This window comes from Nannobrachium achirus (assembly GCF_963921795.1).
Source record: "Nannobrachium achirus genome assembly, chromosome: 7".
Taxonomy (NCBI): domain Eukaryota; kingdom Metazoa; phylum Chordata; class Actinopteri; order Myctophiformes; family Myctophidae; genus Nannobrachium; species Nannobrachium achirus.
In genome coordinates this window covers 13414961-13487049 of record NC_137816.1, presented here as the reverse complement: position 1 = coordinate 13487049, position 72089 = coordinate 13414961, and the positions used below count along the sequence as shown (strand labels likewise).

General features: G+C 41.8%; 2 protein-coding genes across 2 annotated transcripts; both read right to left on the bottom strand.

The window, feature by feature from the left end:
- Positions 1–8752: 8752 nt before the first annotated feature.
- mc1r (melanocortin 1 receptor) lies at positions 8753–9730 on the bottom strand (the record flags this gene model as incomplete). The annotated part of the gene is made up of 1 exon (XM_080730064.1): positions 8753–9730. The coding sequence occupies one exon, from the start codon at positions 9728–9730 to the stop codon at positions 8753–8755; it is 978 nt and encodes a 325-aa protein (XP_080586190.1).
- Positions 9731–18239: 8509 nt separating this feature from the next.
- tcf25 (TCF25 ribosome quality control complex subunit) lies at positions 18240–58351 on the bottom strand. The gene is made up of 18 exons (XM_080729984.1): positions 58048–58351; positions 57072–57218; positions 56890–56952; positions 56590–56714; positions 55994–56059; positions 55810–55892; positions 49961–50091; positions 48879–48978; positions 46329–46422; positions 46067–46159; positions 45584–45689; positions 44777–44936; positions 44139–44226; positions 43730–43888; positions 41901–41991; positions 40608–40687; positions 37909–37984; positions 18240–19562 (listed from the first exon to the last, which is right to left on the bottom strand). Exons 1-18 carry the CDS (start codon positions 58276–58278, stop codon positions 19386–19388), a joined length of 2070 nt encoding a protein of 689 aa, XP_080586110.1. The 5' UTR covers positions 58279–58351; the 3' UTR covers positions 18240–19385.
- Positions 58352–72089: the final 13738 nt, after the last annotated feature.

The following is a 72089-nucleotide window of genomic DNA, read 5'->3' as shown; positions in this document are numbered from 1 at the left end:
CAACACAGTCATATGACATGGTATAAATTATAATTAGCCATGACCTTGCCACCTCGAGTTCAAACGCACATTATAGCCAGTAATAGCCACCAATAAGATCATCAGGGCCTGCATTGGCCATTATATAAAGATGTGTGTCTGTCACAGAGTGATACAGGGCGTGACAGACAAAGGGAGATATGGGGAAGGACCTTTCTCTTTATTGATTTCAATTTTGATGGATAAATTAACAATGACGATAATGACTGAACCACAAACAGAATGTTCAGAATGTTTCTCCCATGGGGTAGGATGAGAAGTAGGTTCAGAGATGAAGCACTTAAAGGCATGATTAACAGATTATTAAACGATGCTTACATACCTTTGAGCAGATTTTATTTCAAAAAGCTTTCTGTTAGGATATGAATGGCCCTTGTGTCTGATGAGAGTCATGAAGCTGCCTCGCTGACTATGTGAATTTAAAGGGATATTTCACTTCCAAAAAATAATCAGGCTTTTATGATCACCCTGGACATATTTTAATTTGCTTGATTCAATATTTAGATATTTGATGTAAATGTTACTAGGCCCTCCTCCTCCTGGACCCCTTCCCATACACACCCATTGTAACTTCAAACTCCATTTTAACCATTATAGATTCATTAAAAACACCCATTATTTTTTTCTGTTGACTCATAATGACTCCTAATGGAGTTTGAAGTTACAATGGGTGTGGCCCTGGGCCTGGGTCAGTATTCCAGGAATCAGATGCAGGTTGTTTTATTTGTTCACATCAGCTGTGTAAAGTAACTAATTACATTTACTTAAGTACGGTACTTAAGTAAAAAAATGTTTACTTGTATTTCCAATTTCCAATACTTTTACTTCTACTCCACTATATCTCGGATCCAAATCCAAATTTTACTTCACTACATTTATTTGAAAACTTTAGTTAGTTACTTTGCAGATTTACATAAATGTTATAAAACATACATAAACTACTTTAGCCCTATTTTATACCTTGGCTATTTGAAAAAAGCCCATCTGCTATTTTCAACATTTTGATACTTTTACTTTTGGTACTTTAAGTACTTTTTGATGCCAATACTTTCATACTTTTATTCAAGTACATTTTGAATTCCAGACTTTTACTTGTAACAGAGTACTTCTATGGGATTAGATCCATGCCTAAACTCGTAACTGTAAATAATGATTTCAAAACCTTGAAGGAGACTGTAAAATGTTTTTGAATCTCTGAAAAAATAAAATTGAATCTCTGAAAAATGATTTCGAAACTCTGTACAATGTCTTGGCAGAATTTCTTCAGAGATACAACACATTTTTTCAGAGATTCAAATCACTTTTCAGAGTTTCATCAGATACACAGTTTCAGAATATGCATTTTGGCACTTTTCTCCCTCTGTGTTTCATGTTTGAAACCTTGTAAACTCAAAACCTTGTTTCAAAACCTTGAGAGTTATTTTCAATCTCTGAAAATATTTTTTGCAAGACTGAAAGGGCTCTATTATGATCCAGGTCTTATGCCTTATGCCTTAACTTCTTTGCCTTTTTGAGCGGTGCAAACTGCTCCTATATTTCACTTTCGGTTTATCTAGTTAAAACATATTAGCACGGGGCGATTCTTTCATTCTTCATCGATTGGCTAGTTGAGTAATTAAACATAAGAATCAACCAATCAGAAACTGTTCTACTCATGACGACATATGTTAGCCAAACAGAACAGACCAATCAAATGCTGTGTTGTTCATGTTAATTTAGATCTGTCTTGGCCATTACACTTGCACTTGAGACCGGTTTAAAATTCATGAAAGGTCCAGGCGTAATGGCCAGGTTGTTTCATATCCTGGACCTCTCCTAAACCTTAAACTAACAGATTGAACATCACACAGGATTCGAAACAGCAACCACGCTACATTACCCTTGTAGGCTATGATTACTGTTTCGAATCCTGTGTGCTGTTCAATCTGCCAGTTTAAGGTTGGTCATGCCAAGAAGTGCTGGGTTGCCCTCCTGTCTGTTTTTCCTGTTTTCCCTCTGTCTCCTAAACCTTAAACTAACAGATTGAACATTACACAGGATTCGAAACAGCAACCACGCTACATTACCCTTGTAGGCTATGATTACTGTTTCGAATCCTGTGTGCTGTTCAATCTGCCAGTTTAAGGTTGATCATGCCAAGAAGTGCTGGGTTGCCCTCCTGTCTGTTTTCCCTCTGTCTCCTAAACCTTAAACTAACAGATTGAACATCACACAGGATTCGAAACAGCAACCACGCTACATTACCCTTGTAGGCTATGATTACTGTTTCGAATCCTGTGTGCTGTTCAATCTGCCAGTTTAAGGTTGATCGTGCCAAGAAGTGCTGGGTTGCCCTCCTGTCTGTTTTCCCTGTCTCCTAAACCTTAAACTAACAGATTGAACATCACACAGGATTCGAAACAGCAACCACGCTACATTAAACCCTGTAGTCTATGATTACTGTTTCGAATCCTGTGTGCTGTTCAATCTGCCAGTTTAAGGTTGGTCATAACAAGAAGTGCTGGGTTGCCCTCCTGTCTGTTTTCCCTCTGTTTCCCTAGAGATACTCTATCTCTATCTCTATCTAGAGATACTCAGATTTTCTCAAAGTCACCTTTACAATTTACAATTATAAATTCAAATCTACAATGACTCACACAATAACAATACTATTATACTTACTGAGTTTGTGTAGAAGAACCTATATTATATAATACATAATGTGATGTCATAATGATAACACTTTCATGACTGAGTATAATTGGTTTATATTATGATATAGAATACATTTTAGGATCCATACATGGAGGTCTGTGTTACAGTAATATGGTGAAGTGAGCAGAGCACTCAATTCTGTAAGACTTGGGCAATGGTTCAAGATTGTGTTTATATTGAAGCTGCAATCCGTACCTTATTTTAACCATTTTAACCCTGGCATCACTGCTTTGGACATTAAATACAACAAATTCGATACATCTGTTTGTGAGTCTGTCTCAAACATGATTTTAGATGTGAACAAGAGGAAACTAAGGCAAAGGAATGGACTGCCTTTAGCAACCCTTGACTATAATCCATTGATTGATCTCTGACGTTATAGTGATATATGTCATAGTAATAAATATGGAGGTAAAACAGCATGCGCAAATCTTCATTGCAACAAGTAGAGCTGGTAGAGCAATAGACTCAGAGAAAATAACAAGGAAGCGTTTTGTTACTCCATTGATGCTAACATCCAGTGAGTTTTTGAGAGCACTTTTACGGGAGATGTGTTAACGGTACACACCCACGCGACCCCTCATCAGTTTACAGACATCAAAACAAGGTACAAAAGAACGAGCTAAAGAACGTACAATGGTCATACATATTATGAAAATCTATATTTCGTTTTTCGTTACGCTATTAAGGATCACATGCATAATGAAAATCGCCTTTGCACCGCTCACTTCGCACGGGTGCGATTTTTTTTTTTAACTATTTACTATTTACTATTTTCTACATCTGCATGTTGTGAGCTTGCAGATCAGCTATTTTAAATATTAAAAAAAATATGTATGTATAGTAAAAAAAGGCAAAGAAGTTAAGGCATAAGGCATAAGACCTGGATCATAATAGAGCCCAAAGTCTCAAATTTCAACGTGCACTTCTGGCAGTGTTGGCATGGCAACCAGCTAGGGTTTGCTAGAAGTGAGTTCTCTGGGCTTTCCTATCCATACGTTTAGCTAATTCCATCACCAGTCCCTCTCCCTATGGAAGAGATCTTGGGCATGTAAATCTCTTCCATAGGGAGAGGGACTGGTGATGGAATTAGCTAAACGTATGGATAGGAAAGCCCAGAGAACTCACTTCTAGCAAACATGGCAACCCTAGCTGGTTGCCATGCCAACATTGCCAGAAGTGCACATTGAAATTTGAGACTTGATACGTTTTGAAGCTTTTCAAGTTGAAACTGAAAAAGTAAGAACAAACATGGCAACCCTGCATGAAACTGGAGACTTGAAACTTTTCATGTTGAAACTGAAAAAGTAAGAAGGGCAAAATATATATATATAATAATCTGAAACCGAAAATATATTATTTGAATCTGTAAAAATAAGATCTGAGAAAAAAAAGAAAAGTTGAAACTCTGAAAATATTTTGGCGAAACACTGCACAATGTCTTGGCAGAATTTCTTCAGAGATACAACACATTTTTTCACAGTTTCAAAATCATTTTTTAGTTTTGCAAAAAATATTTTCAGAGATTGAAAATAACTCTCAAGGTTTTGAAACCTTGGGAGTTTACAAGGTTTCAAACATGAAACACAGAGGGAGAAAAGTGCCAAAATGCATATTCTGAAACTGTGTTTCTGATGAAGTTGACAAATGTGTTGGCGAAACTCTGAAAAGTGATTTGAATCTCTGAAGAAATGTGTTGTATCTCAAGACATTGATCAGAGTTTCAAAAACATTTTACAGAGATTCAAAAACATTTTACAGAGATTCAAAAACATTTTACAGTCTCCTTCAAGGTAAATCATTATTTACAGTTATGAGTTTAGGCATGGATCTAATCCCAAATACTTCTACATTGCAGTATTTATACTTTTACTTAAGTCAAACATTTGAGTACTTTTCCCACCACTGGTTCACATTATGTTATTTAGATAGATATAACAGATTGCTTGTCCACAAATGCAATGTTATTTACTATTAGATAGCATGTTGCTTAGACAGATGATCATGCCATTCATTTTATTCTAATCTTGGACTTTCTAAGTTGCTCTGGATAAGAGTGTCTGCTAAATGAAAATGAATTAATTTAGTTTCTTCTAACTTACAAGTATAATTTCCAAACATGAAGAACCGGAGACATTGGTTTAATCAGGGTCTTTCTATCAACAAAGACACGTGTCTCCAATTTAGCCTGGGGCCAGCCTATACTAATGCAGCTATTAACTGCAGTATAGATCCCCTCCTTGTTTTAACATGTGTGGGGATCTCCAATTAATACTTGTTAGAAACCTAACAATCCCCCCCTTTACAACAGTACACATAACTCGATATGTGTCTTCAATGGCATCTGACATATTTTGGTGAGCGGGCCAGGATATGAATATGAGTAATTAACACAGCACAGAAATAGCAGTTCAATTTAAAAAAAACGCCGGAAGACTGAAACTCTTATGTAGTCACAGAGACACATCTTTACTGCTTATAAAAGGTTACTACTGTACAGCTTGAGTAATATACACTGAATATACAATATACACTGAATATACAATATATGAAATATACACTGAAGACAAAGATCCATATTAAGTGCAATAATATTCGAAGAAACAGGCAATCGACTAACAACCTGATTTCAGTCCAAAAAGTTACAAAAAAAGTTCTTAAATATTTTCATCTCTGTATTCACACATCACATCACATATAACGTGTATTGTTTTTAATGACCAATTTTACTCTATCTTTTATTTGTACAGGTTAGAATCCTTGAAATGGAGTTATGATCCAGTAGTGAGTTCAGTAGTGTAACAGACAGTGTAGCAGACAGTATATCAGCAGTAGATCAGAAAACACGTTTTTTTTCTACAAAGGTCGTCTGTCAGCAAATTAAGGCTAATCTTATTTCACTGACAGATTAATTTGTATTTATTATTTGGCCCGAGTGCTGTGTGTACTGCATGCTGAGTGGTTAGAACCACGTGAAACTCATGAGCATATCCCAGTTTTCCAGTACCAGACAAAGTACAGATTCAAAGTAGCTTCATTTAGGCCTAAAATTAGTGGATGCTTTAACTATTAAAAAATAGCAGATATACAAGCTCACAGCGCGGCACCGAGTGCCGCGCTGCAAGCTTGTAGATCTGCTATTTTTGAAAAAGTCATGAAAATATGTGCAAATCTTTGAATATGTATTTTCAAGGCGAACGTTTGTAACTCAAAATTTTGCTTCTGGGTGGTCCCTGGAACTAGATATTTTGAAATGGAGGTCCGTGGCCAAATAAATATCATTTTGGGGGTCCTTCACATGAAAAGGTTTGAGCACCACTGACATAGACATAGTAGTCTCTCAAGAACAGACTAACTGAGCTCCAGTTAAGTGAAAAGGACCTTTTCTTTGACGATGGCTGGCCAGATTGCTGACATAGAAACATAGGTTTTTTCCAAAAATCTTAGAAGGATTCAAAAGACACTTATAGAATCGGGTCAAAATTCTAATTTTCACGATTTTTCAAAAATAGCAGATCTACAAGCTCGCAGCGCGGCACCAGCTTGTATATCTGCTATTTTTTTATATTTAAAGCATAAAATATTGCGTCATATTGTGTTCAGGCCTAAATGGGTTAAGATTTTGGATAAACTCTGTTATTCTCACTTATGTAAAACATTTTACAGTAGGTAACAGTTTACTCAATGACAAGTTGACAACCCATTGTGGTGGATACCTTTAGATAATGTTTCACATTACCTAAGAATCGTAATCATTCATTCTAGTTTTATAAAATTCTCATTCAACACAATACAATAATAATAAAATAAAGAATGTTTGTACACCAGGTGGAGAGATAAAATGTAAAGGACAATTAAGCTATCCTTCATGTCTTTATATTATAAAGCATGTAAAGATAAAAGAATAATGAACATCTTGTATATTATCAAGGCTGAACATAGCTTTGAAATCAAGGCAGTGAGTGCTGGTGAAGTGGGTTCTGAAGACAACCGGGCACATTTATGATTAACTGGGAACTGTTATTAGACCTATGGGGGGTGCTAGGTCTCTCAATTGTCTTGCTCAAGGACAACTGGTCACATTGCCGGGGCCGGGAATCTATAGCCACCCCATAGCTGAATGCGTGCCCTTATGAAGTGGGCACTGAGGAACTAAGCATTAAGCCTAATTGTTTTTAAAGCATCCTTAAAGGAGTAGTTCACCCCCAAAATGACTTTTTTTCTATTGATTAGTCTTCTTCTTCTTCTTTCGTGTATCATCGTCCTTGATGATTGGTTGACAACATTTTTTATTTCACAAGATTTCTTGTTACTTAGGGGAGGCCATGGGGCTGGCTGTCGTCTTCTCCGCCTTGCTGACGTCGGCTTAGTCACGCCATGGAGACTAGAGTTCAATATATTTTTTGGTTTTTGTCACATTCCCAAGACAAAAATTTGATTCGAGTAAATCTACCCCCATTGATTCCGGATGGGGACCCGTTTCGAAACGGGTCCCCATCTGGAACGAATGGGGGTACATTTATTGTTATCACATTTTTGTCTTAGGAATGCGACAAAAAACTAAAAATATTATTGAACTCTAGTCTCCATGGCGTGACTAATCAATAGAAAAAAAAATCATTTTGTGGGTGAACTACTCCTTTAAGCATTGTAATTGTATCTATGACTATCTTTTCTGTCATGAGAACATCCACACAGATAAATATTAAGCAATTTCATTGCAACTGTATACTCAGGAATTGAGTGAGTTACCACTCAAATTCATTTTAATAACTACCCTCATACCAGTCTTCGGGTAATTAAGCGCTGGATGTGTGAATGACACAGTTTAGCAATCCTTGGTGAGGTAATAATTACATAGGGACACATTTTTGATGATTATACTACATTATAACATAATAGGGAAGGCCTGCAGGCGTGCTGCCATTTACTTGTGTTACATACAAGTTTAGTTAGTAAAGTATTAACTAAATATTTAACATCAATCATAAATATTTTTTCTACATGATTTCTCCAGAGATTTTGTCTGTCCATCTATCTATGATGTAATATGTGTTATTTTTTGATGCAGCATCTTTTGTTTTAAGAATCTGCTGTAAATGTTGTCCATTGAATGCTACAATGTACCTCATTGTTCATTAGTGATTAGACATGGGCTATAAAAATGAAAATGGAATGTGCCCAGTTCTCCCCAAATATTGCCTTAGTTCTCCCCAATTAGAACCCAGTTTTCCCAAAAAAAAGTGCACAGTTTTCCTTGAAAAACTAAATCCAGGACCAGTTCTCTCAAGTGCCCAGTTCCCAAAGAAAGAAAGATTATATTAACTTATGATACATAAAATTCTGTCTCTTGTCAAACCACCAGGTTTGATTTCATCCATTAATATCCAAATTAATGTTTTCCTTAACGTACAAACTGCCACTGAAGTAAAAATATAAAAATTTTCTTGACCACAACTTCTTCATCATTGGGCATGCTACACTGCAGGCATATCTTGGGCAATATTGCAGACTTGTTAGACAACCAAGTGGACCATGTCGTTGCCTCCTATTTCCAGCATTGGGTTTACGTTAGCATTTGCTCATGTTCTCCCTGAAACCTCATTCAGCATGTCCTTACAAGGACATGCTTGAGAGAGTGACAATTACAATTTATGGGCTGACAAATGTGTTGCTAATATTTGCAACATTGTGAGTAGTAAGTGCCAGAGTTGTATGTGCATCACTAAGCACAGTAGCCTAATTTGATATAGGTCTACTGTATTTCATCTCAGAGTTAAAATGATTTTATTTGACATCATGTAAGCGATCGGGTTATATCTAATAAAACTGCTTTTTACATGGAAATGGACCAATGATGCAGAATGTCACGCATGAACATACGCCGCCACGCATCACATTTTAACACTGCAGTATGTGACACAATGTTGCTTACATTCAGGAAGAGGAGAGTGCTTGTTCTTTAACATACAGTCCTATTGGCCTACTTGCTGTGTTCTTCCTGAATGTGCACGACATGTCACATGCCAAAGCACCAAGAGCAGAGAACCAGCTCCTTCAAGGTTTTACGCAGCTCACGACTCCGATAGGCATAAATGATGGGGTCGATCAGTGAATTGCAGATAATAAGAATAAGGAAAAGGTTGAAGTTACTGAAGAAACACGTGCAGAATGGACTCGTGGGGCAACTGAGAATGAGGATAAGGTGCAGGAAGAAAGGACCCCAGCATATCACGAACACGCCGAGTAGGATGGTGAGTGTGATGGCACCCTTCATGCTCGTGGCCTGCCGGCGGCTCTTGTGAAAGGCCACGATGCGCCGAGAGTGCAGGTGTGCCAGGATGAACATGTGCAGGTAGAGGACGGCGGTGAACACCAGCGTGATGCAGAAAAAGGTGACGAGGCACACGATGACGGCGTTCTCGGTGTGATAGACGACAAAGAGGGTGCTGGAGGTGATGCTGGCCACCCACACCAGCACTATGATGGCCACGGCGCGCTGCGTGGTCATGATGCTGTGGTAGCGCAGCGCGTAGAAGATGGTGATGTAGCGGTCCGCCGCGATGGTGCCCAGGAAGGAGAGCGACGACACCACGGAGCTGCAGATCATCACGTCGATGACGTTGTCCAGCTGCTGGAGCATGCCCGGGTGCTCGTCCATCAGGCCGTGGTCGTTGAGGAGCATGAAGATGGTCTCCACCACGTTGCTGACGCTGACCAACATGTCGGACACGGCCAGGCAGCAGATGAAGTAGTACATGGGCGAGTGCAGGTTGCGGTTCTTGATGATGGCCAGCACCACCAGGATGTTCCCCACCAGGCTGATGAGGCCCAGCGTCAGGAAGAGCTCCTGCGGGATGCGGATCTGCAGGCAGTCCGTGATGTTCTGCTCGCCGGCGGTGCCGTTCGTCCCGTTCTCCACCACATACATGACCATGGGGTAGGGGTTTAGCTCCATGTGGTACATGATGGGGTTGTGCTTGGTTCTGTTGCCCATGGCCAAAATGTGGAGACTCCCTCCTGTTGTCCTTGAGCGTCTGAAACGATGGCCTGACTTGACCTCCCTTGCACAGTGATCAACTGAATGAGGAAAGAAAACATGTTTTTTACCCTTTTGGATTCAGTGCTGCAAGACAATATCCTTACCTCCCCTGACCTTTTTTTATTTATTTTCTGACTGTCATTTAATGTTGTATGAATTTAATGAGTAGTTCACCCCCAAAATGACCTTTTTTCTATTGATTACTCATGCCATGGAGACTTGAGTTCAATAATATCTTTTTGTATTTGTCACATTCCTAAGTCAAAAAAATGGATTAGAGTAAATTTACCCAAAATGATTCTGGTTTTCAATGGGGGTACATTTTATGTAATCAAATGATTGGCTCAGGAATGTGACAAAAACCAAAAGATATTATTGAACTCAAGTCTCCATGGCGTGAGTAATCAATAGAAAAATCTTGGGGGGTGAACTACTCCTTTAGTTCAAAGGGACCCCAATTTAAACAAGCCCAAATGCTTTATTTTCTTTTCTTTTCTGGTCTTTATCCTTTTAGTTGAACTTGTAACAGTAGGAAAAGGTATGGTCCTGTACCTTTTCCAATGCAAACTTCTAATAAAGTATTCAATCAATCAATCAATGCTAAAATGAACTTTGTCACAACCTTCACATGTGTAGGCTAGGCCTTCAATCATGAGATTCAATGCTCAGTTCATTGTCATTGTCAATCCGAAAACATATAGCCAACCCTAAATACAATTAATATTCAAATAACTTACAAATACATATTTCCAAGGCAGGTTAAAGGTGATACACCATGAAATTTCACTTTTCCTATTTTAAAACCTTTTTTTGGGGTCCCACTAGCACCTTCTATCCTCACAAAGTCCCATTTCTGACCGTTGTGTCTTTCTCTGGTTTTGAGAAGGCGAAGGTTAAAAGTATCCCACGGGCAGTGCCGGATTTATATGACATGAGGCCCCTGGGCAAGGGGAAATAAAGAGGCCCTTGTGCGCGCGCGAAGTACCGCATACGCGAAGTACCGCACACGCGAAGTACCGGATACATAGAGTGGGCGGGCTTTAGACTGCACTAAGCTTTCAGAGCAACTACATGCAGTGCGGCGAGCAGAGCAGAAGCTCTCAATGTTAATACCATAATAAAACAAAATGTACAGTAACTAAACACAAATATCACTTTATTTGGATAGCAATACTTTAAAATGTCATCATTAACTTATTCAGGGTCTTTTCAAAATGGCTTCCAAGTTCCACACCACCTCCCTCTCCATAGACTTCCATGTAATTAATAGTGCACGGATCATGCACCCCCATGCCTAGATCATGCACCACATGTGTGCACACTGTTCACAGCTTTCAAACAAAAAAATCCGAATGGAAATCCGTTCAGGCATTCATGAGCTAGCAGCCATTATGTTTTCTTGAAATGTAAACAAACGTGGCTGCCATGTTTGAAAGATGGGGTTGGTATGGGGGTTAAACATGGAATTTCGCGATCATGCCTACTAAATTTTTTGGGGTCCAAAAAAAGATTTTTGAAAAAAAAAAAAAAAAAAAAATTTTTTTTTTTCGAGGCCCCCCACCCCCCTGAGGCCCCTGGGCACGTGCCCACCCTTGCCCAATGGTAAATCCGGCCCTGCCCACGGGTTCTCAAAACAGGCTATCCAGATTTGCTGCCGATTGTGACGTCATCATAAAAAAAACATCCAATTTTTTTTTTTTTTTTTTTTTCAAAAAAGTTTAAAAAAAAAAAAAAAAAAAAAAGTCTTCAAAAAGATTTTGGGGGGGTGGCGCAGTTCAGGCCAAAGGTGGTACTGCAGCTGAAATGCTCTGAGAGCCATTCAAAAATGAGAGAGGCTCTCTATTCAGGAGTGGTAATTTAGCCTCAAACCTTTTGAAAAACATTTTTGGGACATAAACAATATGACATAAATACTTTTTAAATGCATGGTGTCAGTATCACCTTTAAGGGTCCTAAATCATAATGTATAGGCAACTTAGCAGGTCTGGAAACTTTAGCCTACCTGTTAACCTGCGAATGTTCTTCACTGCAGAAGCACTTCTTGTCTATCTGTACAGAGGGAAGGTCCCGATCTGGGCAAACAGATCATCTCGTTTTTCGTCCTCATCAGATAATTCCTTGTAGAATAAATTGTCTGATATTTTTTTGAATCTTGAAAGGCAAAAATGCCATCCATCCGTAAATCTGCAAGAAATGGAAGGCACTGCCTGCTGTCTGTTCAGTGGTTATTGAACCACTGGAAATAATGTAAGCCTAATCTTTTCTGAGAAGAGCCTTTCCTCTTTGCAACGAAGACTGTGATGTCCCCTTATGATCTGAAGGGGTTATAGGACTCCTCCTCTCATGCAAACTCCAACCGCATGATTCACACACTCAGCTGCAGCGCAGCTTGGAAAAGTTGAGACATGAATAATAGAAATCAATAAAAAAAAAAAAAGAGATACCGGTATAGTCTAATAATATAGTCTAAATAATAATAATAATAATAGTAGTAGTAATAATAACAACAACAGTAATAACAGTAGGTTAATTATGACTGAATAATAGACCTATAGGTTCATAGGCTATACAATTTATCATATATCTATAGGCCTACGTTTGTTTTCTGAAACAACCCAAATTATTAGACAGCGCTCTGAACGCTCTATAAGAAAATGACACTTACGCATCAGACCCATTTCTCTCTCAGCATCATGCTCCATCAGGCCGCAGTAGATCTGCATACATACATACAGTATTTATTATTGTTTTGTAGCCTAGCTAAATGGCCCACATTCTGATCCCAAATCTGATTTAGGAGCTAATGTGACATAGCTCCAAAATCAGATTTCCAAAATGCCTATTGCGTCAGAATCAACTGAACGGATTAGGCTACTTTGCCATAACACCAGTGGTCGCGTAAGAACGAAGAATGTTTCGATTAAAATGAATTATCTTGAGTTTCTTTCTTAACCTGCGCGTGCACACGCATTATGATTCGGCGCACAACCATGGGCACAACCACCCTCCGCAAACTTAGTGATTAGACACAAATTGCAAATTGTACTGACAAAAAGGAGTAGGCTTAAACTATTCGTTTGTAATATTGTCCCTACACTTGGCATGTAGGCCTATTATATCACAACACATCTTCCTGGTAAATTTTAAAGCACAAAAAGCAGAAGGAGTCTGTTGTAGGCTTTGTTCTATGATCACAGTAAAGTGATTGTTATGAAGTCACCACTGGGTCATGGTCAAAAGTAGCCTAGTAGACCTACTATAGTCATCTTTTGATATAGGAACCTTATATTATGTGCCCTAATTAATAAAGTAATTCTAAAGTAAGAACAAGATTTTTGAATGCAAAGCAAGTCACACTAGCTGTTACAAAAAATAATCATACTAACACACTATCTCAAATAATAAAAACTTCACAAAGTAGACCATATGACAGCAAATAAAACATATTATTTGCTGTCATATGGTCTTAGGCCTCTCTCTCTTAGAAAGAGGTCCCCACAGTCAAGCTTTGGCTCAATGAGATGACAGAAACTCTGCACTTGGAAAGAATTAGATTCATACTCAAAGATAAACTGCCAGATTTCGAAAGGACTTGGAAGCCTCTGATCTCCCTTTTGAATGGTTGAAGTAAGCTAAATCCTGGATGACCCGCATCGTGTGTAATAGGGGGCAGCACTTCAGGGGAGGGAGGGGGAGTTTTGTTGATTTGACTTTATTTGGTTTTGAATGTACATTTTTGGTCATGCAAAGCAGCCTTGGTTGTAAATGAGGAATGTACATCTATATGTTTTCTTTTATTTTGTGTGTGTGTGTGTGTGTGTGTGGGGGGGGGGGGGGGGGGGGGGGGGTGTATGTATTTCTGTTTAAAAAAAATAAGAGAGCACTATTTACTATCTGTTTTGAAAATGCTTGACAATTTTGAAAGTGCTTGACAATAAAAATATTTGAAACAAAGTAATATCTATACTATAATTTTGCGAATGTCTGTCTGAGTGTGTCTGTCTGTCTGAAACAGCGTTTCTCCTCGGTGGCTGGAGCAATTGATCTGAAATCGCATCACCATCAGCATATGAACACACCTGACATAACTGTGAAGGCCGTTTGTCACTTTCACAAATCGTATGCTGTATATTAGCATTTTTATGGTGTATCTACTATCTATTCTGCATCTAGCATGAGGCGCATCTATTCTGCATCTAGCATGAGGCAACATGTTTAACCAGCTCTCTCTGTGTGTGTGTGTGTGTGTGTGTGTGTGTGTGTGTGTGTGTGTGTGTGTGTGTGTGTGTGTGTGTGTGTGTGCAGGCAGGCGGGTGTGTGCGCAGGCGGGTGGGCGGGTGGGAGGGCGGGCTGGGGGGGGGGGGGGGGTTAGCCATTAAACGAAACGGGTATTTCTTACATTGATGCTCCTACATATTATCATGCAAGCACCAGTTAAAGTTACTTTCCATCCCTCATATACTGTGTGCACAGTGCACATCCCATAACCCACACACTGCACATCATTTTGGAGCTCATATCTTTGAACGGGTAAGGGCTAGTGTTTATAATTTAATATTACTTCGCCTATATAATTGCAATTATTATCTTAATTCGATTATTTCTTTTTTCTTTTTAATGTATTTTTACATTCAAATCTTTTGAAATAAATTTTCTATCATAAAAGTATGTAATCCCAGACAAAAATCTGCTAGCATTGTAACAGTTGACCCCGGATGACTGTTAAGCCTCTATCAGAGTCCAGGGTGAAGAGCTATTCACTTCACCTCGTTGTAGTTTCCTAGCTATCACCTAGGCTTTGCTATGTATTTTTAGGTGACAGCTAGAAAACTACACCGCGGTGAAGTGAATAGCTCTTCACCCTGGACTCTGATAGAGGCTTTACAATTCACAGGCAGCCATGATGAAATCCCATGTCCTATCTAAAAACACAGTTAAAATTTGCCGTCTAAACTTTAGACAGCAGAAGGAAACTAGAAAAAGTGTGCATACAGGGGGGAGTGCTCATACAGTTTTACAAAGATCGGTGATGTTATATGTAAAAACACGAATTGGCCTGTTATAGCGCCACAATGAGGCTGATTTGAAAAAAGTGCAATTTTTCCTCTGCTCTGCCTAGTGAGAATGTGCCTGCGTGCAACATTTCTCAGAAATTGCTGTTCAAGATTTGAGGCATTTTGCTCAAAAGGGGCACTCCTGCAGACTTTGGAAGCCAATATAGCCAATCAGGATGGAATATGAAAAATCTGAAAGACCCGATTCATTTTATGACTATTGATACTGTGTGCCGGAGATTAGCTGTCCACAGACGGACAGACAGGGTGTACATCAGCCTAGACCTGAAACATGATGGCAAACCGTCATGTTTCAGGGCTAGTCTCAGCCATGCCGTACGGCCGGGCAGAGCAAAAATCTGCATTGAAAAAAAGCATTGAAAAATCTGTTTTTGCTGAAAACATCTTCTGAAGTGAGATGATCATTCTACCCTTCCATAGGCAGAGAGAGGTCCGGTCCCTGCTGAGAAGAACTATTGAGTGTAAAGCCTCTATCAGAGTCCAGGGTGAAGAGCTATTCACTTCACCGCGGTGTAGTTTTCTAGCTATCACCTAAAAATACATAACAAAGCCTAGGTGATAGCTAGGAAACTACAACGAGGTGAAGTGAATAGCTCTTCACCCTGGACTCTGTTAGAGCCTTTAGGGGGCACGGCGGTGGCGCGCTGTCGCCTCACAGCTAGAAGGTCCTGGGTTCAATTCCCGCTGGGGGACGCTGTGGGTGTGTTCCCTCCTCCGCGTCATCAGCGCCCCCACCCTAGGTGGGGTTGGCGAGAGGGCCTTTCTGTGTGGAGTTTGCATGTTCTCCCCGTGTCTCCTATAGGGTAGGTACCCTCACAAAAAACATGCTATACTGCCTCCCCTCTGGCCAGCCTGATGGAGGGGAAAGGAACTGGTTGGAATAACGTGTTCCTTCCACGCGCTACGTCCAAACCGGGGAAATTCTCCTGTCAGGTGAAAAGAAGCAACTTGGACTCCTCATGCATAGAAAGCAGCATGAGGTCAGCCTGTTGTCTCCCCAGGCGTGGCAGAGAGAGAGCAAATCCCAGAATTACAGTTTAGGCATTTGGCACTGGGTGAAAAAAATGGGTTACAAAATCGTGGGATAAAAATTACTGGTATAAAGATTTAAAAAAAATATATATATTGAGTGTTACATTTCCCCCCTGTTACCTTTAATCCCAGTTGTCTGTGTGTAGGACTATTCTTAAAAGTGGTATTGGCAATTTTGGCAGACTAGACAGATTAGCCTACTTTATTTTTGTATACTAAACACCTTTAGTAGGCCTATTTGTCAAAAAATACATGTTTTTCCCGGTTACACACATTGTTGCCGAATCCTGAATCAACTTGACCTTCTGTAAAAAAAGAAAGAAGCAGTGTATTGACAGAGGCAGTCCAGCTACCATGTTAATCTTGACTTCATCTGTTCAAGGACTCAAGGTCATACACAATTTAAACTCTCAAATACCTGGAACACGCCCGAGTCGCGTTAGATTTTAACCACTTTAACCATTATTGTATGCTTTAACCTTAGAAAAATAGCAGATATACAAGCTCACAGCGCGGCACCGAGTGCCGCGCTGCGAACTTGTAGATCTGCTATTTTTGAAAAAACTGGAAAATGTGTGGAAGTCTTTGAATATCTTTGACCCGATCTTTGACCCGACTCGACTAAATCCTTCCTCTAAATCAGTGGTTCTCAAACTTTTTCATGTCAAGGACCCCCAAAATTACAGGTATTTAGCCACGGACCTCCATCTCAAAATATGTTGTTCCAGGGACCCCCCAGAAGCAAATATTTGAGTTACAAATAATCGCTTTTAAATAGATATATTCAAAGACTTGCAAAGAAAAATCATGATTTTTCAAAAATAGCAGATCTACAAGCTCGCAGCGCGGCACTCGGTGCCGCGCTGTGAGCTTGTATATCTGCTATTTTTCAATAGCTAAAGCAGTCAATAATCCTAGGCCTAAATGGGTTAAAGTCAGCTGGAACAAAGAGTTCTCTGTGACTCCAAATGAAGATCCTTTCAGTTGAGCAAAGCATAACAAAACACCAAATAACCTGCACTTGTAAAACACGTGAGAGTTGCAACATGGATGTTGATCTGAGAAAAAATGAAACAAATGAATTATAGATAAATCCAGGTTAAAGATGATGCTATCTATTCTTAGAACGTTTCCCCCTGGAGTGTGTGTGGTTTAATATACAAGAACATATATGGAGGGTTTAAAAAAAGAATTGACTCATTGTTACCAGGGGTGAGATGCCATGGGCTCGCGTGGGAGCCCACACTTATTTTGCTGCACGCACACGCGCCTCATATGCACACACTAATTAACAATAAAAAAAACACGAATTAACAATAAAAACAGCGTGCGCGCATGACGTCATGAATTTAGAGGACCCACACTTCTAAAATCCATATCACACCACTGATTGTTACTAAGCTATAATGTGATGATTAAAACCAAGCTTAGTCTGTTCAATTTAGGTGCACAATGACAAGATCTTGGATTTTCTGTGCATTCAAAATTCCCAAGAACTAAGGGCAATTTCCAGTGACAGGCCAAAGCTAGGGCAAGCACATCAAAGAACCTCTTATCCGCAAACAGAGCTCGGCCTGTGATACTGATATGACGAACCATAGCTCCAGGTAAACTTTGAACAAGGACCTCATTGGATCATCAACAACAGTTGTACTATACCCAGAAGAGTACACCATCATGTGGCTCCGTAAGTAATAGCGGAAGGGTGAGGTGAGGATTTATCTGTGGAGATGTTTGGTCCCATGTCTCCTGACTTCATGTAGTCTGTGGGTTTAGATATTGTGGTTTTGCTCCCCCATCGCCCCCAACTTGGCAGTTTGTCAGATCCATTGACAAACTTTTAGTTCAGTATCATGAGACATCTTCTACATTGTGCCAGATGAAGAAAAAACCCTGTAGCGATATTCTATCAAACTGCCCATAAATATCTTCCTTGAACTGGAACATTTTCGTAATTTGTTGACAAGTGATTGGCTACCATTGCACACTCTATTTTGTGGGAACCAGCTGTGGCCCAATTTATAAAAAATGCAATGTTGGAGGAGGCCAATAAAAGCAATGGACACCATCAAGCCACATATAATAGAGGCTAGTTCAGCCTTTTCCAGTAAACTAGAGTAAATAGTAAATGTATAAAATGTTAATCTAACTGAAACTTAAATAAGAAAAACAATGCCTTAAGGCCAGAGTAGGAATTCTGTTACTATGTATAACAGAACCAAGTTGATTGAATAAGTGGTGCCATTTGTCTGCAAGTCAAAGTACCTTGGTATAATACTTTTGAAATGTGATAGCCAAAGAACGGAGATTTTAGCCTGATACAGGGAAAGTTAGTCCTTAAACATTTATTTCTGAGAGAACATGTCTTTAGAAGAATGAATTACATTACTTTACTGTTGCTGGAGTAAAAATCACTGGTCTGAAAAGTTGAACCATGGCTGTCCCAGGTGGCTCTTTATGGCAACATTTCACTAATGATGCCATGGTCTACAACAGAAATAAAATGGAGGCATTTGGAAAACCACATGGTGTGCCAATATTTACTGATTAAAGAGTTCCTCCATCTTGAAGCAGTGGCAACTTATCAAACTAACTATGCCACAATCGTACATTATTGATTAATGCTGGGAGATTTTGAATTACCCAGCTGAAAATGTATCTCAATTTCTTGCAGTCCACAGCAGTGGCTATATGAATCTGCTAATAAAACTATAATAAAAAATAATCAACAGGATGAGTATGTTTTGAATTGTTGCTTGTGTGTTTCAAAGGAGAGTGGGCACTGACCATCGGAACAAATCCTGCGGGGGTCCCTGGAAGGGTGGAGGTTGTGGATTGGCAGACAAGGATTGTGTGTGGAAAATTTCACATGGATAGGGGCAAAAAAAGTGTGATGTGACGTGACAATTTAGCACAGGCATTACTTTTTTAAAGATCATGGGTAAAATTGTCAAGTCAAGATTTCACTTATGTTGTTTATGACAGTATTTAGAACATATTTAGCTCTTCAGATTAAATTTCAATTTGTAAATTAAATATTAATGTTAGTTGTGTTCTTAACTTTGGAATAAAGTTCTTTGTGGCAACAGACTGTACTTAGACATTGAAATCACAAATGTGAAGTCTAAAAACAACTGGCATTCCGCTTCAATCATACAAATTCTAGGGCTTTTGCACTAACAAAACCATAATGCCAAGTAATGCACTTCCGACAAGTTATGGACTTGAAAACAGTTTATTATTCGATTTACTCAATGTTCCCTTTGCTGTAGATCAGTGGTTCTCAAACTGTTTTAATTTCAAGGACCCCATAACTCTGAGAGTGTACAAATGGAACCGAATGGACCCTTGTTCACTTTCTACACTCTCAGAGTTACAGACCTACAAGGGTACATTTAGAACCCCCTCAACGAACTTGAAAACCACTGCTGTAGATTCTATTCCTCTTCGTCCATGGCGCCCACTCCCCTCACTCCACCACTTTGGGTGGTCTTACTGCAGTCTCAGTCCCATTCCCCGTCCTCCAGCGGCTCCTCCTCAACATTGTCGTCTCTTGGTGGCTCTGGAATGCGGATGTTGGCCAGCATGTCCCTCATTGCCTCCATCAGACGATTCACTTCCTGATTCAGCTCCCGCCCTGCTCGTGCAACTTCCATGTCATCCTCCCGATTCGGTCCATCCTAAATGTAAAATCAATAGAGACATCAATACATCTACAGTACACTTTGCCACCCTGCATCTACAGTAGGTGTTTGGTGTGTTAAGGCATGGGCTGCACAAACAGGTACTTATGTGATATACAGTAGGAGTATAGTTTGTGTGGTTGCTATATAGGCAACACAGTATTGTTCTAGGTCCGAGAACGTTTATGTCAGCTAAAGTGAACCTGTTTTTTGTTTAACTGAAGTTATCTGGGCTGTAAGGCCAGATATCTTGGACAATAATGTCCAATCAGACAGGATTGGTCTGACATCACAAATGGTAAGACGGAATTCATTTCCCAGTGATTCCTCGCAACTCGCGTCAGTGCGTCAGAATTGCAACCTTTCTAGTTACACGTCTTATCTTTTTTAAAGCTCACTATGTAACTTTCCTGTTCGACCACGGATTTGAACCCAGGTCTCCTATGAAAGTGCTGGATTTTTCTCTTTCTTTTTTTTTTTACCACTGAGCTAATAGAGCCTGCCTGCTTGCTCTGGGAAGAAATAGAATTTTTACCTTTAAGTCAAAAGTCGTTGTCAAACCAGAAACAGGATTGTGTCAAAGCCAAGGTCATGTCCAACCTAGTTACAGGATCTAAATGTGTCAATAGAAGAGCAGGGAGACCAAATACAAACACCCCAATTGTATTAACGTCATACAGATTGGACAAAATGCAATTTCATTCACTAAGACAAATGATATAATAGAGCTTTAAGTTATAGTTTCTGGTCCCAGAGGGATTCTTAACCTGACAAGGGTAGACAAAACTGCCAAATGTGATTATTTGACCACTTTTAGTACCAGTAGCTGGAACTGGGATGAGGCCTTAATCTACACTATATTTACCTTCTTATGCATGCAAACAAGGCTAAAGGTCTTTACACACCGGGGGCGAATTTGCGAATAGTGAACTTGCGATTAATTCGCTTTTTTTTAAACTTCAAAGTCAATGCAAGCTTCCACAGTGACAGCAAATTTCGAAAAAGCGGCTGTTATTTATTCGCTCTTGTTTCGAATTAACGAACGTTCGCAGGCGAACTCCTCTCTCTCTCTCTCTGTATCAAAGCAACCTGACTTCATCCTATTTAAAGAGAGAAAGAGGACATCCCTTTGCATTGAGGCTGAGGGAGTGTTTCTCCTCTGTGTCGTCTCGTCTGTCTGTGTGGCTGCTTTCTAGTAGCCTAGTGCCGTCAGTGGTGGAAAAAGTACTCGAATTTCTTACTGGTAAAAATATGGTTTATAGGCTATTTTATATCTGCAAAAAGACTAATGTTTTAAAATAAATAGTTGGGTATTAAATACAAAAGGATCAGAAATGTAGTGGAGTAGAAGGAAAAGATCTGGACATTGGACATAGCCTACTCAAATACAAATACCTACAAGTACAGGCTCCTCAAGTAAATGTACTTAGTTACTATACATCACTGGCTGCTTCTGCTGCGCAGCGGACTGCCCGTCTGCTGCGGGGGAACCCGTGTGTCCTCTCTGCTGTGTGATTCCAGCCCCAAACAATTCGCACAACAGATAACTTTATTCAATTTGGCGAATTCTATACGCATATTCACGTCGCACTTTGGTGTGTATGGGAAAAGGCGTAAGGCGAATACTTTGCATTTTTCAGGTTGCTTTTTCGCGACGCTTCGCTAATTCGCCGTTGTGTAAAGACCTTAAGAGTCTAAAGGCCCTGCTAGTGCCCTCAAGAGGTCATACTGACGCTTACACACTACCGGACCAATGTGGTTTGAACCCAACCAACACTGCCATCCTCAGAGCCCTCGCTCTCACTCTACTCACTAGTGAGATTAAACATAAATAAATAAAATAAAGAGCAAAATAATGAAACGTTTTATATATATATATATATATATATATATATATATATAATATATATACCAGTAAGACTCCCTAATCGGGAGATAAGCGACCGTTGGTCGCTTATCTCCACAAATAGGCCAAAAGTTTGTTTTACCAATTATCAAGACATACGGGCAGTTGACAGTTTGCCATGGTTACTCATTGAAGTTGAATCTCCATATATGGAGATAACCTACGCATCACACTAAGTCTGACCTCACCAGCCCATATTTGGGCATGAGCAACTTATGTCTCCATATATGGAAATATGATGACATCACACAGTCCTCAGCCGATGATGTGGCGTGATGTCATACAATACACAAACGAGCCCTACAGTATAAAGGGGCAATTCTTGCCAGGAAAGAAGCATTTCTTCGACTCAGACCTTATCGCCAGGGTTGGCTTATAGCAGCTGTCGGTAGGACCATATATGGATTCTGTTAGTGTGGATCTCCTAACAGGGCATCATCTGGGATACAATCCCTTTTATGCCCATATATGGAGATCCCTAACAGAATCCCTTTCATGCCCATATATGGAGATCCCTAACAGAATCCCTTTTATGCCCATATATGGAGATCCCTAACAGCATCCCTTTTATGCCCATATATGGAGATCACTAACAGCTAACAGAATCCCTTTTATGCCCATATATGGAGATCCCTAACAGAATCCCTTTTATGCCCATATATGGAGATCCCTAACAGAATCCCTTTTATGCCCATATATGGAGATCCCTAACAGAATCCCTTTTATGCCCATATATGGAGATCCCTAACAGAATCCCTTGTATGCCCATATATGGAGATCCCTAACAGAATCCCTTTTATGCCCATATATGGAGATCCCTAACAGAATCCCTTTTATGCCCATATATTATGGAGAAATCCCTGCTCTGAGTATCTGACATCAGTGTGATGTCACCTGTTTATGTCCATATATGGAGATCCCTGCTCTGCGTATCTGGTTGCTATGGTAAACAGTTGGTTGCTAGGGTAAAAAAACATGGTTGCTATGGTAAACAGTTGGTTGCTAGGGTAAACAGTTGGTTGCTAGGGTAAAACCATGGTTGCTAAGGTGGTTGCTAACGTACACTAACAAACCAGCAACAACAGACTGTTGCCACAGCAACGTACACAAAGGTTTGTGTACACATGTGGTGTGATTGCGACCGTCAGGGAGCAGTTTACTATGAAAACCTCCACCGGCCTCCACCGGCCTCCGCATCAGTATATAGGGCTTGTTTGTTTATTGTATGACATCACGCCACATCATCAGCTGTGGACTCTGTGATGTCATCGTATCGCATCAGTATATAGGGCTTGTTTGTTTATTGTATGACATCACGCCACATCATCAGCTGTGGACTCTGTGATGTCATCGTATCTCCATATATGGCCATCTCCGTATATGGAGATATAAGTCGTCCATGCCCAAGTATGGGCTGGTGAGGTCAGACTTTGTGTGATGCGTAGGTTATCTCCATATATGGAGATTCAACATTCCAGGCAATGCTCTCTTCCCTGGTGAGAATTGCCCCTTTATATAGGGCTTGTGTCATACTGATGTCAGCAGTGTGACAGGAGATAAGCGACCAACGGTCGCTTATCTCCCGATTAGGGAGTCTTACTGGTGTCATAGTCATACTGATGCGGAGATATGAGCAGGGCAAAGGTGTGACGTGTGACGTGTGACCGACGGACGGACGGACGGACGGACGGCCGGTGGAGGTAGGTCGGTCGGTCGGTCGGTCGGTCGGTCGGTCACACGTCACACCTTTGCCCTGCTCATATCTCCGCATCAGTATGACATCACACCACATGTGTACACAAACCTTTGTGTACGTTGCTGTGGCAACAGTCTGTTGTTGCTGGTCTGTTAGTGTACCTTAGCAACCATGGTTTTACCCTAGCAACCAACTGTTTACCCTAGCAACCAACTGTTTACCATAGCAACCATGTTTTTTTACCCTAGCAACCAACTGTTTACCATAGCAACCAGATACGCAGAGCAGGGATCTCCATATATGGGCATAAACAGGTGACACCACACTGATGTCAGATACTCAGAGCAGGGATTTCTCCATAATATATGGGCATAAAAGGGATTCCTTTAGGGATCTCCATATATGGGCATAAAAGGGATTCTGTTAGGGATCTCCATATATGGGCATACAAGGGATTCTGTTAGGGATCTCCATATATGGGCATAAAAGGGATTCTGTTAGGGATCTCCATATATGGGCATACAAGGGATTCTGTTAGGGATCTCCATATATGGGCATAAAAGGGATTCTGTTAGGGATCTCCATATATGGGCATAAAAGGGATTCTGTTAGGGATCTCCATATATGGGCATAAAAGGGATTCTGTTAGGGATCTCCATATATGGGCATAAAAGGGATTCTGTTAGGGATCTCCATATATGGGCATAAAAGGGATTCTGTTAGCTGTTAGTGATCTCCATATATGGGCATAAAAGGGATGCTGTTAGGGATCTCCATATATGGGCTAAAAGGGATTCTGTTAGGGATCTCCATATATGGGCATGAAAGGGATTCTGTTAGGGATCTCCATATATGGGCATAAAAGGGATTGTATCCCAGATGATGCCCTGTTAGGAGATCCACACTAACAGAATCCATATATGGTCCTACCGACAGCTGCTATAAGCCAACCCTGGCGATAAGGTCTGAGTCGAAGAAACGCTTCTTTCCTGGCAAGAATTGCCCCTTTATACTGTAGGGCTCGTTTGTGTATTGTATGACATCACGCCACATCATCGGCTGAGGACTGTGTGATGTCATCATATCTCTATATATGGAGACATAAGTTTCTCATGCCCAAATATGGGCTGGTGAGGTCAGACTTAGTGTGATGCGTAGGTTATCTCCATATATGGAGATTCAACTTCAATGAGTAACCATGGCAAACTGCCCGTATGTCTTGATAATTGGTAAAACTAACTTTTGGCCTATTTGTGGAGATAAGCGACCAACGGTCGCTTATCTCCCGATACAGCATCCCTTTTATGCCCATATATGGAGATCACTAACAGCTAACAGAAACCCTTTTATGCCCATATATGGAGATCCCTAACAGAATCCCTTTTATGCCCATATATGGAGATCCCTAACAGAATCCCTTTTATGCCCATATATGGAGATCCCTAACAGAATCCCTTTTATGCCCATATATGGAGATCCCTAACAGAATCCCTTGTATGCCCATATATGGAGATCCCTAACAGAATCCCTTTTATGCCCATATATGGAGATCCCTAACAGAATCCCTTTTATGCCCATATATTATGGAGAAATCCCTGCTCTGAGTATCTGACATCAGTGTGATGTCACCTGTTTATGCCCATATATGGAGATCCCTGCTCTGCGTATCTGGTTGCTATGGTAAACAGTTGGTTGCTAGGGTAAAAAAACATGGTTGCTATGGTAAACAGTTGGTTGCTAGGGTAAACAGTTGGTTGCTAGGGTAAAACCATGGTTGCTAAGGTGGTTGCTAACGTATACTAACAGACCAGCAACAACAGACTGTTGCCACAGCAACGTACACAAAGGTTTGTGTACACATGTGGTGTGATGTCATACTGATGCGGAGATATGAGCAGGGCAAAGGTGTGACGTGTGACGTGTGACCGACGGACGGACGGACGGACGGCCGGTGGAGGTTTTCATAGTAAACTGCTCCCTGACGGTCGCAATAATATCTCAGATTACATAAAATGATGATTTGGGCATGTACAGTAGCCTTTCGCCTGCAGTGAGTGAGAGTGACCATGGTGGTGTTAAATGGCTATAATCAGAAGCCTGATGGTCTACAAAGGTACAGAAACATTTTGTTGTAAATATGATGTTAAGCATTAGACTCAAAGAATCAAGCAATTCTAAGTAGAAGTGGTGTTAGCGTAATGACTTCCTGCATGTTTCCAACTACACGTACATTCTGAAAGGAAAGTCAGAGTCAAAAATAAAAAGATGAATCCCACTGTGTTAGTAGAATGGTTTGTATGTGCTTAACACTTTTAACAGCACATCCGCACTGCCAGCGATGAGAGCGATGAAATCTCATTGAAATACATTTGTTTCAATGAGACCCTCCTGACGTACCGCAAGCGTCAACCAGTCGTCCACCTCTCCAATATTCGCTCACAGAGTTCTCTATTTGAACGAGGTTTCGCGGCCATGTCCTGCCACAAGCACTTTTTATTATCATTTATTTATTTGATTGGTTCAGGCTACGTCGCAATGCAATGGCCGAAGCTCCATATGAGGACAGTTTTTTCGTGAGACAACGCGGTCGGAAAGTTTGCTTGTTGGCAGAGGGGATGAGCCGTAACGATCAAATCTGATCATATGCACATTTTGTGTGCTCCCTGCAAAAGGCAGATTACAAGAATTTAGCAGATACTCTTATTCTGAGTGACTTACAGAGTGCAAGATCTAGTCAAAAATGACTATGACATGGTAAATGGTGAAGTAAATAGAAAAAAAGAGTGCTACAAAGTAACTAGGATGTCGGGTAAACATTAAACCTGGTATCTGTCTAAACAACCTGCTATCTAAATACAGTATGTGGATAAGCAAACAGTATGTCTATGCACATTTACAAATAAAAGCCTCTATTCGTAAAATTGTCATCAACAGCTGCCAAAAGTCCATTCCTACTAAGTCATTCATCAATCATTTGTCAAAAGTGTGTGAATGGGTTCCTCTATCAACGGTGTAGGCTATCAAGCTAATCATAAACGGAATCAGTCAGTGGCTATAAAGAATGTAGATAAAAACGTAAAGACTAAGACAAAACCGGCAATGTCTGATCCAATTCCAAATTAGGTGCACATGTATTCTTTTCCCCCCTCATCCTCCACCTATGTTACCATGAGCCTGATGTTACAGCGATTCATCCATACACACACACACACACACACATCACGTGTGCCAGGGAGCCAGATTAACAAGCAAGCTACAGTACAGTATTGGAAGTTTTGCAACTGTCACTGCCTGCAAAAATGTGATGTTAGTTCACGATTATCATCATGCCCTTCAAATAGTGGCGAGTGGTAGGAATTAGAAAAGTAATTTGTACCTGCACTTGAATTGTTGGGCCGCTGTACCAATTCTTCTAAACATTTTAGTTCATTAGTTGAAGTGGGTCTGTGATGCTGAACTCTTAACTCTCAAATGATTTGAATTTGTGTGAGAGAAACCTGCAGTAGTCGAGGCTTGTAAGACCCACAGTTACGGGCATGCATGTTTGTTTTAAAGCGATCAAGCTTTGATGGGTCATGGGTTATTATTATATTGCACCATAATGCATCAGTATTGTGCTCATCTGAAGTGCTGTGTCCGATTGAACCCTTGTGTCCGACTGGGGGGTGCATATAGTCAGTCGTTACCGTACATCTGATTAGTACAACTAGCATCTGTTGAATGTAGGCAAAAACAAGTAACACATAATGAGAAATAGGCGGTGAGGTACAAAACGGGGTACTAAAACGGCTCCACTCTAGAGTGGGGGGCTGGGCCAAGTGAGGTCAAATCAGTGACGTATACACGCTGCTGATACTGATTGGTCGGAGAATCTGTCTCACAGCTGAGCTGTGTCTTTCAACACAACAACTTAAGGCAGATTTTGTTTGCAGTCACGGCTGCAAATCAAATATAAAAGCAAAGCCTGTTTGTTTTATATATCTGTTTATAAAGAGGTCGATTAGGCAGAATTGTTTTCCCATGCCCTACAGTTGAGATACCACGAAGCACCAAGAACATAACCAACACAAACAGTGGACATAGGCTATATCTATCGTCGCGAGTCGCAATAATCAACAGCCAATGCGTCGGCCATCCATTATTTTATATAGATCTTCTCAGTGAGATGTCTTCTGTTTGTATTTGTAACTGCATGTGTTGAATGGGGAAAAGAATCTACAGTACATGTACTGTACTGTATCTGCGCTAGCATGTATAATAGCCTCTACATTGTAGCTTACTTCTTTGTGTAGTTTGGCCAATAAAGTTATTATTTGACCATGAACATTCCGACGTTAGTCGTCGCTATAGTTGTAAGGACTCGATGAAGACCTGTGTGAGTGTGTGGCATCTAAAACATTAAAACATTGTCCACCACATCTCTAAAAATAATTAGCGCAAGTTAGCGTCTCCGTTATGTTGAAGAAAGGGGCGTCGTTTTCATTCGGGAGTGGAGGGGAGGAGGGTAGTGCGGGGGTGGGATATTGTACTGTAGTGGAAAACCTACATATGAAAATGCGATGCGGTGTCGTTTAGTGTAGTGTCGGACTAAAAACTGGTATGGAAAACCAGCTTTTGTAAGCGGGAAAGGGTATAGGGGTAGACCATGTCCTGAAGGTAAAGGGCTGTCATGCCCTTGATCACCTTGTACTGTACTTCATCACTAGTGTTGTGAATTGGACGCCGGCGCAAACGGAAGTTAGTGAAGGGAAAAAAAGGGAGGAGACCAGGCATCCAGCTGCATTCTGGATCAGTTTTAGGGGTTTGAGTGAGCATCTCTGCAGACTAGCAAGCAGGGAGTTGCAATATTCAAGCTTGGAGATGACTGAGGCTTGGCTAAGGAACTAGACTCCTTGGCGAGGAATGGTCTGATGATCATCAGGATGTTGTACAGTGCAAACCTAAAGGATCAAGTGATCCTTGCAATGTGTGCTGAAATTTGTGCCTTGAAGGAAAGCTGGCAATACTACCACTCCCATTTTTGGGGGAACAGGAGCCACCAGTGTGCTGTCGAAGAAAATTGAAATATCCTGCAGGGGAGAAAGGATTCCATGGAAGAAGAGAAGTTCAGTCTTGAAGAGAGACAGAAGAAAAGCTTAGATTGTGTGAAATCCACAAGTCAGGGTCCCCACGTATTTTTTTTAACCAAGGGAATTCCAAATGATTTCCATAACTTTCTGTAAAATTTCCATGTATTCCTGCATCTATAAGTTTATAAGTCAACTGCTGTGTTATGATAATCTAGAACTGGGCAATAACGTGTCTAAATGTACACATATTCTTGTGTAGTCTTAATAAAACGTAAATCACGAATACACCTGCAAAAGTGTTTACAAGTAATAAATACATAGATCCAATGAAACCTTTTAGTTTTAATGCCTTTTTCATTCACTGGGAAAGGCACAGAATCATGAGGCACAGAATCATGAGGCCACATCCGTGGCCCAGGTACAAGACAAGCAAAAGTATCACAGACAAAGATTGAGTCTGAAGAGCACACTGGTAATGCTGAAAAGCTCTGCTGTATTTTTCGATCAATCAGATCTTCATCAGGACATACATTTTCCTCTGAAAGGCATGGAATCAACCTTTCATTTTGGAGACTCACACGACAATAAGTTCATTTGAACCGCAGTTTACTGTATATAGAGGTAATGTATATTCAGCAGGGCTAGAGATGCAACACCGACAATAGTGCAGGCAAAACGACCATAATTCCTACCACTCACGCTAAAAAGAAACTTTACTTCAGCTTTTTGTAGTGGTTACTCATAACTCACTACAAAAATCTACCAGAGAAAATAATTCTGCCATAAACCATTAAAATTTGTGTTGAGGTAACCTTGTGGAGACTTGAGAAATTTGAGCCAACCTTACTCATAAGGCAACTCGAGTATATATTCAGAGAAATTAGATCACTTGAAAGGGAAACTAAAAGGGTACATAACATCCTAGTCGTAACTACATCTTTGTTAACCTAATTCTATCTCTTCCTCTCCATAATCGGATAACACGGACGACTAAGACTGTGCTACATATGAAAGAAAAACTGTGGTCCATCTGGTTTAGATAAAAGTGTGTCGAGGTCACATACAAAACAGATTAAACATCTGTAGCTGTACCTGCCCCTGAGTGCCAAAAAGGAGGTGGCACTCGAAGTTCAACTCTGCTCATGCCTGAAAAGTATGTATCTACCACCACCACTACAACCAATAATAATAATAAATTGATAATACAACAATAGATGCACGTAATGTAATGTTTAAGACAGAGGTTGCACTGATGAAACCTCAAGCATAAATTGATGGCTTAGAGGTCGCTGCCTACTAGGGCATTCACGAATATTGATTTTTAGTATTCGAATTATTCAACCTCAAAGTATTCGAATAGTCGAATATTCGACAGGACTGGCCAAACTGTCAAATATTAAAGGCCGGATGACAGCCAAAGAAGTTTAACATTATGATACAGTAGGTCACGTGGTCTTTCTCCAAACAGTCTGAAAAGGAGGCGGGCCGTATCAGTTAGTAGTGAATGTATACTTCGTCCGTCGTGCGGTGCCGCGCACAACGTGATGCGCTGTTGTTAGCTTGTAGCAGCGCAGCACCGCAAGGCTATTTTCGATAGCTATTGTGTGTACGCACGCACGCACGCACGCACGCACGCATGCACGCACGCACACACACACAGGCTACACACACAGAGTGTATGAGCCACGGACCTCAGTCCTCCAGTGTGCTCCGGCTGCTAAAAGGGCTCAGAGCTGCCGAGGAGCAGATCGCTGGACCCTCGTTCTAAGCTTTGCTCCGGTGTCCCGGTCAGGTGCTCCAGTCAGGTTTAGGGGAAGAGACAGCAGGGTATGGCCGACAAAACCGTCTCAGGGACGGGGAGAAGCGTGTTGGACCCTCGTAACTAATCTCTGACACCTTTTTGAAGAAGACTTGTATTTTTTTACCGGTCTAACCACTGATTTTATAGCGAATGCTGTATAATTTTTACCCCTAGAACTGATAGTTTTAAAGTTGGTTTAGAAAGTCGGAAACACACCTCGGACAGCAAAATTTGGCTAATTTGATAGCCTTAATTAGCTGTTTTGGCCATGTCACCCGACCTTCAAGTAAGTAAGAGCGAACATTGTGAAAATAGCCGATCTACATGCTCACAACGCCTCGCGTTGCGAGGCGTCGTGAGCATGTAGATCTGCTATTTTCACTATATTTTTACTATATTTATCTGCGGAACCGAGTCAAATTAAATGTAATACCTACAATTCCAAGTGCTTGTCAGGGTGGGGGTCCCCAGTTCAAATATGTTTATTTTGGGGGTCACAGCCTAAAAAGGTTTCAGAACCCCTGGTATAGAGCATTAACAAATTCATCCACCAGGGGCATTGACAACTCATTCTTATGACTTCCTATCTAGCCACGCTTTATAAACTATATATTTTTGAAAGAGAAAACTATAAAAATAAACGAATATTCGTCTTTGGTGAACAACGTCGAATAGTGACTTTGATATTCGAATATTTGGTGAATGCCCTACTACCTACAGCAGCAGCAGTGTTAGGACAGCAAGATTTAACAACAAGAAAGACAGTATGCTTAGGGGTCGCTGCCTACAGCAGCAGAAGAACAACAAGAAAGACAGTATCCGTGCTGATAAATGAGCAGATTATTAGAAAAAAAGCAATTAGTGAAAATGTCTGCTGCTATGATCTATTGGTTTACTATTTGACCACTCTGCTCCTAGCTAAAGGGGATTTCTGGCTATTAAAGACACCCCTTCAAAGAATATGAGCACTACAGGGGTTTCAACTTCTCTAATTCACCATGAACACTGAACCAGAGCTGCCAACCCTCACGCAATGAGCGTGAGACTCACGCAAATGACCCTCTTCTCACGCTCTCACACCACACATCGTATTTCTCACGCCGTCATATCACCAGCCGTCACAAAGTGGAAAACTGCGTCAACTAAAAAGTGTCACTGAGACATCCACTTCGGCCGTGATTTGAGCAATTAAAGGCCTTAAAATACTGTATCTGATTCTGAAGTAATGATTAGATGCGTCACTGTGTGTGCGTGAGCGTCTGGTGTGAGGAACGCTGCGTGCACGTTCCTGCGCACATCATTCTCTACAGTAAGATCGACAGGCGACAGGAGGATCTACAACATTAATTCAACACATCCAAAATGCCCATTGCTTACTGGCAGGCAGTTTAAATAAGGAGGGACTTTTGGATGGATGCGTGTGCAAAAAGAACAGATCTTCAAGCAAAAGACATGTTACTTGCAGCTTAATGTAAACATTTATCCATAATTTTCTCATCCTAGTAAAGCCTGATAAAAGTATCAAACTCCCTGTAAAATGCAACAGAATACAGGAAATAACATCTACTCTTTTAAAATGTTATATAATGTTATTTAGGAAAAAGTTAAGCTGCACACCAGAGAGTTGCGTCAGAGTGCATGGATCTACTGTAATGTAGCCTCGGAAACCCAGGCTTCTTTTGGCGATCGGAAGAAAAAGAAGCCTGGGCGATCGCGTTATGATCACTGGAGGAAGTGCAGAATTTCCCTAACCAATCAGAGTGCAGAGAGCGTCGCACCGAATGTGTTGACGTCATGACGCAGCAGCATTCTCTGCGCTGAGCAGAGGAGCAGAGGGGGTGGGGGGAGGAGAACACATGCTATTGGCCAGAGACTTGCGGAGAGATTCGCAGCGCCCGCCCATCTGCCTACACAAACTGTCCGCGTTAGCTCAGAGTGACTGTAATGTAACGGCTATGCACCTTTGTTAAAAAAAAGAAAAAAGGAATGAGTCCTTTAACAGTTCAATCCGTGACCAAAGATTTCCTTTATAAATTAACTAATTCGCTGCTTTTAAAAAAATGGCTGCCAAGTGCCAGGATGCCCCCAGTCTCCATAGACTTCCATGTAATTCATAGTGCACGGATCGTGCACGCCCATGCCTAGATCATGCACCACGCGTGTGCATGCTGTTCACAGCTTTCAAACAAAAAAATCTGCTTGGAAATCCGTTCAGGCATTCATGATATAGCAGCCATTATGTTTTCTTCAAATGTAAACGGCTGCCATGTTTCAAAGAATGGGTTGGTATGGGGGTTAAACATACAATTTCGCGATCATGCCTATTACATTTCTGGAGGTCCCAAAAAAATCTTTGAAAAAAAAAAATGTTTTCTTCAAAAACGGCCTAAACTCGGGAAACTCGGGGTTGGCACAGGGGGGGGGGGTACCTATACAAACTCGGGAAACTCGGGGTTGGCACAGGAAGACGTGTTAATAGCAATTGTAATTATTGGGTTTGTCGGGAGTCGGGACCTTATAATACCTGACCTCTCCCGGGTCTCTCCCCTCTCAGACATGCACAGGGTCGGTTATTATGTAAGCTTGCAGAACCAATCGGATGTTGGAACAAATTTTATAGATTAAATTGGGGTTTGAGCCCATCACAAACAAAAAAAGGTCTCAACCAATTTGACCTCATAACAAATTTCACGGGTCCATTAGTGTTTGGGTCCATCACTTCTGACCCCTGAAGTCCTCTGCTTGGGAAAGCTTGGCACTAACAGTATATTTTGTTAATATCTGCTTGGTACTCAAGAGAAAACAGGGTAGTTATTGTTCGAGTGTCCCAGTTCACCAGCCTCAATGTTATGGGGAAACTAGATCATTTAGATTTAGTTTAGTTTGCTCAAATTGGAGGTTGGTGGCTGGGTACATAATGCAGAAAGAATGTCGGACTCCATATTTTTTACATCCATCTTCAGTGATGTCATTACGTGCGCATCCCGCATCAAAAACTCATTCAAGTCGCCCAGGGACTCATTCATGTCATGGTCCTGGGGTCCCGGGGATGCGCCTCCATTGGAGTCCATGTTAAAATAATTTACCGGGTCGCGGTAAAAGAAAAACATTTTAAAATTCCACAGACACCATCATTGTTCATGGGTGAAAGCATCCTACTTTACCCTACGTTAACACAAATAAAATCCACGTAGAAAGTCTTAAACAGGCGATAGAAACGTCAATGTTTTGATTCCACCGACGTCTGACGCCATTTCGCGCGCCCGAATTCATTAGGGGCACATGTTTTAGTAGTTCTAAGTTCAAACATTAGCCAAATTGTAAAATAAATATAATAAATAGGCAAACATTTTGAAAATAGCCGATCTACAAGCTCACAGCGCTCGAAAACATTGTATTGAGGACTCATAAAACTTTTCTGGGACCCATTTTAATGACCACCTGTGGGTCCCAGGACCCATTACATTGAAAACCTAGTAACATCACTGCAACTTATGGTACAAGGTTTAATTTCTAGAATGAGTTTATTGACAAACCATGCTCCTCATGATTCATCCACAGCTGGGACCAGGAAGCAGAGTTGCAGCCTTAAACACGTGTCTGTGCTTCCACCAGAAACCCAGTAAACGATTTGATTACACTCAAACAGGTCATGAGGCAGTGTTGTTTTTGACAGCAAATTTTGATTTAGTTTTAGTCAAGTCTTTTGAATAAAATGTCATTTAGTTGTAGTCATAATTTAGTCACCTGAAAAGTTTTAGTTTTAGTCTAGTTTTAGTTGACTAAATATCATAAGATTTTAGGGCGACTAAATCTACAGTTGATTTAGTCGACTAAAATGTATTTTGGCAGGCCTTGATGGCATCGTAATGACTGATTTTACAATTGGTTGTGTGCTGAAAATAGCAGATCTACAAGCTCACAACGCGTTGCGCTGCGACGCGTTGTGAGCTTGTAGATCGGCTATTTTCAGAATGCAACACCTGAGAGCAACCAAACATAAAATGACTCTTCTCCACTAGTCCCTCCCTAACGTTTTAGTCTCGTTTTTATTTTGTTGACGAAATTGATTCTGAATCCAATGCAAACATTTGTTTTGCAGGAAAAACATTCCTTGGGCTAAAAACGGACACCATAAAAGTGATAAAACTATGGTTTATTGATGAGTCATCACTTTTCACAGTTTTTTGGCGTCCGTTTCTCGGAAAGGAATGTTTTTCGTGCAAAACAAATGCCTGCATTGGATTCAGAATCCCGAACAACACCTAGTTTGACCCCTCACATGCTACTTAAAGCATATTTATTTTTTGTATTATTTTACTATATAGTAAAGTCTATGAGAGCCCAACTTTAATTGGCTCCCACAAGTTTCCCAAGACAAATCTGCGATGCCCCTATAGCCAAAAATGTTCCATATGGCATGTTCTTACTGTGTGCCAAATTTCATGCTTCTTTCATAAAGTGCACGATTCTTGCCTGAAACGCTTGCACTAACTGTCATGAGGACATCTGAGGGAGAGCTGACGGTGTCAGTGGGTTCAACCCCATACGTTGTTGAGCAGAGTTGCTCAGGGCGCTATACTATACATAGTGTCTTCTGTTTTCACACCACATTAAATATCTCTGCTGAAAATAGCTCAAGTCTCCATGGGGTGAGTAATCGACAGAAAAAAATGCATCTTGGGGGTGAACTATGCCTTCAAGAGAGGAAGGGGCCAAACGTGACACTTTTTTATAGTTCCTCAAGTCATACCAGGCATACAAGAGGCTACACAACAGGCCAACAGAACAAAATTCCTATTGAGATGTCTCTGGATTCTGTTTATGGTTGGCGTTCTTTATAATATTAACATTTCTAACATAGATTTTTACATAAAATCCAGTTCATTATACATTTCCTTCCAAGACACTATGGCTGTGTCCGAAATGCGGAACTCGTCCCCTACTCCCTAACCCTAAATGAGGGATCCAGATGTAGCGTACTATTAGTAGTGAACTCATCAGCGCATTTCGGACACTAGTCCGTCGCCATCTGGTTGCGTCATCGCTGTCTAACAGTTAAAACGCTCAGAGCACTGGCTTTTGGAGCAATAAATAATAGCCGATCTACACGCTCTCAACGCGGCGCGAAGCGACGCGTTGCAACTCCCCAATGCTTGTGGATTGTAAATAACATACCAACATGTTGCAGTGTTATTATGAGAGATAGGCCTATATAATTACGTTTTAGCCTCCAGCGTCTATTCTCGTATATTCTCTTCATAAACAACTTCATAGCTTTTTTCAATTTGTTCTCTGTTGTCTGTTGACAAGGCTGTGGACATTTTTATGAGTTGTTTTCTTTAGCCGGTGGTTCTGCTACGAGCGGCTCTGTTGCTTTTGCTCAGCAACAGGTGGCTACAGCTAGGGCTAGCTGCGTTTGTTGCCTCCTGCCCAGAGACGAGCCTGTAGTGTGCGTGTGCGCGTGCACACCGCATGTGCGTGCTCAAAGCGCGAGACAGCGGCCGCAGCGCAGTGCATTGTGGGGCGGTAGGGCTTGAATAGTGACCATCGAATGCACCCTACAAATCCAGATGCATTGTGGGATATTTCAGTATACTATATTAGGGTACAAAAATGCTCACTATACATTCGGACACTATAGTTCAAAATGGCGGAGCCTCCTTTTAGTTCACTACATTAGGGAATAGGGTGGATTTCGGACGCAGCCTATGTCTTGGAAGGAAATGGCACATTTAATGAATGCTGCCATTGTTCGGTAGCGCTATGAAATAGTTGGGGATGGTAAACAAGCTAACTGTAAGGTCATATGCTTTCACAGCTTTGACACTCTGCATTTGTCAGTCACCCCCCCCAAGGGAGACTATTGGGTGTTCTCTGTCAATTGAATGTGTGTGTTGTGGCGATCTGTCACTCTGCCACCGTTATTTTTAACTGTCACCGAACCTGTCACTCAAGTCACAACGCGCACACCCATGTTCACGCTCATCCACTCACCTGCATCATTCAACGTGATGGTCCGTCCCATTTTATGAATGGAATCGGCGCGAGTCAGTGTCGCTGCTGGAGGAGGAGGCCATGGTGGGCAGAGCCAGAGGCTGCGTGGCTGCCGACAAGGACAGTGCTAGCGCGTCTGTTTGTTAGCTGTTAGCTGTGAGTTGGATAGTTTGGCGATTGCGATACGAGCGTCCACGGAGGAGAATCGGCGGCGGAGCTGCATTGAGGACGTTTCCCCTGACGATCGCTCATCATTCGCCGGCTAGAAGAGCTACAGTAGGCTACAGCGCTACGTCCACTTGTCACACACGGAGCCGCCGTGCGTGCGGTGTGTGTGTGTCTGCGTGCTACAACTACAGTGTGTTACCCGGAGCAGTGACACAGGAGGAAAGCACCGTCTACACTTTAATGTCCAGGATTCCGTGAACAACTCATACAGTACAAGACAAACAGGTCGGTCAGAAACACACATTCGTCCACGAAGAGGAAACCTGACGTGCCTTTATTTTCTTTAAAGGGGAAGTTCTCGTTTTTTCTTTGATATTTTGTGGGTTACTTAAAGGAGAACTTTGAGTTCGATTTCTATGATTTTCTTTTGTTGGGAACATTTTCTATTTGCTATTTCCTCTGAAGTGGAACTGAACCGACTTATTTTTGAACCCCCCTGAACTGAATACAAACCCCTCAAACTGGTATTGTTGTGTGTGTGGTCTCATTATTATTCTCATTGTGGTGCATATGGTTTTCTGCTGTATTTATGGTTTCTGGTAAAACAAAAGGTCTATGGTATCAAATGGGTTACTTCTGAGTTTGCACAAGGGTCCATACTTTATATGTATGTACGCTTTGTAGCGCTTGTTATTATTTGTATTTTTTATTGTCAGGCTACTAGGAAGGAAAAAAAAGTGGTGCTTTAAGCTTTCAAACCACGTCAACGTAATACAATAAAACAGCAATATGTTTTAAGCCTTTAAAGTGAATTAGATCCATGAACTACCGTGCATATTGAGACATGATAGCGGTGGACACTGGACATTAATGACGATAAGATTGCGTCCAGCCGTGCGTAATTTGCCGTGCGTAATTGTGAATTGTGGAGCAGAGTAGAACAACGGAGGAGAGAATAATGCATCTCTTTGACAGCATGTCGTGTATTATTTCCACAAGTTGTATTTTCTCAGAGCACCGCTGCTGTATCAAAAGAGCTATGTTGCCGATCTGGTGCGAGATAATAAAAAGAAAACAGTTCGCCCGTCGCTATTCCTCAGCCTGAGTCCAACCACCACACACCCACGGCAGTGAAAGTGAAAGCGCAATAGCGCATCGCGCTGGCTCTGCTGCTTCTTTGGCCAGCTCTCAAGTAGAATAACAACTCGTCGACGCATTTCCTTTCCAAGCGGTTAACTTCAAAATAAGAGCTCCCTGTTATATGATCAAGGCAACTTTCAAGTCACGTTAACTGATTTTATTTTTAAGTCTAGTAGTAGGAAGTATGGACTCAATAAGAATTACATGACAGTCACAGTCCAGCGCTCTCATACAGCACCACAGTATACTGGTGTGATAAAAAAAATTATATATTTTTGACGGCTCGACTCAAACAATTGGCGTCGATTCCGGGGGCTTAAAACGACGCGTCGATTCGTCGATTTTTAGAGGACAGGCCTACAGGCTACGCCTGACTGGCACCCCGCATGTCATTTCAGAGCGTTCTAACAAACCGCTACAGTGTTCAGATGTTTTACTGTTTTTCTAATTTACTCTGATCTGTCACAACCAGGATTTTAGCTGGGGCGATCTGTGGCTATGAGGGCCCAGTCATTTTATACACTATATATTCACTTATTTTGATGTAATTGTTCAACTGCTCTTACCTGCAGGTTGAAGTTGGGCAGCAAAGAACGGAAAAACAGCGACAGCGTACTCTCATTGGAGGCTCCAACATGCTGCCTACTCACAAGCACAAAAGGACCACGCATGCACACACACACACACACACACACACACACACACACACACACACACACACACACACACACACACACACACACACACACACACACACACACACACACACACACACACACACACACACACACACACACACACACACAGTAAAGGTATAGCAGACGTGTTTACTGTTCTATAGATATAGTACTATACTATAGATATGACTATTTGGCACACATGCTCAAGAGAAATACAGGTTCAAATGACAATTTCAAGATTCATAAAATTAATTCAATAAAGTAGCTCAGTCGGTTGCAATGGATCTCTGTTCAATCTAATGCTAATACTTACTAATACTACTTGCAACTGGAACGTACCATGTGGCCAAGATGTAAACAAAAAAACACATGGCCAGGTGGAGAGACGTCTTTTCTTTCACCCGGAAAAGACAATTTGTATACGCGATCATCCGTTCTTTAGTTAGGGTCCGTCGAAAAATGCTTGTTTTGAACAAAAAGCGCATCTGGGGAGATAAATTGATTTTTCTAAATCTGATAACATGGAGCCTGGTGGAGTGGAAAATATTGGGATGATCCTTCCTAAATTTTTATCCCATGAATTTGTAACCCATTTTCACCCAGTGCCAATTGCCTAAGCTGTAATCGTGGGGTTTGCTCTCTGGAAGGAACACGTTATTCCAACCAGTTCCTTTCCCCTCCATCAGGTGCCCCGGCTGGCCAGGGGGAGGCATTATAGAGACTAGGATTACTGCATGTTTTTGTGAGGGTACCTACCCAAGGGGACACAGGGAGAACATGCAAACTCCACACAGAAAGACCCTTTCCCCAACCCCACCTAGAGTGTGGGCGCTTATGACACAGAGGAGAACACGCACCCAGCGCCCACAGCGTCCCATGGCAGGAATCGAATGAAAAATATTGGGATGATGTCATTCCCGGTTGTATTCTGGGATTCATAGTCAAGGTAATCCCATATCTTGGAATGCCCAAATATGGACATACTGTGTCAGTCTCAGGTCTATGATGTCAGACATGCGCACACAATGATCTGATAACACACGCCAGACAAATATGGGTTATCACTTCTCCCATAGACAGGCGAGAAGTGAGCACCCCCCCTTACCTTAGCTCCACCACCTTGTTTGCCCTATCCTGTACATTGTGTTTTTATAACTGCGATATTATTGAATGTTTTCTTTGCTTGCTATTTACTGTATTATGTCCATGAATTAAATACAGAGGGCTTCCAACGTAAAAAAAGGGATGTTCCTTTTAGGCAGGGTGTTTAACTGTACTTGTACTGTACTACATTTCAATTGTACTGAATATAATTGTACTGTTCTCCATTTTTGTCTAATAAAATAATCAATCAATCACTCACATCTATGATGCCAGTCATCTTCATATTTGGGAAAAGTTTAATTTTGAATTCAAGTCAATGGAGAAAGTTAATTCACGAATACATTTATATAAATTAAACTATATAACGTATCTCTTAGCAAAATGCACCCCTACGTATCCCCATGAAGCCTGTCGATTTGACATATGGCCCAAGTGCCTGCCACCAAAACTGTGGAGGAGTAGCGCGGCAAAAAAGGTTTACCTGGAAAGATGGATGGAAGGAAGGAATAAAGTCAGACTTTAGTACTATTAAGTACTATAGTCTGGTTGCCATGCAGGGCAGTGTTGTTTCTGACAGCAACTTTTTATTTAGTTTTAGTCATAGTCTTTTGAATCGAATGTCATTTAGTTTTAGTCTAATTTTAGTCGACTAAATATCATAAGATTTTAGGCGACTAAATCTACAGTTGATTTAGTCGACAGGCCTTGATGGCCTCGTAATGACAGATTTTACTCTTGGTTGTGTGCTGAAAATAGCAGATCTACAAGCTCACAACGCGTCGCAACGTGTCGCAGCGCGCCGCGCTGTGAGCTTGTAGATCGGCTATTTTCAGCACGCAACACCTGACGCCCGTATCAGAGTGTATGGTGGAGAGCTATCCACCGGTGGAGAGCTTTCCACCTCAAGTCAGAAAATAAGTGCAGGACATCATAGTCACGGGGCCCACGGTGAAGTCCTCCCCCGCCTCCCTCTGGTTCAGACGCAAACTCCGACCAGGTCGACCAATCAGTGAACGGGGTGTAGAGCCTGTCTGTCTGATAGTAAAAACAGAGAGATGTGTTGGGACTCACGGTGGAAAGCTCTCCACCGTGAGGAATGACGTAACGTTGTAGTTTCATGACTCAAAAAGACTCGAAAAGACTACACCGCGGTGTAAAGCCTTCCACCGCCCAGGCGACTATGATGTCGGCTTAAGAGCAAGCAAACATAAAATTACTCTCTTCTCCCTCCCTAACGTTTTATTCTAGTTTTTATTTTGTTGACGAAATTGTCAATATATTTAGTGTTAGTTTTAGTCATCACAGCTTAGTTTTTGTTTATTTTTTATTTTTTTTTGTTTAGTTTTCGTCAGTGAAAAAAACACAGTCGACAAACATTTTTCGTCATAGTTTTAGTCGACGAAATCAACACTGCTGCAGGGAAATGATTGTACAATGTATTAAGATATTATCTCAGATTCATAAGTTATGCCATACTGTACCTCTCTGGCCGTGAATAAGACGTCATGGAGTCCAGAGGGGGAAGAGGGTCGAAGCCCATTACAGGCTGAGCTCTCACCTCCTAGAGGGACAATGAATAAGCAAAATTCAATTCATTCATTCATTCAAAAAGAAAAATAAATAATAATAATAAATAAATAAATAATAATAATAATACAAAAAAAGATGGAGATATTGGATAATTTTAAGTTGCTTGATTTAGTATTTAGATATTTTAACCATGATGCATTCATCAAAAACACCTGTTCTTTCTTCTGACTCATACTGCCCTCGTAATACGTGAGCTGGTGTTTTTTTCGATAACTTTTTTCATTTATTTGTAATAGATTTTTGGGAAAATGAAAGCTCACGTATTAGGAGGGTAGTTTGAATCACCAGAAAAAAAGAACAGGTATTTTCATTGAATCTATCCTAATATCAAATATCTAAATACTGAAACGAGCAACTTAAAATATGTCTGCTGAGTGCTGACTCTGCTCAGTGCTCACAAAAGCCTGATTAGAAAATAAAATGACGATGATGATTATTTTCACATTCAGATTGAGTGAAAGATTATATCAAAATAACGTGGGTTTAATTGGAAAGGTTACACAGTATTACTTTAAGGGGTTAAGCGACAGCCTGTGAGATTAGGCACACATCTCTGAGCCATACAAATCTAATCAACCATTTCTCATTAAGTGTTTGAAACGTGGCCTCAAACCGAGACAGCCAATTTGTAATTTTCATTGGTTCTCACCTTTCCTGTCATATTTGAGATGCCACATTTTTACCACATAAATGTACATTATGCAACATTGTACTGTGTCACTAGCATCAAATAGCCTAGAAATATCGTCAGGAAATTAATGTTTTAATTATTTTAAATAATGTCCTCAACACAAGTGTACCGACACAGCACCGACTAGACCGACTTCTCATGAAGAACAAATTAAATTAAAACGTCCCAAGAATCCGTGGTTGGCATTACCTGCCCCCTCAAACGTAATATAAACTACTTGGGAGGGATCATAATTCTTGATCAGTAAATGTTACAACAAGTTTTGTTTTAATGACCCCTGTACACTGTGAGTACAGTTGTGGAGGTGTCACAAACACTTATCATCAAAAATATAGCAGTTGGAGCAGAAACGTCGGAATCAACAAAGTCCTAGTGACTCCTATTACTGACCTAGTGTTAACTAAAAATAGTAAATGGGGCATTTACTAGATCCAAGGCACACACGTGCTAATGTGACATTCCATTCAGAGACAAAGACAGTAGTGTCACCCACCAGAGGAAGAGAGGATGTGGCTTCTTTGATCTCAGAGAGGAGAACATGGCGATGTATGTTCCGTGGTGCACTCTGGTACCTCTGCTTTCTCCTATAACAATCACAGGAAAAAAAAACTAAACATGCTAAGGCTGACTTCGAGAATGGGTGACCCAATCCAGTGACTCCAGAGGGCTGAGAGGAAGATAGATATGGGGGGGGGGGGGGGGGAGGTTCCCGTTCAACATTTCTAACAGTAACAAATATAAATGGAAATAAATCAACAACCTTAAAGCTATACTGTGTAAGTTGCTAAACTAGTGGTCAGTCGCGGTATTGCTTTTTTCACCCGTTTTTCGCCCGGAGTCACTGCGTACCACCGCCGCGGACCACCGGAGCGGCGCCGCAAACCACCGCAACAGATACGAATCCATGGAGTGGTAGAACGTAATTTTCTGAGCAGGATTTGGGGAATAAGAGGTTAAGAATCCTTCACCATCGTAAACACTGGTTGCTGAGGGAAGCTACTTCCTGAAGAGTCGGTTATTGGCCGGTAGTGTATCATGTGTGTATGATCTGCGATGTGATTGGCCAACGTATACACAACGTATACAGATGATGCAGATGACGCTATTTTTCCGCGAAAACCGGACCCCGGCCAGGATCATAGAAAACATATAAAGAGAAGGCTTTAGAAGCTGAAAATAACGGAGTGGGTGTTCTAAAACTTTAGCGATTTAACAGTTAGGACAATTTTAAGATTTGTTTTATAAAAAAAGTTACATGGTATAACTTTAAAGTTATACCATGTAACTTTTTTTATAAAACAAATTTTCCGGTTTTCGCGGAAAAATAGCGTCATCTGCATCATCTGTATACGTTGGCCAATCACATCGCGGATCATACACACATGATACACTACCGGCCAATCACAGCTTATCTGCCATGGTCTTCAGGAAGTAGCCACGCTCAGCTACAGTGTTTACCATGGTGAAGGATTCTTAACCTCTTAATCCCCAAATCCTGGCCAGAAAATTACGTTCTACCATACGTTCTACCCCTCCACAGATTTGTATCGGTCGCGGTGGTTTGCGGCGCAGCTCCAGTGGTCCGCGGCGGTGGTCCGGGACGACTCCGAGCGAAAAACGTCCGAAAAAAGCAATACCGCTAATGATACTCCTGAATTGGACAAATTTCAACCACAGTTGACATTTAACTCAGTCTGTGCCATATTTAAAGTGGGACCTCTTATATTGCCGTTTCGCCAACAAAGGGTTAAAAAAATAGTGTGCACGCTGGTGCACACATTCGTGCACAGATCATGCACTATGCATGTGCATGCTTTTCACAGCTTTCAAACAAAAACATCCGCTTGGAAATCCATTCAGGCATTCAGGAGAAGGCAGCCCTTATGTTTTCTTCAAATGTAAACAAACATGGCTGCCATGTTTGAAAGATGGGGTTGGTATGGGTAAAAAAAAAATATATATATATATATATATATATATATATTTTTTTTTTTTTTAAAAGACGTCCAGAAGACGTCTGGCAGGGAGGGCCATAGTTAAAAAGACGTTTTTATTATAGAAAACATATTTTTTCGCAGGGTATGAGTTAATAAATGGTTAGATGACTATATATTTTGGATATTATTAATATGAAGCATGCAATGCTGTCTTTAAACAGAAAAAGGATAAGAGGTTCATGCATACTTATAAAATCATGGCATTCACCGACTCGACCACTGTATTCAAGGTTTAATCAAACTGTTATTGAAAGTTGAAACAGCTGAACTACAGTGCACAGACAATGTGGAGCAGAGGAAGAGGGGCAGATCACAGGGATCGTACTTATTTTGGCAGTCCTCCACCAGGGGATCTTTGGTATCGACTCGGCGCAACACCTCCTTGACACACTCCTCCAGCCAGAGTAGGACCCCTCCTTCTCTCCACAAGTCATGAGTCCTCCCTACATAAAGACCAATCAACTCTGACAGTGCAGGGGACTGCCTGGAGAGACGGATGCAGAAGGGATAAAAAAAAAAAACAGCATAGTTGGGGAAGGGCAAGGGAGCAGTGGGTGGGGAAGAACAAAAGTAAAAAAGGGAATTAACTATTAACTATTTATGTATTGACTGTTTTAGTGACTGATTCTAATTAAATATTCTCTTCTTGTAAAAGCTAGCATGACTTCACGGAAATAGAGACTGATGTAATCATATTAGGCTGACTGAAATATTGTCTGGATGTGATCGTTTACCCCATCTGACTTTTTGGGCCAAAGAACTCATGCGACGATACTGTCGCATCTGGCTGCACGCCGCACCGATCCAATAGCGGCATCAATACTGGGAAGAAAAAAAACAGGTGAAAATGTCAGTTTATGTACAGGCATGCTTAAAGTGCGGGTGCCATGATTTTTTCCCTCTATAAAACATGATTATCTACTATTATGATTATACTAGGAGGAAGATTTTTTCCAAAAAAGTGAACAGAAAGAGTTAAAATGATGTTTTTATGTGGCCACACCCACCAGTTCATTGGTATGCGTGGTTGTCCGGGTGGGTGGTGACCCAGCTGAAGTTAGCCACACCCACGTATGTTGGGTGAATGGTAATTAGGGGAGGGGTCGATTCTGTGATGTAATAAGTATCTGTGTTTTTGGATCGGCACGTTTGGCCCTACAAGGTGGCAGCCTCCAGCTAAAACCCAAATAGAAAGGCAATACATAATTGCTCATAACAACCACACCAGGGGGTCTAATGAAGTACTGTCAACCTCCTAGACACATGAAAACCAGAAAAAGTACAAAACTATGGCACCGCCTCTTTAATTGTTATACATGTCCGTCCCTGTTTGTAGAATTGTGTGTGTGCAATGTGCACATGTGTGTCTAACCTCCAGGGAACATGATAAGAGCCTTCTGTAGGAGCAGGTCAGCCTTGTGTCTTTGTCTGTCTCTCTCCTCTGGTGCTAGGTCTTCTTGCTGGCCCAGGTGGAAATGGCTCATTGCCACAGAGAATGCAAAGTTTGGCAACTGGGACAGATTTCTATGCTCCTGAGGCAAAAAAAAAAGAAGTAGAAGAAAAAAAGAAAAGAAAACAGTTTGGGTAACTCAGTGAGATTGGGGTAAGAGCGCTCGTTTTGTCGTTCACCACACACCCCTAACATCACCTGGATCAATTCACCTTGATAGTCTCTTATCAGCGCACCTGTGTAATTCTGCGTATTCACCATGAGATGGGGACAACAGCCATTCACTTGTGTAGTCGCTGACGTCACTCGTTTGTGACACCTCTTTTGTTGTTTATCCACTAGCCTAGCTCAGCTGTGTTTAGCTATTAGCTTACTATGCCTAACTCTAACCCTAACCCTAACCTTAACCTCTGTAAAACTATGCCTAACCCTAACCTTAACCCTAACCTCCGTGGGGTGAGGCGCCATCATTCCTGCCGACGCTACGTTATCGTCGTTGTTGTGAATCAAAGCCACCGCTTGTTCCGCCCTGCGCCGCACGACGAGCGCTCCTGTTCTCAATTTCACTGAAACTCAAAAAAACTGTGACATATATATATCTCTCTCCCCTGCCTGCAAGAGCCTTTGCTCCTTCCCCTGGCCCCCTCCCCTTCTCTCTCTCTCTCTCTCTCTCTCTCTCTCTCTCTCTCTCTCTCTCTCTCACTCTCTCTCTCTCTCTCTCAGACTCACCTCCCAGTCCTGGTACAAGCGGAGGAGTAAGTGATATTCTCTGGAACGCAGTGTCAAAAAGTCAACGAGCAGCAGCATGCAGAGTGGATCAGCATCTGGGTCCAAACTGATAGTGAGATGGGAGAGAGGGTTGAACAAGAGATTAAAGAATGACAAATGCATGGCAAGATGAGAGAAAAAAAAAGTTTAATGTTAGATAAAAGGTTGCCCATGACCTGTGTTTGATGAAAATTGTAGATTATAATGTTATTATTTGGATAAGCTACAAGCTTTTTTTTGTCACATTCCCAAGCCAATAATTTGATGACCATGCTACCTGTCAATTCATTTTAATATACACTAGATATGCATGAAATATAATCCCATGTTATGTTCTCCAGTGTATCAGTTGTTACCAAGCATGATAAATGGCATATAAACAACATTTCCTCAAATGTTCCGTCCTTCTCTTATCTCTCCAATAGGTGTCCCTACAGTATGTACCTCAGGATCAATTTGCAGTACTCCAAGGCCGTCCGTGGGCATCCCCTCTTCTCCAAGAACATCATGTGCTTATAAAGAGCCAAATAAAATGCCCTGCGGACAGGAAGGGGGAAATGTTTCTTCCCAACAGCAAGCAAAAACACAATAGAAACAAAATACAGCAGAATGAATATAGACTATGTCAGACAAACTAGTATCATGATTTAACTCAAAAGTAACCTCACACAGTGAAGCTTTTGCCAGGTGGTGGGAAAAGACCTACCTGTTCTCTGGTCGGAGATAGTCCAGTCTGCTGCTCCCTGAGGTCAGACTGAACAACGGGTGGAAAGCGCATTCAAAGCTGTACAAGGCTCTCTCTGAGGATGGAACAAACACCAGTCATTTCTTCACCTCCAAAATATTTGATGTGATGCAACAGTTATACCGTCTGTTATCCCATAGTCCCCATTGCAAGACTGAAATTTATTTTCAGACAATGTCCCAATATGTGATGGCGTGCACAGGCGTGCACAGCGCACACCAATATTTGTGAAGTTCTGAACTGCCTTCACTGAATGTGCGTATGCCAATCCATGCTTCATTTTATAGAAGTATCTTCTGAAGTTCTGTTGTATTCTATGCTAGTCTGGCCAATTCAAATACTCATATCTTGAAATTATAACTGCTTTTTAGTTTGGAGATCACTTGACTAGCCTTTTGACGACTGTCATTCACGCCGCGGCCATCGCTACACCTCCCCCCTATTTATTTTTTGGTGCATCTGCACTGATCTCAGAAACAGCCCCTATGGAATCCTCAAGACTGAAATTAGTACCCAGGACTGAGAACTTTAACCCCTGCGGTAATCATTTGTTTCTTATCTGAATTTGTTCTTTGGTACGATCAAAATGGGTGGGATGGCATTACACTGACGTGGATTCCCCTTGTAATTGTCTTATAGTGCCATTATGTCATATTAACACAAGATTTCAACATTTATAGTTCAGGCATCTGATTGTAACTATATTAACGGTGCCTTGTCATAAACATGCTGCCTTGCATTGCCTACAACGTAGTGCTCATTTTACACACATTTGAATACATTATAGAAAAATAATTGTATTGTTGCTTTGTTAAAGCTATACTGTGTAAGATGCTCAACTAGTGGTCAGTAGCCCTATAGCAAACCGCGGTCGCGTTCGCGTCTTTCGCCCGTTTTTCGTACCTTCACACCCCCGCGTCTGCCTCCACAACGCCGAGAGCTATCTTTAGAGGGGTCCCTGGTTCCTGTGCGTTCAGGCATTCCGGAGAAACGGACTACTTCACCCTGCCTGGTAGGCGAGATTACCTTTTGAGTAAAGAGACACACGGGCGACTACAAATATGGCGACCCCACTTCAAGATGCGCTGTGATTGGCCGGTAGTGTACCATGTGTGCATGATCGGTGATGTGATTGGGCAACGTATACACAACATATACAGATGATGCAGATTACGTCATTTTGGCGCGAAATCCGGTCCACGGCCAGGATCATAGAAAACATATAAAGAGAAGGCTTCAGAATCTGAAAATAACGGAGCGGGTGTTCTAAAACTTTAGCGATTTAACAGTTAGGACAATTTTAAGATTTGTTTTATAAAAAAAGTTACATGGTACAACTTTAAAGGGTCACGCACCGCACATACAGAAAACGAATAGTGTCTGGTGTAACAGGACCGCCATGAGTCCAATGCCCATCACTGATTGCATTAAATCTGTTTTGATGTTGTCATATGTATTGGTCTGAATACTGTGATTACTGGATCTCCAAGTGAGGAGGTAGCATCAGATCAGAGACTGGTGTTAAAATGCAGTATGCACCAATTTTAACATTTGCTGTGCAGGTCCCAAAAATGTCACCAGAAACACCCATGGTTAAACCATTCCTTACATCACGCAAGTAAATTTAGTTACAGGAAACAAGCCAGTCGAGATAAATTATTCCAACATCAAATTGTTCAAATTAGTTAATTGGAGCCGCTGAAAGGGAAATCACATGTTTTGGCAGGGTTTTTTTGTGATAATATAATCATGAACAGCAGAAGAAAGAGGCCATAGATGCAATATGTTGATGTAATGTCTGGAATAACCATTTCTTTCAAAATGTATGTAGAAAGTCTCCCCTTCTAGTATTTTAAAAGGCATGGTGAAGCAGGACAAAAGAAAGTTGAAGAGATACAGTAGGAGAGTAAAAGCATACGTTGAAATAAATAAGAGGACAAACAGGCCAGGGCAAACCCATGTAACCTAATTGTGACCATATAGGGAGGAATACAAAACCGATCATATGACAGCCATACTGTGCATATTCATCCGAGTGATCCGACCTTTAAATTATGGTGCATCTCCATCAGATGTAGTAATGTACTGTTTTCAAACTTGTCTATAAAGTATTCAATCAATGAAAAACAAAAACAAATTACATGAAATCAATTATGACTCTAATAACAGTCTGAAAACATGGCGGTTCCTTGACCTCCACGGGAGATGTTTTTTTGCAACCAGGCCGAATGGGGAGCGGCAGAAAGACTATGACCCGCCGCTTTAAGCCGAAAAGCATAGATCTACAAGCACGTTGAAGGCCTTCAGATGATCTTCCGACATCTCATGACATCGTTGTTGTTATTATCCTGTGCAATGAAATGTGCAATTTCTAACTTCACTGCACTCTGTCTGCCAAAATCCACCCGATCTACTATGAATGTGACCGCCCCTCCAGAGCATGGGAACCAATCATCAAAACATACCACGAAACACCCATATTTGACTCAATCCTAAACCTATGATTCTCACCAATTAGGTCTCGAGCCATCTCCTGATCCTCCTGTATACGGCAGACATCAGACAGCTGGAGCAGGGAATCTATGTGATAGGGATTCATCTGTAGCAGGACCTGAGAGGAGAGGAGAGATTGATATTTGAGTAGGGATGACGGTTTGTGTGATATACATGAACATAGATTAGAAAGTGGATATACAGTAGGGAGATTAAACTTGACTAAATATCTTCACTAAATATTTAGAGGTCACTCAAACCAAAGTTAATCCTGTTTATTATCTGGTTTCCTGAAAATAACAGAAACTGGTGATTAGTGATTAGTGCGTTATAGAAAGGATTTCGACATAGGATATGGTTGACAATATTCTATTGATATGTAGATATACTGTATTGCTTACTAAAATGAGCTTGTGTAATTCTTCCAAAAATCTGAGCTTTTGTCAATATGTTTGTGTGTATGAGTATATAAAATAATTAACACATCGGGTGCCCACGTGGTGTCTACGCGTCAATCTCTTTGATCTTTACGAGTGCCCAACGACGCGTTTGACGCGTTGTACAGTAAACTATACTGTACTGTAGCTACTGCACTTGGCTACCGCGGTGATGAAACAACTCCATTTCCCAACATGCAGCGCGCAATTACGTCACCCGGACGTGCTGTGTGGCTCGTTGACTTCCTGTTTACCGGCTGCACAAAAATGCTGTTTTCTCCGGATTCTCTTCCTTTTTTCATTTTTTTCTCAAAACGGCAGCCTCTTCTACATGCCGTAACACAAACACTGTGGCTTAGAAATGATAAAAAACGGTCCTGACTGAAAGAAAAGATTTTCGCGAAATAAACAGGACATACTCGGATTACATTTACTCGGATTACTTTTCTCGCCAGTACTCTCGCCGGTAGGTAAAATGACGCGTTGCCATGGGCACCAGCAAATAAGACGTCAGAGATCACGTGGGCATCCGATGTGTTAACTGAAAAATAGGATTTACAAAACTGTTTGGTAAACAATTATTAATTGCAAGTATGTGACTACAAATCTTTGGATCTCATTCTGCCGAACATGCTTAACCATCAAGGGCATTGATTTTCTTACCACAATGTTGTTGGGATCCATGGACTCCACTGCATCCAGGAACTTAAACTGTACTTGCTGGTAGTCACGACTGTGCTCAAAAGTGAAGTACTGTAGGCCATCCTGAGACTGCAGTAGTGTCATTGAGATGCCTGCAGAGAGACATGGCGAGCTGATGAGCTATACAGTACATCACAACCAATAAGAAAAAAACTACCACAGTACGAGATGGCAATTTCTACTCAAACATTTGAATATGGTTCAATGAGGTTTTTCATTCCTTAACAAACCAGGGCCATCCACATGCCACAATCTGTTTTTAAAAGAATGGTTTTGGACAATCAATGAGATGGCTGCTAAGCAGTTCACTTGTGTTATATGTCTACTGGGTAGTTCCTAGTAAAATGGCAGTTTCAACGTTCTAAAAGACAAGTATAGGCCTACTGTAAAAAAAAAAAGAAAACAATCAAGCCACATCTGTGAAATAATGACCAATGTCCGATGTCCAAAGGTTATTGATATATCCATGAGACTTATGTATAGGAAGGGCTCTAGCAGAGACACATTAAAAGAGAAATAGACTATGCACACTGGATCCTCCTGCAAAGGTATACTATTTTTCATTATTTAGATTACCACCAAGGTGATGTATCGAGCCTGGTACCTCTTCCTCAGACATGATGATCCAACCCTACAACTCACATTGATCAGCTAACACAGGAATGTCGTCTTCCCTAAAAAACCCTGGACACTACTAGACTCTTCTCCCTCCTGGCTCCCTAAAAGCGGTCCTACACTAGCCGATAATGGGCTATTTAATTACCCTCCCGACAATCGGGCTGCCACCGACTGAAACGGGCCCGACAATCGGGCATGAACGTCGTCTAGCGTGAGGTCTCACAGATCAACTCGGAGCCCAGCCGAGTGGCTCGGAGGACGATCGGGGGTAGCCCGACTCTTTTCAAACATGTTTGATATTTTCCTGGATCAGTACTGGTCTGGAAGACTGGAAGAGCAGCAGGGGACTGAGAGAAAATAGTTACAGCAGCCGCTGATAGACAAGTCTCTGAGCATACATCTGACTGACAGATCCATCTCTTTTTTTTCTCTCCACCTCTCCCTCTGCCTCTCACTCACTCACACACACACACACATACACGCGCGCGCCCGCACACAGACACACTTTTCATAGCGTCCGTCCGTCCTTCAGGTTGTATCATGAATGATTGGGATTTAAATTAAAACTCAACGGCAGTGCTGCGCATATCAAACAAACAGAAGAAAGACTGCGACCAGCACACATCCCTTGCAAGTAGGTGGGACGTTCGCGAACGAATCGAGTATTTTGAACGGCTCTTTGAAATGAACGATGGGATCCGGTTCGCAGTAGGGAGCCGTTCCTTTCTAATGAACAGTGGTGGGAAAATAGCCTACTGCAATCAATGTGGAAATACTCTGCCACAAGTAGAGGTTTTTGGAATGTTAATATACTTGAGTAAAAGTACAAACGTATTGGTATCATTCAACATTTAATTAAGGTAGCCTACAGAGTACCAATAGTAGAAAGTAGGCAGAATGTCCTGTTTCACAGATTTTCCAATGAATAAAATGTAGAAAAATCTTTTGAAAATAGCCGATCTACAAGCTCACAATGCAACACATTGTGAGCTTGTAGATCGGCAATTTTCAAATGGCCGTTATTTGTTGTAATTATAATCAAAATCGACAAAGTAACTAATGGGCCAGTCTTTTGAACGGCTCTTTGAAAGGAACGGATCCCAGAGATCCGGCTCACTTCAAAGAACCATAAATCCCATCTCTACTTGCGAGTCAAAGAAGTACACGCCGTCACGCCCATCCTGATCTACAAGCCTACAACGTGGCACGGGACAGACACAGTTTGGTCTTGGAGATCTTGTTCTGGGTGCGCTACACAGTCATACGACTAATCATAAATCAGGCACCATGAGAAGGACGGAGCAGCACTAGCGCAGGAGAGGGGATGTCAGAGCTGGATGTACATGAAACTTGACAAAGTGAACTCATATTATCGTCAAAATAGGACACAACTTCCATATTGAAGCTTTTTTTTTTCGTTGCGTGAGGCGGTGTTGTGTGTTGAGTCAGTGGATAACGTCATGTGTTTGTATGTGCGTCAGTGCGTGTGCGTGCGTGTTGCAAAGCACAGCTCTCAGAACAGCCCCCGTGGCATCTTGTATTCATTATATTATTTATTATTGCTGTGTTCGAGCCCGACTCAATCGGGATAGAATCCTGTAGCGTGCGGAGCGCCCGACTGTTCAAAACGGCTAGTCTGAGCCCGTTTAGATTATCTGGTAAAATAATCTGAAGAAATGATCCTGTAGTGTTTAATTCTACCCGATTCAGTCGGCCCCATTATCTTGTAGTGTATTGCCAGCTTAAGTGTGGAATTAACTCCTTGTTGCAGTCAGAAGTAGAACTGCAGTTTCTCCCTCACCCCCTAGCAATTCACTCACTGTCCATGACATGTATCACTTTTGATGATAGTTAAATATGCAGATAGATTTTGGTAATTTCTTCTACTTTTCATGTTTTATTTCATAGCTTAGTTGGGTTTTCTTTTTTTACCACAAATGTTAAGAATGTGATTTAGATGCATGTTGTTCAGACAGTAGCTACTTTGAGTTCATAAATGACCTGGTATCAAAGTTTCTTCCAGGCACAACTATGTTCTATCTGGCTGCACTCTATTGATGTGACGGTAAATATTTACAGTACCTTGTTGTTAACTGACTAGACTAGAAACTCATAGACTAGACTCAGCTTGTTTCAGTTTTGCACTTCAAATAAATGCCTAAATTGTATTGATAATATTTGTAGTCTAGAGTTCACACACAGCTAGAAGAAAGCTCTGCCACATTTGATTCATCTACTGTAACACTATGGTTTGGTCTTTATTGTGACATCACACGCACACAGTGTAGTATCAATGTGGCCTCTGTTAACTTGTGAAGTAAATGCATCTCTGATTAAAGTAGCTTGCGGCTACCGCCAGCACTAACAAATTATTGGTTGTACTGCCCCTCTCAGTATGTGGAACAGCTAGCAGTGAGAAGGTTATTTCTCATGGGGGGGCTGGGGACTAAATTAACGCATTTCTCTGTGTATATGCATGTTATGCAGGATGTTTCATCTTTCCAGCACTATCAACAAAGGATTGCCGTGCAGTGCAAGAAGGCATTTTTTGCACCTGTTAACCTCAAACACCAGTTTACAAGGATTCGATGAAGATTTGAACAGAATATTGCGGACCCACCAACTCGACACGCTGACAGACAAATGCCAGCAATCATGTTTTTTTTTGGTTCTCGGAAAGCGTTGGTTTCAGTTAATCCCGGGACAGAGAAACACAGACAGGTTTCATGAATAGATATAGAGGAGCAAAGATGAGTGACAGTGAGAAGACTTTCCAGAGAGAGACTCTCCAAGATGGCGCCGTACCAGGGCGACATGCTGAGAGCTGCTCTCGCCTTATTGCTTGTCTTGATGTTGTATGTCACTGTCTTTGCACAAAATGCGTCTTGCACTATTAGAGTTACACAACAACAACCCGGCGGATCCACCATGGCGGAACGGCCACAGAAGGAAGATAGGGAAGCAAGGTGGTGTCCTGGTGAAGCTACGAGGGCACCCCATTCGACCCCCGATTCCCAGCATGTTGTTGGCCAACTTTCAGTCTCTTGACAACAAGATGGACGAACTCCGAAGCCGGTTGTGCTCTCAAAGGGACATAAAGAACTGCTGTGCGTTTTGTTTCACAGAGACGTGGTTGAGCCCCGACATACCGGACAGGGCGGTACAACCAGAGGGTTTCTCTGTGTTTCGCACGGACCGTTCCACGGCAAACACAGGAAAGACTAAGGCTGGTGGTGTAATGTTTCTCATCAACAACTCTTGGTGCACTAATGTGGTTATAGCCTCTCAGCACTGTTCGCCAGTGTTGGAACATTTAACACTAAGGTGTAGACCATTCTATCTCCCCAGGGAGTTCCCCTGCGTGTTGCTAACGGCTGTCTACATTCCACCAGAAGTGAGGGCAGCAGAGGCTCTTGAAGAGCTGAGTGAAGTCATTAGCAAGCAGGAGAACGTATACCCGGAGGCCATATCAATCGTGGCGGGGGACTTTAACCACTGCAACTTGAAATCTGTGTTACCAAATTTCTACCAACACGTGAGAAAACAAGAAGCTCGATCACTGTTACTCCACTATCAAGGCTGCCTACAGAGCGATCCAGCGCCCTCACTTTGGGAAATCCGACCACCGATCCGTGCTTCTACTACCAGCCTACAAGCAGAGAGTGAAGCGTGAACAGCCCACGGTGAGATCTGTACAGTGCTGGTCCACAAATAACGTATCCAAACTTCAGGGCTGCTTTGAATCTACAGACTGGTCCATCTTCAAAGATCAAGCCACAAATTTGGATGATTACGCTGATTCTGTCACTAGCTATGTCAAATTCTGTGTGGATAATTGCATCCCAGTACGAAACTACAGTGGCTGTGACTCACGGCGAATGTGGAGAGGACTACAGGCAATTACGGACTACAAACCCAAGCCTGACTTTATTAACACCTCGGCCTCTCTACCGGATGATTTAAATAACTTTTTCGCCCGCTTTGAGACTCACAATACGGACCCAGTGACAGTATGTTAATATACAGGGATTTAACCAATTGTCTGTTGTTGATATGTTTACTAGTAGTAAACAACACATGCACATACAAATCAGAATGTTTGGAATTGAATTCTATATTTAAAGTCTACTGTAAATTGTGTGTTCTGTTCTTTTGGTACGTAATAAATAATGTGATTTACATCGGAAACCAAAACACTTTGATGCTTAATCACTGGATACTGTATCTTTTATAACAGGATGGAATGGAATGGAATGGAATCTTTGCAGGCCCAGACAGCCCTTTGATGGCTCTGAATTATACGCCGCCACATCCAGACTCCAAGACCTACAGTATTGTTCTCCTCTCTTCTGAATATGGTCAACAAGCCATAGAAACACAGACAACAGAACAAATATACTGGCTGCTGTGCGGTAACTCTCATATTCTCTCTCCCTGGCTTTGTGTTTAACTGAGATCATGATGAATATCCATCTGCCAGCTCTGGCAGGAACTGTCAGGAAGAGACACGCAGGGAAAGGTCATTGTTGCCGTCTCTCTCTCTCTGGTGAGGAAGAAGGTGGTTGTCAGCTAGCTTCATACACAGACTAGAGTACAAAACACTGACTGATGTTGGCCTAAAAAGGAAACAGATTTCCACTGTAATCTGAAGACTTGCCTCTTCAGACTGCGCCTTAGCCCGTGGCACTTGACCTAGTCTTGACAACCATGCAGACTTACACAAAGGTGAAATGTTATTTAGACAGATGGCAGGTTCATTGTTAACCTGGTATCCTATAGTTTCAATGTACAGATTATTATTTTGATTGTCACAAGTTACTATGAAAAGCTCCACCGGCTGTCTGTCACGTCACACTTTTTGCCCTACTCTTATCTCCGGCAAAGTTGCCCCTATCCATGCCAAACTTTGCACACACTCTCCTTGGCTGGCAAACCACAACCTCCGCCTCTTATTTCTCACATGTGCCACCATGAGGCTGCGTGTATACATACGACCTGACGGTCACTTATCTCCTGATTAGGGAGTCTTACTGGTAATATATTGTTTAGACTGATGCTAGGTTCTTTGTTTACCTATGATCGTAGCTTGCTGAGGCACTGCACTGTCTGCATTTGATGTATGCTTGCTTATTCTAAGTCACTCTGGATCAGAGCGTCTGCTAAATTGTAAATGTAGAACTGTAAATAAGTACCTGGGCGGCTAAAGCGAGGCCAGGTGTCTTTAGGAATGGTCATCCAGGTGCTCCGATGGAACTGCCGCTGTCGCTGGCGAGGTCTGTCAAAGACAAATAAACAAATAAATGACAAACACAGTATGCATCATACACCCAAAACCTTTAAACCCAAACCCCTCCAACTTCAAGAATGTATTTTTACCTTTGATCTCCAAGAACTGCACGAGCCCCAAAGTACCGCTTCAGCTCTGTGTCTGGATTCAGATTCCTTACAAACAGACACAGGTAAAGGTCTTTCAAATAGCTGACATATAACATCTAGAGAATAAAAAGCCCATCCAAGCTGCACATTATGTCTATTCCAATCAATCTCAAATAGTGCAAGACCGCACAGTTTGGTTCATATTTTTTATTTGATCAGCCTCCCACACTAACTTTTTTGTGTTATGTTAGCTTGTGAAATATATGTTATTCATTTGTAGCCTCTAGACAACATTAAAGTCTTCACACACACACACACACACACACACACACACACACACACACACACACACACACACACACACACACACACACACACACACACAAAGATTTAACTGTTTAAGGTTGACAAGTAGCCCTGTCTGAAGCTCATAAGCTCCTTCTTGGATGAGCGGCAGATATTTGGACTCCCAATGAGAGACGTGGGTTCAGATCAGTCTTACAGTTACATCAATGCGCTGCGACGCATTGTGAGCTTGTGTGATAGGGATGCTGGGGTTTAATGGTTAATAGGTAAACAACAGAGGGCCTCCTCACTTGTGCTCCACGTATAATACAGGCTTGCTGTCTGAGCCCCCAACATCTTCATTCTGCAAGGTGAGACCGTTGGATCGCTCTATGGTCTCCAGCAATGCATCAATATCATCCTCAGCTGCATCCTCCTGAAACCAAAGAAGAGGCAAGTCAATTGACACCAATTAAGTATAAAATGACTCAAGTACTGCATAAACATGGTCCCAGAAGGTACTAGTCCACCTACAGTAACATTCATTAATAGCTCTATTTAAAAGCTTGCCATTTGGCTGAAGCAAAGCCAATCTTTCCAGGTAACTTTACCTGTGTGTCTCCTTGATTAATCTTTTTCTTCTTCTTTTTCTTCTTCTTTTTTCCTTCTCCAGACTGAGGAAACAAAGAGATGAAAATTATATTCATGGCTAGATTAGCAAAACGTATGCTAAAGTGAAATGGAGCAAAGACAGTCCTACTCAGTTTGAGTTAATTTTTTTTTTTTTTTTTACCTTTGCCGACTTTTCTTCTTGCTTTAGACATATTTTCTCTGTGTTTCTATTATCCTTCTTTTCATTGCCAGGTTCATCACTCCCAACAACCTTCTCTGTGTCGTCATCAGCTGACAGTTTCTCCGCCTCATTCTCTGCATCACCTATCTGTGAAAATGGACCTTCAGCTATTAGTACGAAAATACAGTTGGTTACATTAGTGCTCACTTCACTCTGCTCTAGCAATTTCATGCTGTACTTAGTTCATGATGAGAAGTGAAAAGCATAGCTAAGCAGATATAAACTGCTGCTCTAAAATTAAGAATTAAATGTTAGTTGGCGTAGGGCCACATCATTTAATGAACCATTTGTTGTATATTGTTTTAATGAGCTGTTTGATTGTGGATTGTTATTTAGCCTTTCTGAGTGACAACAGTGGAATCTCCCCATTAGCCTATGTTATGACAATGACATGTAATAGAAAGTGTTCCTTCCTAATAATACTCAATTAGAAAAGCTACTATTGGGAATAATTGAGGTTCATTAATCCCATTTGAGAACTATTGTTGGACTGCAAACACACACACACACACACACACACACACACACACACACACACACACACTACACTTTTAATAGTGTAATAGTGTATATTACAGGCAGGGTGGTATAATGTAATTAGAGCTTGCATCAGCATTACCACTGCCATCAACCCAAATAAAAAGCTGCTTTTTTACCCCATGTTGTCTGTCTGTTCCTATGGTCCATAGCGTTAGAATAACTCCTTCTAGCGCTATGGACCAGAGCTGAACGTGTGTTCAACAACTAGTTACACAAGGAACAGTGTAGACCCAACGGGAAGCAAAAGGAAAATGGCTAAGCTAACGTTAACTCGCCTCATGTTTATGACACTGTAATGTGTAGTGCAGTCGTCAGCGGCGCACATTCAGTCCAACAAGTAACAACAGCAGTTATAAATAATGCATGCATAGCTTACCAGCTCATAGATGTTGCTGAGGTTCTTCTGGTTCTTATTTTTCTTAGCTTTTCTGCTGCTGCTGTTCTTGGCTGGATGGAGAACGGCTTCTTCTTCTCCTTCTTCCTCCTCCTCCTCTAACTCCTCACCAGCCTCTCCTTGCTGCTCTTCTCGCCCAACATCTCCATGCAGCTCCAGAGCTTCTTGTCCACGTTGTTTCCCCCGCAGCCTTCGCAGGGCCCGGCTTGACATTGTTGTTATTATTCAATGAATCCACAGAGAACTTGCTAAAGTCGAGTAGCGCGTACCCACTAGCTACATGACAGCTATATTTACACTGTTTACAGTTTGCTCAGTCACAAGTGAGGACGAATGTCATTGGTGGAAAACGCTTCCTGTTTCCTCTTCTGACCGAATGGTTTGGGGACAGATAGATGTGCTGCCATCCACAGGCAAGGAATGGAACAGGCCTGATAGGCCAGTGCCAGTGGTTCTCTTTTTCATGTCAAGGAGTCAAGCCAGGACCAGTGCTGTGTTTGAAAAGATATGCCAGGGTCAGGGGACCCCCCAGGGTCAGGGGACCCCCATTAGAGAAGATTTTCGGCTCTAGTCTATGGCAGTGATTCTCAACCATTTTAATTTAAAGGACCCTCCCAATACAAGCAAGGAAATAGGAAATAGGATTGATTTATTTAAGGACTTGAGACGCAGCTTACCAGTACCACACAGAGGGAAGAGGTCGGGTTATGAGAGTGAGGGAGGTGCTCAACCTGGGAGGAGCTCAGGGAGGGGAAACTGAAGTCTTGGAACAGCTATGATTTGGGCCCATAGAGTGGACCAGAACCCTGATGTTGCCTACTACACTCCGCTCATACTTTGTACACACTGAATGACCAAAGACTTTTCTTTTATCACTAACAATTTTGCTATCATGTGGGAACCTCATCTGCAACTAAGCTGGCTGATGTCAGTGTGTGGTCACCTTTGCACAGTCCATCTTGATGACAGACTGACAAACCAACTGCGTCACACACGCAGTGATTGGGCCCCCTCTCAGTCCGCAGCTGAGAAAATGGCAGGTCATGTTCCCTCTAAGGTCAGGGGTGTCAAATTCATTTTAGGTCACGGCTGGATTGGGCAAAATGTGACTTCATGTGGTAGGACCAGTTGTGCACGTGTGTTCTCCCACAGCGCTTTTGCTTTTGAATCTTCTCTTGTGTGCCTCTGTAAAGTGGAATATTTTGTAGTTATAGCAAATTCCATTTATTATGCAGATTGCCAAGCAACCATTAGGCTACTTATAGGAATTGTTCAAATCTGAAAAATGTGAACTGGCACAAGCTCTTTGCTATGTCAAATGAATGCGCACAAAGTCAGTCGCACAGGGACCCCAAACATCTTTCTGGTTTATCCACCTCTTTCCCGCGGGAGTTTACTGGAGATTATTTGGATTTATTTGGACCACACTTCCGGTTTAACAGCATACATACAAGCTCACGTCGCGTAGCAGATGCAACCCTCGTGAGGGCAACGGTCCCCTATTCCGAAACACCGTTTTTGACGGACCCCTATTACGAAAAAAATAGAAACACACCTCTATTCCGAATATAAGACTCTCTCCCCTTTGCTCACCCCCCCCCCCCCTCTCAACCCCCCCTCACCCCTCGCGCTCATTACTTAGAAACACCCATCACCCATTCCCTCTCAACCCTTGCGCTCATCCCCCCCCCCCCTCCCTCTCTCTCTCTCTCTCTCTCTCTCTCTCTCTCTCTCTCTCTCTCTCTCTCTCTCTCTCTCTCGCCCGCTCCCCGCTTTCTCTCTGTCTCTCTCTCATTTCAGTTTGCGATGCACGCAATGCATGTAAAGCCATGGGAATTAAGGAATGCACGCACTGCCACGCACGGTCAATAGGCCTAATCAACCCATAAACAAACATGATACAATTGATTTAAGTTCTTTATGAGGAGATGGAGAGGAGACAGTTGGAAGAACACCACCAAAGTCTTTTAAACTCTCCCAAAGTTGCATAACGTGCGCATGCCATGGATGCACTGTGTCACCACTCGACACAGTGAGTACTGATCAGCCTTTTTAATTCATTGCTCATCTATCAACCTTATGAAACAGTCAAGACATTGTATTGTTGGCATGAAACATGATTGTGAAAGCAGTGTGCCACATGCAGACACAGCCTGCGCGATTATAGTCCAATGAATTCCCTTATGCAAGATTGAAGCTGTTTTAGCCTACTTTTCATTCAATTCGTTTTCAGTCCCATGCAATGCAGTAGGCCTAATACTTTAACTGTTGCTAATGGCTGTTTGTGCACCTGCTTGTAATGTATGCATTACAATTATTATGTCCGGTATTTTTTTCAGATGTCCAGTACATTTTTATCATGCCGGTCACGGTGACCGGCCGTTTAAAATCCTAGCACGAAGTCTGATATAATGGAATTCATGCTCATATAACTTCTGCTGCTACTTAACATGATATGACAGTGAAATTAGAATCATTTAGGAGAGAGAAAGGCCTTCTTCTGAATGTGTGAGTGGCTTATTGGAGGGCTGTAGGCCTATCTTTGATGCGGGCATCTGATGGTTACATTTCAACATATAGTTCTATTGTTTTATTACGTTGTAGGCATAATCACGAGAGAGAGAGAGAGAGAGAGAGAGAGAGAGAGAGAGACTAATGTCATTTTGCTTATATTTTTCTTTGTTTTGTTCATATTGTTCTGATTTTGAATATGTATTATTTATATTATTATTTTGTATCATACTGTATTGTAATGCTTTGGCAATGTAAGAATGCTTGTCATGCCAATAAAGCTTATTTGAATTGAATTTAATTTAATTGAGAGAGGGAGAGAGAGAGAGAGAGAGAGAGAGAGAGAGAGAGAGAGAGACTTCAGAAGCAGAACGGACTGCGCCTAAACACTGTTCGAACGGTGTGAACGGACTATAGGGACTCCTGGACTAAATATTGAATAATAGCCTAAATAATTGGCTATTCGGAATAGCGGGTCTTATATAAAAATTATAACCACCGCTACTCCAAACAATGGAAGTCTACGTTCGGAAAAGCGGTGCGAAGGAATAGCGGTGTGTAACCCCTTGTGAGCTTGTAAATCACACTCGGCTGCGGCGCCGGAAGCTCGGTACAACGTCTGCGCAATGCACTATGGGGCGTTGGAAACCCGTGGATACATCTCAGTCATTGTGGAACTGGCCACACCTGCAGCATCCCTGACTGCACGGTTTACTTCATATGGATATAGAAACACCATTGAATTAAACATCTGCTTGTATATTGATAAGGACAAAGGAGTGGAATATCGCTGATTTTGTTTAATGGCAGAAGAGGCACTGTGCATAACTAGTCCTGGGTTTCCAGAATGTGGAATACACATTTCCTCTTCCAGTTCAGTTTTCCATAACATGTTGTGGGCTCAGCAGATTTCAATTGATTGGAAACGTATTACCTTCAAATGTGCTTCTGGTTCAAGTCTAGTTTGTTTTGGCCTTGTATGTTCACATTAAGCACCTCATTGATGCACTGGTCAAATTGGGGATTGACAAGTCATGCACAATAAGTATGTCCATTGTTTCTTAAAAGTACCCACAACAAAAAGGGCAAAGACAGAGAGAGAGTGGCCTGAGAGCAACTGTCCTACAGATTCAAAAACAAGAATTGACACACAGTCAATATAAAATCTGGTGGATTGGTGTGTTGAAGTTAGTGTAAAAAAAGTTTGAAAAAAAAAAATGTTTGAAAAAAAAAAAGTTTGAAAATTTCTTTTTTAGAAAAAAGATCCAAAAATGTGTTAAAAAATCGACCTGATGGTGGCGCTATATGGGACAGATCCATGTCGATGAGATAAGTGTAGACATACTGTGTAGCGATTTGTGTGATTTTAGGGCAAAAACTGTAGGAGCAGTATTCAAAAATGTGTTTTAAAAAATTTGGCGGGGGTCCCTGGAGCTGCGGGGGTCCCTGGAAGGGTGGAGGTTGTGGATTGGCAGACAAGGATTGTGTGTGGAAAATTTCACATGGATAGGGGCAAAAAAGTGTGATGTGACGTGACAGACAGACTGACGGACAGACAGGCGGTGGAGGTTTTCATAGTAACTGCGACCTGACGGTCGCAATTATAACTAGAAAAATATTGTTCCTTCGAAACAATTGTGGGCTCGCTTCAAGCCAGAAAACAATGGCTATAAAAGTACAAAATGTCAAGATCGCAGGCAGTGCTCTCTTTGACGTTACTGACGTCAAAGATTGGTCCATTTTGTTCCAAAAATGTGTTGTGCAAAAGTTGACCCGCTGGTGGCGCTATAACAGGCCAATGTAAGAAGGGTGGTATCTGTTCCTTGACCTATTGGGAATGTGCTTGCAAGATTTCACACACATTGCAGGCTGTGTTCATGATTTGAGGTGTTTTTGGCTTTGGCCACTTTATCGCTGCTTGCAGCTATATTCATTATTATTATTTTTTTTGTGTGTGTGCACTTCATAGGCATATTAGATAAAGGTCCTTAGATTGTGTGTAGAATGTTTCATGCAAATTGCAAAAAAAAATCCTAACGGGTTTAAGCGTTTCACAAACTGCTCAAAATGATATAGCGCCCCCCTTTGGCCAATTGGGGTAAGATTGGTTTTAGTGATATTTGGACTAACACTCTACATCTTTGCCAAATGCCATGAACATGTTACTTTGCATGTATGATTTAGAGGCAGAAGAATAATTTGCATAAAACTGCAATATTCATTGAATTTATTTAAAAAAGCATGTTTCAATTTTAAAGAAATCCGATCTGACAGATCTTTAGATATCGGTCCAAAGTTCACATAAAAAAAGTGTTGTGCACGTGGAGCGAAAATTCCAGAATAAAAGCAGGTTTACGCGTTTTACAAACTGCTCAAAATGGCGGAAAATCGAAGGGCGGAGCTTACTTAACAACGACACAGATGTCTTCCGCTTGAGTCAAAGCACGCGTGTAACAAGTTGCATGTCTTCAAACGAAACGAGTCATGACTTATGCCCGTTTGAAGTTTGAATTTTCAAACGCTTCGTATAGCGCCCCCCTTTGGCCGATTGGAATAAAATTGGTTTCAGTGATACTTTGACTAACCCTCCACATCTTTGCCAAATGCCATGAACGTGTAACTTTGCATGTATGATTTAGAGGCCGAAGAATAATTTGCATAAAACCGCAATATTGATTGAATTATTAAAAAAATATATTTCACTTTAAAAGAAATCCGCCGAGACTAGTTTGACCGTATTGGTCCAAAGTTCATGTGAAAAAAGTTTCATGCGCGTATCGCAAAAATCCCAGGAGGAGATAGATTTTTACTGTTTTTCATATAATTCCGAATTGTGGGAGACCTAAAGGTCAGAGGTCAAAAGTTAGGTAAAAGTTGTTCGGCATGAGGAGACGCATAAGTGTATACAGGTTTCATGGCTGTATGTATAACACAGCATGAGCTATACCTGTTCAAAGATCGCACTTTCGAAGGCTTCCTACAGCGCCACCACTTGGCCGATTGCTATAGAAAATAATAGCACACTTCGCCACTGTAAACTGAACACATTGATGTTTTTATTTTCATTTTCTCACTAAGTATGTAGGAGTAGAAAGGAACCGAAGTTTTTTGATACTTGCACTGACTGCCTAGTATAGCCTAGTATAGAAACTAGAAAATATTGTTCCTTCGAAACAATTGTGGGCTCGCTTCAAGCCAGAAAACAATGGCTATAAAAGTACAAAATGTCAAGATCGCAGGCAGTGCTCTCTTTGACGTTACTGACGTCAAAGATTGGTCCATTTTGTTCCAAAAATGTGTTGTGCAAAAGTTGACCCGCTGGTGGCGCTATAACAGGCCAATGTAAGAAGGGTGGTATCTGTTCCTTGACCTATTGGTAATGTGCTTGCAAGATTTCAGGCATATTTCAGGCTGTGTTCATGATTTGAGGTGTTTTTGGCTTTGGCCACTTTATCGCTGCTTGCAGCTATATTCATTATTATTATTTTTTTGTGTGTGTGCACTTCATAGGCATATTAGATAAAGGTCCTTAGATTGTGTGTAGAATGTTTCATGCAAATTGCACTCCTCAGTCTGGAGTGGCCACATAGAAGAACGCCTTGGTTATAGACATAGTGGAGGACAGATGTGATCTGGGATTGTTAACCTACAGTATATGCACTCAATATACACCTCTAGAACACATACAGTACAGTAAGGTACAGTAAAGTACAAAACAATCAGTAAGGTACAGTAGAGTACAGTAAAGTACAGTAGACTACAGTAAAGTACAATAAAGTACAGTAAGGTACAGTAGAGTACAGTAGAGTACAGTAAAGTACAGTAGAGTACAGTAAATTACAGTATAGTAAGGTACAGTAGAGTACAGTACAGTAAGGTACAGTACGGTACAGTAGGGTACAGTATAGTATAGTACAGTAAGGTACAGTACAGTACAGTAAGGTACAGTAGAGTACAGTAAAGTACAGTACAGTAAGGTACAGTACAGTAAGGTACATTAGAGTACAGTAAAGTACAGTAAGGTACAGTACAGTAGAGTACGGTAAAGTACAGTAAGTTACAGTAGAGTACAGTAAAGTACAGTAAGGTACAGTACAGTAGAGTACAGTAAAGTACAGTAAGTTACAGTACAGTACAGTACAGTACAGTACAGTACAGTACAGTACAGTAAGGTGCAGTACAGTACAGTAAGGTACAGTACAATACTGTAAGGTACTGTACAGTACAGTATCCTATTTGTTGGGTTGGAAGCGAGCCCACACTGTTTCGAAGGAACAGTATTTCTAGTTGAACTAGCTGTCCTGACTAGAAATTAGTGTTCTGTTCCTCAAGAAACAGTTTGGGCTCCCTATGAATTTTAATAGTATTACGTATTGATAGTGTAAAAGGTGCAAACATTTTGTTAAATGTATTAAAAGAGTTGAAGTATTAGAAGTGTAAAAGTATTGGTGTATGGTGCCCACTTCCCTACTTCCCTGTTACCATTAAAAGCACACAGATAAAGGATTAGGCTACAATCTGAAGATAATATTGTTCATGATACCACTAGAGGGCGGTATAATATTGAATAACTTTACCCTCAATCAACAGCACAATTCACTAGCTTCAAACATAAATACATAATTAATTTACCTATTTTACTCATCTTCTATGTCATGCTCCACTCTGAGAGCAGAGCAGGAAACCTTTTACTAATTGTGGTCGATATAAATGTAAATGAAGGGGCCTATTACCCCGTTTTGAACCTCTGCTAGCTGCTAACTCCCAGGTGAGGTCCAGGGGGCCAACATGACAGTAAAAGCAACAAACAGGAAAGAATGTGGCCTAAAGTCAACTTACAAGTTTGACCAGCTGGTCAGAAACTAGGCCTATTCCTGAATGTTCCCTGAAACTGAAACTTCTTATCTTTGAATGACTGCCGGTCAATAATTACTAACAGGTGCTGTTGAGTGCTCACCTTGCAAGAATCCATCACAAAATTAGACAGGTCTGGTCACAGACCGTATTCAGTGGTGGAAAGTAACTATTACAGTTATTTAAGTAGCTGTATTTGAGTACAATTTTGAGGTACTTTTACTTTACTATTAAAACTATGTCCAATTTTAAATATGTTATACTCCTCTACATCTCAGAGGCAAATATTGTACTTTTATTCCACAACAATTATTTTAAAACGTTAGTTACTAGTTGTTTTGTAAATGTTGATTATTATTACAAAACATACATTAACCACTCCAGCCCTATTTAAACTTTGGAGGGGAGAAGCTAACAAAGACCCGTACACCAAAATCAGAGGCCGGGCATTTGGGATCAGCAAGAGACTGGAGGCTCCTAGTCGATCTGGAGCAGAGACTCTGCTTCCCAGCAGAGATCGCCATAACCAACCTCAGGCCAGATCTTGTGCTTTGGTCCCCTTCACTCCGAAGCGTCTACATCATTGAGCTCACAGTGCCCTGGGAGGATAATGTGGGCGAGGCCTATGAGCGCAAGAAGCTTCGGTATGCTGAGCTGGCAGCAGATGCTGAACAACGGGGATGGAAGGCCTGTGTTCGCCCCGTAGAGGTGGGCTGCAGAGGCTTCGTGGGCAGATCAGCTACCAGTCTCCTCAAGGAAATGGGAATCAATGGCCAGGCCCAACGTCAAACCATCAAGGCCCTGTCCAGTGCTGCTGAAAGAGCAAGCCAGTGGCTCTGGATCAGGAGGCGAGACAACAGCTGGGCTCCGAAATGACCAAGACGACAGTTAGAGGGGGGCAAGGAAGAGGGGGGCACACCTGGGACGCCAGGTGTTGCTGCTGAACCCTTCTGAGGTGTTGTGGGCCTAGTCAGCGAAACACCCAAGACGAAGGGCGCCCACCTGACGACCCCAATGAAACCCTTGGCCCCTTCCATCCAACCCTGTGACGACGTTATCATCCTCACCCATGGTTCTCAAAGTATAGTCAAGGATTGTAACATCTAGTCCCAGTCAGGTATGCGGTCAGGCGTAAGCTTGGCTCAGGGAGGAGGACGACCCTGCCATGCAGAGTCCGCTGCACCTATGGGTAATAACATCATATCCTGTGTTCTCAAAACATTGGCTATTTGAAAATAGCCACACAGTAAACCATGATGCGATGTGTTGTGAGCTCTGATCTACTCATTTACATTTTGAATTCCAGACTTTTACTTGTATCAGAGTACTGGGCGTATTGATACGTTTACTTAAAGGGATATTTAACTTTTGGTCATTTTATCGTCTAATCAGGCTTTTATGAACACTCTGGACGGATTTAATTTGCTTCAGTCAATATCATCATCAGGGCCTTCCTCCTAAAGGGCTCCTCCACATACACACCCATGTGTGGTAGAGCTCCTCAGCACCATGATAGATACATTAAAAACACACAATATGTTTCTGGTGACTCATACTACCCACTGAGCAATAGACGGATATTAGACGTCTAGTTTTTTTATAGACGCAATTTCAACCGTCTAGTTTATGTCTATATTTAGACCGAAATTAGACTTTGCCTTTTTTCCCCACAATTCAATAACTATTTATCAAAAAAAACTACAGTAAGCTGCATAACTGATCTCCTAGTATTGGACTATAATAATAATAACATGCGCTGGTCAATTTAAAGTATAGTTTAGACTTAGCCGTGATTTAGACGTCTAAATCAATACCGCGTATCAACGTCTATATCTAGACCAAATTTAGACGATTACACTTAATCCATATTTCAATAAATATATAATTAAAAAAATAACTGCACGTTGGAGAATGATCTCCAAATATTGCTTTAAAATTATTTGAACAGTCATTCGTCAATATAAGGTATCCGTCTAGATGTACACGTCTATTATACCGCTTTTCAACGTCTATGTTTAGACCATTATATAAGTCATTTGTTTTCAACCGGTGGTACGTGGACCACTAGTGGTCCGCAGAGGTATAGCAGGTGGTCCGGCTATGCATTCATTAAACAAAAGGTACTTTAACTTTTTTAACTTTCCTTATATTTTAATTTTGAACTCTACTTTCTTTTTTGTATGTGAATATGAAGAAAGATCTTTGGGGGTAATAATAATAATAATAATAATAAAAATAAAAATAAAATAAAAAAACTGATAGAATGATATAGGCTTATGCGCCTATCAATACAATTAGTTTCCTCAACAATGCGTACTACCCTAAAATTAACACAGGTGGTGTGAGTCTCATTGATTAAACAAAATAATTGTAATCGATAGGCTTATGCTGCGCCTATGAATACATTTAGTTTCCTCAACATGAGCACAGGTGGGCAACGTCACCTTTTAATAGGGCCAGAAAGACAATACCAACATGTCTGCATTGATGGCTCAGTGGACTGTGCTTGGCACTTGTAGGCTAGAGATCGCCAGTTCGAACCCTGCCAACAATCTTGATTTTCACTATTTTCAACGGCCCGTTATGGATAAATATGATCCATTTACCGTTTACAGTATATTTTGGGACCTCATTTAGACGTTTAATCCACATCTATAATTATACCACGTTAGAATTATTTTAAATAACCTTTTTATTCGTTGTTTTAAGAAAAATAAATGAAGCCGGAAACAGCTCTTGTCTACAAAGTGCTCCTCGTGTGCCTATTCAATATATATTGATTAAATAAAATCATTTTAATAGCTATTAATCAATACAGCTAAAGTGGGTACTCGGGACCAGCCTGGTTCCCCCGGGGGGTCCCTGGAATGCCTGGCCGGGCCCCGGCGCTCGGTTGTCGGCTAGGGACCACTGGAAGGCCCCCCTGGAGGAGCGGCGGCCTAGTTGTGCGCCGGCAGCCGGCCAGAGTGCGTGGAGCCCCCGGCTGGGTCCGGGGCGGCGAGCCGGACGCGTGGGCGCCTGGTTCGAATCCGCACGGCAGTGGAGCTGCGGTCGGAGAAAGCCTGGAGCTCGGAGTGTGTTCAACCGCAACACTTAGGCTCATTTTCCCACGTTTAGAATTTTTAACATTTTCTCCTGGGGTCCGCGAACGGCGTGGCGGGGCACCGGCGCTCCATGGGCTGCCAGGGACCCCCAGAGAACCCCCCCTGAGAAGCGGACCCCTACCCGGCCGGGCCACGCCGCGTGGAATGGAGCATTGGCTTGTAGATCGGCTACTTTTGGCTATTTTTCCATATTTTTTTCCAGGGGGTCCCCGGAACTCCTTTTTAGCTGGCTGCAGTGGCGGGGGTCGACCACTAGGTGGCGCTCTACGAGCGGCATGCTCTGGGGCGCAGAGGCCAACGCGTGGGTACCACCCCCGGCTCTCCCGGCTGCTCCTAGCCCGAGTTATGCCATTTTATGCGTGCTGCAGTGGCGGGGTTCTGCCAATAGGCGGCGCTCTACACGCGGCCGGCTAAGGGGCGCCGAGGCGGACGTGTGGGTACCGGCCCCGGCTCTCCCGGCCGCTCCTAGCCCGAGTTTTGCCATTTTTTTTGCTCTTTGGCGGTGCCGCCAGGGGGTCCCTGGGGGACCCCAGTCACTCTGCGGCCCCAGGCCGAGGCCCCAAAGTCGGACAGGAGCGGAGCGGCGGCCCGCCTGGTTCTCCATAGCCATATCCCCAGGTCCACGGTCATATTGCCAGGGGTCCCTGGAGGTGGTCCCCGACCGGGGGTCCCTGGAGGTGGTCCCCGAGCGGGGGTCCCCGGACTCTGCGGTCCGAGGCCGAGGCCCTGGAGTCGGATTCGAGTCGAGCAGCGAAGGCCTCTCAAATCCTACTCATGTTGTCAATGATGTCATATTCAAATAGGACAAAACATCCATTTTGTCATTTTGGGGGTGAACTACTCCTTTAAGATGTTGGTACTTAAGCACCTTGGTAAGGAATGCCTCTTCCAGACTGTGATCAACTGTACATGCCACTTCTAAAATGGTCACTTCTCATTATTTTCATTAGGCCTGTTGCCTATTGAAACACGAGTGCTTAATCTGCTTATAGAATTTGGTAGAAGATGAAACGTATGAATTTGTCTAGCAGTGTACATTCCCTTACATACAGCCATTCAGAATATGTGACAGAGTTTCAGTGACTGGATTGTGGTCATGGTGCAGACAATGAGGAGGTATTAGGGTACCACAGAGAAAGATTGAGTCTGGTTATGGAAGGACTTGTAATCTGACTGACTGTATATAGTATATCCTCAACTGCATAATTTGAATATTGCATGACAGACAGGGGCTGTGTCCGAAATGCAGAACACGTTCCCTACTCCCTAACCCTAAATGAGGGATCCAGATGTAGTGTACTACAGTAGTGAACAAATCAGTGCATTTCGGACACTACTCCGTCGCCATCTGGTTGCGTCATCGCTGTCGCACAGTTAAAACGCTCAGAGCACTGGCTTTTGGAGCAATAAATAATAGCCAATCTACAAGCTCTCAACAGGTGGCGAAGCGAAGCGTTTTGAGCTTGTACATCAACTCCCCAATGCTTGTGGATTGTAAATAACTTTAATTATTATTATCAGCTGTGGAAGGTTGGGTAGAAAAGATCGAAAAACAAAAGCTTCCAGCGTCTATTCTCGTATATTCTCTTCATAAACAACTTTAGAGCTGTTTTCATCATTTGTTCTCTGGTGAAAAGGCTGTGGACATTTGTACGAGTTGTTTTCTTTAGCCGGTGGTTCTGCTACGGACGGCTCTGTTGCGTTTGCTCAGCAACAGGTGGCTACGGCTCCTGCCCAGAGACGAGCCTGCAGTGTGCGTGTGCGCGTGCACACCGCATGTGCGTGCTCAAAGCGCGACACAGCGGCCGCAGCGCAGTGCATTGTGGGGCGGTAGGGCTTGAATAGTGACCATCGAATGCACCCTACAAATCCAAATGCATTGTGGGATACTTCAGTTCACTATATTAGGGTACAAAAATGCTCACTATACATTCGGACACTTGTTCAAAATGGCGGAGCCCCCTTTTAGTACACTACATTAGAGAATAGGGTGGATTTCGGACGCAGCCAGTGTGACTGCAGCAGGAAGGCAAGCTAGCTTTCCTTGTCGTTTTAAACCAGTGCAGTGTTGTTGTTTTTGCTGTTGTAACATTACAAGGATCATCTGTGCTTTGATGGTGATAAAAGATGGTCTGAATCAATAACAGAAGCCCTTACTGAGATCAAACCGTTGGTAATAATGGCCTCAGGTCATACGATAGATACTCCAGTTCTCACACAAAGGTCACTGAAGTCAATCTGACGACATCCTAAACCCAGCATGAGTCTATTTTAAGGCTGGGCTACTTTTTAACCCAAAGAAACTCATCGCCCTCTCTTGCCACACACGCACACATGCACAGTTGCACACAGGCCTGTGGTGTAGTTTTATTAGTTGGCGGAATTAAGAGAAGTTGACCACTCTGGGGGTCCCCCAACCCACATACGTAGAACCGCTGTTGGACTCGGCATTTCAAAGCTTGTGAACTCAATGAGAGAAGGCACCAGAGAATGATCCACAGTATGCTGGGACTCTTTCCTGCATTCAGTTACAGTTCCTGCATTCAGTTTGCAGTTACACTACAATTCATCCAGCATTTCAACTACCAATTAAGGCTGTCACCATCAGACTGTATTAGACTTTGAGACTTCTTATTCAAAGATTATACAGGTCAGATGATGGTTAAGTCAAGATGTATTTATTGACAGTGTATCCAAGTATATCCGTCCATCCGTACAGAAAACAGGATATACTGTAAGGAAAAAAGCAAGAAGAAAAAACAACAGCCCTCCCCCATCCCAGAATGGCACAATAAACAATGTTGACTACAACAACCTTCATTGTGTCAGTGGTGTCAGGCACATTTGCCTAAAACTTATTCGCCTAAACGCATTTGGTCCTTTTGCGTAGCACTTTCGCTGTGGAGGAGAGTGTTTTCACCCACCCTGCCTGGCCGATTCACCGCCGTTGAAGAGCCATTTCGCCTACTACAGCTATCAGACTGTCCATGTTTACATCTCTCTCTCGCTGCAGGAATGCGTTTAATTTGACAAGCGCATGTCATCTCTGGTCGAATCCCCACACCAATTCAAATATTAGAGGCAGAAATTGTGAAAATAGACGATCTACATGCTCACATTGCAAGGTGCTATGAGCATGTAGATCTGCTATTTTCACAATAGAACCATGTTATACAAAATGTAATGCCTCAACTCTTAGTGCTTGTCAGGGTGGGGGGTCCCCCGTTAAAATATGCACTGCACCTGCATAGGGCATAACTGTGAGATAAGAGCCATGCAAATTTGGACTCACCTGATTCCAATAACTATCTGTATTGCTGTGATTATAGAGTGCATTATGTGCATAGCTGTGTGTAATGGTCACCGTTTGACAGGTAACACCACTGTCACAATCACTATAATATTTAAATGACAGCAGAATTGAACGTAGACATACAGATTAGAGCTTTGGAACCAGGTGCGTCCAAATAATTAATTAATTGATATGTGAATTGCGCAAGGTCATGATGAGTCATGACGTCCCGATATACATCATAGCATTTGATTTGGTTTGTA

Excerpts from the sequence above, each read along its gene's own strand:
- tcf25 (XM_080729984.1), bottom strand. The coding sequence starts at position 58,278 with ATGTCAAGCCGGGCCCTGCGAAGGCTGCGGGGGAAACAACGTGGACAA. Across the intron at positions 56,715-56,889 it reads TTAATCAAGGAGACACACAG|GAGGATGCAGCTGAGGATGA; the intron begins GTAAAGTTACCT and ends CTTTGGTTTCAG. Across the intron at positions 44,227-44,776 it reads TCTTATCATGTTCCCTGGAG|TATTGATGCCGCTATTGGAT; the intron begins GTTAGACACACA and ends TTTTCTTCCCAG.